The sequence below is a fragment of the Clarias gariepinus genome, chromosome 7 (assembly GCF_024256425.1).
Source record: "Clarias gariepinus isolate MV-2021 ecotype Netherlands chromosome 7, CGAR_prim_01v2, whole genome shotgun sequence".
In the NCBI taxonomy this organism is placed as follows: Eukaryota; Metazoa; Chordata; class Actinopteri; order Siluriformes; family Clariidae; genus Clarias; species Clarias gariepinus.
The window spans coordinates 6,482,732-6,554,343 of record NC_071106.1 but is presented as its reverse complement, the minus strand read 5'-3'; the positions used below and the strand labels follow the sequence as shown (position 1 = coordinate 6,554,343).

General features: G+C 38.5%; 6 protein-coding genes and 1 pseudogene across 6 annotated transcripts; 6 read left to right on the top strand and 1 right to left on the bottom strand.

Moving 5' to 3' along the window:
- Positions 1-198: 198 nt before the first annotated feature.
- LOC128527825 (extracellular calcium-sensing receptor-like) lies at positions 199-4,166 on the top strand. The gene is made up of 6 exons (XM_053500432.1): positions 199-308; positions 456-738; positions 913-1,698; positions 2,086-2,310; positions 2,455-2,578; positions 3,253-4,166. Exons 1-6 carry the CDS (start codon positions 202-204, stop codon positions 4,164-4,166), a joined length of 2,439 nt encoding a protein of 812 aa, XP_053356407.1. The 5' UTR covers positions 199-201.
- Positions 4,167-14,091: 9,925 nt separating this feature from the next.
- LOC128527822 (extracellular calcium-sensing receptor) lies at positions 14,092-18,369 on the bottom strand. The gene is made up of 6 exons (XM_053500428.1): positions 18,146-18,369; positions 17,519-17,828; positions 15,806-16,624; positions 15,466-15,693; positions 15,156-15,279; positions 14,092-14,996 (listed from the first exon to the last, which is right to left on the bottom strand). The coding sequence occupies exons 1-6, from the start codon at positions 18,367-18,369 to the stop codon at positions 14,092-14,094; spliced, it is 2,610 nt and encodes an 869-aa protein (XP_053356403.1).
- Positions 18,370-25,868: 7,499 nt separating this feature from the next.
- Positions 25,869-31,278, top strand: LOC128527823 (extracellular calcium-sensing receptor-like). Its single transcript, XM_053500429.1, has 7 exons — positions 25,869-25,899; positions 26,968-27,139; positions 27,396-27,687; positions 27,874-28,701; positions 29,697-29,924; positions 30,137-30,260; positions 30,365-31,278. Exons 2-7 carry the CDS (start codon positions 27,030-27,032, stop codon positions 31,276-31,278), a joined length of 2,496 nt encoding a protein of 831 aa, XP_053356404.1. The 5' UTR covers positions 25,869-25,899; positions 26,968-27,029.
- Positions 31,279-33,199: 1,921 nt separating this feature from the next.
- On the top strand, positions 33,200-40,164 carry LOC128528167 (extracellular calcium-sensing receptor-like; annotated as a pseudogene).
- Positions 40,165-45,930: 5,766 nt separating this feature from the next.
- Positions 45,931-49,742, top strand: LOC128527947 (extracellular calcium-sensing receptor-like). The gene is made up of 6 exons (XM_053500621.1): positions 45,931-46,055; positions 46,317-46,608; positions 46,829-47,656; positions 48,164-48,391; positions 48,596-48,719; positions 48,829-49,742. Exons 1-6 carry the CDS (start codon positions 45,946-45,948, stop codon positions 49,740-49,742), a joined length of 2,496 nt encoding a protein of 831 aa, XP_053356596.1. The 5' UTR covers positions 45,931-45,945.
- A 1,222-nt stretch (positions 49,743-50,964) lies between these two features.
- LOC128528166 (extracellular calcium-sensing receptor-like) lies at positions 50,965-55,330 on the top strand. The gene is made up of 6 exons (XM_053500922.1): positions 50,965-51,182; positions 51,291-51,582; positions 51,689-52,480; positions 52,877-53,104; positions 53,250-53,373; positions 54,423-55,330. The coding sequence occupies exons 1-6, from the start codon at positions 50,965-50,967 to the stop codon at positions 55,328-55,330; spliced, it is 2,562 nt and encodes an 853-aa protein (XP_053356897.1).
- A 4,582-nt stretch (positions 55,331-59,912) lies between these two features.
- LOC128528074 (extracellular calcium-sensing receptor-like) lies at positions 59,913-64,243 on the top strand. The gene is made up of 6 exons (XM_053500817.1): positions 59,913-60,127; positions 60,271-60,562; positions 60,688-61,479; positions 62,066-62,287; positions 62,417-62,540; positions 63,345-64,243. The coding sequence occupies exons 1-6, from the start codon at positions 59,913-59,915 to the stop codon at positions 64,241-64,243; spliced, it is 2,544 nt and encodes an 847-aa protein (XP_053356792.1).
- The last annotated feature ends 7,369 nt before the right edge of the window (positions 64,244-71,612 follow it).

Here is a 71,612-nt window from a genome sequence, read left to right as displayed (position 1 = left end):
GCAAGAGGGCTATTTAAAGAAGCATGTTCAACCATCTTATTCTTCAGAGTGTTGTGTGCCACTAATGTTGCCATGCAGCTTGTTTTTAGGTTGGTGCCTTTCGTGTCAATTCTTTGTATAACTGTGCAAAATAATACAGTATGTAAAGCTAACCCAATTGGTTGCAAATTGTGGACTGATCCTCAGTTACCTGGTATTTTTATGGATGGAGACTTTGTGATTGGAGGTATTTTCTCTATTCATTACTACACCAGATCAGACCAAAATACTTACACCAGACAGCCATCACAGCTTCAGTGCTCTGGAAGGTCTGTTTTTAACTCAACAAAAAAAGGGTTTAAATATTATTTGTATATGTTTTAAAAGACACCTAAAAAGTCAGTGAAGCAACATAGACTACTGACGTTATGGCTTTTTTTTTATATCTTGTTGTGTCCTAACAGCATGGATTATAGAGAACTGCGCTTCGCCCGCGCCATGCAATTCAGCATCCACGAGATTAACAACAGAACAGACCTCTTACCAGGCATCACATTAGGATATCAGATACATGATTCGTGCTCTTCTGTGCCAATGTCAATAAAAGTTGCATTTCAGTTTGCAAATGGCATGGAGTCAGAGTTTACTGAAATAAATATCTGTTCAAAATCTGCAGGTGTACCTGCTATTGTAGGTGAATCTGCATCTACCCCGTCAATAAGTATGGCTAGAATGCTCGGTCTTTTTGGAATTCCACAGGTGAACATTAAAAGCCTTCTCTATTTTCTGCAATATATACACTACTTAAAATAGGAGTTCATTTTATGTATATCCAATTATTGTATGCATTATTTTAGCTAAAATCATTATTTTATGAATTATTTTAGCTAAAATTAAAATCAATTATACATTTATGCACTGTTTGAATTTCAGGTGAGTCACTATGCAACCTGCTCATGCTTGAGTGATAAGCATCAGTATCCTGCCTTCTTTAGGACTATTCCTAGTGACCAGCACCAAGCAGCTGCACTGGCAAGAATGGTCAAGCATTTTGGTTGGACATGGATTGGAGCAGTGCGCAGCGACTCAGATTACGGAAATTATGGAATGGCATCGTTTTTAAATGCTGCGCAAAAGGAGGGGATATGTGTGGAATACTCCGAAGCCTATTACCGGACACAGCCGCGCAGTAAATTAGAAAGAGTCGCAAACGTGATTCGTAGATCATCTGCCCGTGTTATAGTAGCATTTATTGCATCAGGAGACATGAGATTTCTCCTAGAAGAACTGGCACAACAGCCACTGGCTCCACTTCAGTGGATTGGAAGCGAAACATGGATTATAGAGCCTGAGTTGCTGCGTTATAACCTGTGTGCTGGTGCAATAGGTTTTGGGATTCCACGGTCAGTTATCCCAGGATTTCGTGAGTTTCTGCTAGACCTGACTCCAGCTGATGCCCTGAAATCGCCTCTGTTCACAGAATTTTGGGAAAGCTCTTTTGCTTGTAATCTGAAGGATCGAAAGGACATCGCTGAGGGTGCACGGCAGTGTGATGGCAGTGAGGACATTAGTGTGCTCCTTAATGCATATACAGACACATCTCAGTTGCGTGTCACTAATATGGTGTATAAAGCAACGTATGCCATAGCGCACGCCATCCACGAATTGATATGTAATGATACACAATGCGATAAAAATATTAAGTTTACACCATGGCAGGTATAAACTATATAGATATATTATTATGTAATGCAATGGTTCTCATCCTAGGATCAATGTAATATATTTGTCTGTATTTAGTTAGCATCATCACAGTTAACATATTTATTAGTGAGTTCTCATGATGTGTGTGAGCATGTGTGTGTGTGTGTGTGTGTATGTGAGACAGAGAAAGAAAGAGAGAAGTGGCTTTAATCCAAACACTAATAGTTACACCATACAACATCAAAATGTCTAATGTGTTCTAATGGTGGATAGGTGGAAAGCTGTAATAAATCTATTAAATACTTTTTGTGAAACAAATGTTTGTTAAAGGGTCACATAATTTATGAAAAAATCCTGCTTTAAAGTACAAACCCATTCATGAAATTATTTCTACCATTGCAGGTATCTAAGCACCTCATGAGAGTAAACTTCACTACAAAAAGTGGCTTTCAGGTATCATTTGATTCTAACGGAGACCCTCCAGCTGCCTATGAACTCATAAACTGGCAATTTAACAAGGATGGTGCATTGCATATGATAACAGTGGGCTATTATGATTCATCTAAACCAAAAGGACAGGAATTTAGAATGAGCAGAAATATCAGTTGGGTTGGTGCACAGACAGAGGTGCAGTGTAACTGAATTTACTACAAACCAACATGTTTATTTATGTATTTATTTTTTACTCCTATTACATATCTAAGGTTGGCCATAAAGTTTTATTAATTGTTATATGAGCCCTATATACTTTTATTACATATTTTTTAATAGGTACCAGTGTCTGTGTGCAGTGAGAGCTGTCCTCCAGGCACCAGGAAAGCTGTGCAGAAAGGAAGGCCTGTCTGCTGTTATGACTGTATCGCATGTGCTGAAGGAGAGATCAGTAACAAGACAGGTTGTTAATATATAGTCTATAAAAAAATTACATTATATGACTAAGAGTATGGTACCATATGAGCATCACACCACTCTGTGATTCTTATGTAAAATGTTGCCACAGAGATTAACGCACACACTTGTCTAAAATGTTACTGCATGCTGCGTGCATATATATATACATATATATATATATATATATATATATATATATAACAAAAAACTTCTTACTGGAGACAAGAGCCTGACACTAGTTGCAGCATTAAAATGCCTTTGTAATTATGGTAAGATGGCTTGTCAAGGTTTATGTGGAAGAACTGCATAGAGGTCTGACCAATTCTTTTATAAATTGGAATGCTTATTGAACACCAGGCCTCCTCTCCCACAATCCTGGTGAGGCTGAATGAGCACACATCATCACCACAAACACTCTTAAAAATATAGAATGAAGCCTTCCCACAAGAAAGGGGTAAGATTAACAACAGATGATTATGAAGTTTAACATGGGAGGTTAAATAAGTACATGTGATTGGTCAGGTGTCCCATAACATAATTTCAGCATTATTTCCTACACAGTAGAACACATTCATGGACATGGTTTGACATCAACAGTTTGATTTTTATTAAACATAAGATACAATAGAAGTTGCTGATATGACTTGATATAATAACCCATTGTGATTTTGCTTTTAGATTCACCGGATTGTTTGAGCTGTTCATCTGAGTTTTGGCCCAATGCTAAACAAGACAGCTGCCACCCAAAGGCAGTTGAGTTCCTTTCCTGGGATGACACTCTCAGCATTATCCTTACAGTCTTCTCCATCACTGGGGCTTTCATGGCTGTGTGCGTGGGTGCTGTCTTTTACAAACATAGGGCCTCTCCTATAGTCAGGGCTAACAACTCAGAACTGAGCTTCTTGTTACTCTTCTCTTTGACTTTGTGTTTTCTTTGTTCACTTACTTTTATTGGTCAGCCTTCTGAGTGGTCCTGTATGCTGCGTCACACCACCTTTGGGATCACATTTGTACTTTGCATCTCTTGTGTTCTGGGAAAAACATTGGTTGTGCTAATGGCTTTCAGGGCTACACTTCCAGATAGTAAGGTCATGAAATGGTTTGGGCCTCCACAGCAGCGACTTAGTGTTCTTGCCTTCACTCTTGTACAGGTGGTTATTTGTGTGCTTTGGTTAACAATATCACCTCCTTTCCCTCTCAAAAACATAAAACAGTATAAGGAAAGGATTATCTTGGAATGTGGCTTAGGTTCTACCATAGGTTTCTGGGCTATATTGGGATATATTGGACTCCTGGCTCTTTTATGTTTTGTTTTAGCTTTTCTAGCTCGGAAGTTGCCAGATAACTTCAATGAAGCTAAATTCATTACTTTTAGCATGCTCATATTCTGCGCAGTTTGGATTACCTTTATTCCTGCTTATGTCAGTTCTCCTGGAAAATTCACTGTAGCTGTGGAAATATTTGCAATTTTGGCTTCAAGCTTTGGTTTGATTATTTGTATTTTTGCTCCCAAATGTTTTATAATTGTATTTAGGCCAGAACAGAACACCAAGAAGCATGTTATGGGTAAAGTACCCTCTAAAGCACTTTGAGATATGCAAGAAAGCAAAGGCAACATTAAGATCCATCAGGTTATATATAGTTTACAAATTAAGTCATCCAATTAAAAATATCAAAATATATAATAAATATAATTATGGTGACATTGTACTTTTCATATACCACTAGCATAACCTTATGTTTTGATATGTATATGTTAATTTTATCATTACTAAAACCTCCTGATAAATTTCAACTGAAATTTTAATATCCACAAAACATGTCCATCTTTAGGAATATTTTTATACCAAAATTTGCAAATAAATCGCAAGGCACACACACTCACATGTATTCACACTATGGACAATTTGAAAACACCAGTTAACCTACCATACATGTCTTTGGACTGTGGAAGGAGTTGAAGTACACCCATCAAGCACTGGGAGAAAATATAAATTTATGAACACAGACCCGAGGTAATCGAACCACTGTTCTAACCACTATGTCACCTTGTGGGTATTTGTGTAATCCCCCCTTCCCCACAAATAAATAAATCAAACAAGGAAAAAAAAAATTATCTTCAGCTGCCGTACTAGTATATAATGAACTCATGCACTTCTATTTTTTTTTTTTCTTATAATTCATAACATGCAGCAGGAGCAGGTTGAATTGTCTTTATTATTTTTTATGTCCATCTTTGGGGACCGTTTAATCTATAATCTGCGGAGATATTTGCATTTTTTCCTTAGGTTTTGTTGTGGCAGGTGTTGAACGCTGTGGGCAGAAGGAGCAGACATAGAGGCAGAGGGGTGGTGTAATCATAAAGAGTCTTTTAATTATGGTTAAACACAAAGTATAAATAAAGATACAAACAAAGGAACAAGAAACTCAAACAATACTTAACTTTGTGCTAACAGGGGCTTTCTGGCAAGACACAGACAGGGGAACAAACACACCCTGTGGCGAGACACAGGCAGAGGGACAAACACAACAGGACACAAACAAGGCGTGGAGCTAAAACTGGACACTAGAGAGAAAGAACCGGGAGACACCAGAGGGAGACACCAGAGGGAGACACCAGAGGGAAGGGAAACACGTAGAGACTAGAGATCAAGAGAGGGACGGGACGAGGGCTAAAGACATGGCAATCAGCTAGGCATGGCTTTTAGCTAAACATGGCTAAGCAGTGCTTAACCATGGCAGTTAGCTACACATACACCTAGCTTAGCATGTCTTTAGCCCCAACATGCACTAAGCTACACTTACCTAATAGCTTAACACACACTAGGGGATGGGGGCACAGAAACATAGACAAAGGATACCCAGTGGCTAGGCGAGGCAGCACTCACAAGCTAGTTGTTACTCCAAAGCCAGGAGGGACAGCACTCTAAAGCTAGGCGCACTGGGACACCAGGGGGATAGGAAATACAGGACAGCTAGAGACACAAAGGGGCTATTGCTAGAAGCATGCTAGTTACTGTAACTCCACATAGATCTTAGCTAAACATGCTCCTAGCCAAACACACACCTACCTACTTACCTGCTCTAGCTAAACACAAGAACACAGGAGGACAGGACTGAATCAGCTCCACTAACACAGACACACAAGATACACAGAAACATTGCCAATAAGAGAGCCCAAGTCAACACAACTAAAATCAAAGTACAAACTAAACAGATAACAAAACAGAACAAACCAAAATGCCCACACAAATGACAGTGGTGTTACCAAAAATGCTCGACCCAGTTTCCCAGTCTAAACAGCTATTTATAGATTGATTGATGGCTACCTCGGTTCAGGTGTGCACTCGCATCACCTGACCGAGGTGCCTGCTGGGAAACTGAGTCGGCCAACAAAAACTACAAAATAAAAACAGTGGCCTCTAGTGGCGGACCCTTACAATTAGTATGCCTTGTTCCCAAATATTTTAGTATTGTATAGGCCAGAGCAGAATGGCAAGAACTTTCTTATAGGTAAAATACCCTGTAATCCCTGCCAACATAATAACAGTTCACAAACATAAAAAACAACAAATGTAATAAAAATCTGCAGGTTTGAATTTAATAATACCACAAACATAATACAATATCATATTTACATTTTCCAATCATTCCATTTATTTTTTATTTTTTGGTAATAAGTCAATGGCTCAGCAGGTTAAAATAACCCTTTGGATGAAGATACAGAAAAGCAAGCCAAAAGTGCTAAGATGTGTTTTAAAAGGGAGTGAAAGGAGGTGCTAATGCCAAGCAGCTAATTCAGACAATGTTGTGGCTTACAGTGCAAATGTCAATAAATGCTCTTTGCTGAGGAGAATCAATCATTTGAAGGAACTGGAGCCAGGGATGATGAAGTTGAATGCCAATATCATCAGAATGGTTTAATCACCATCTCCTTGGCAGAAGATCCCAAGGGCAAAACTCCTAGCAGGACCACACGGCCCAGAACGTCTCGGGTTGCTTTGCTGTAACACTGTTCCCTGAAAAAGCGGGAATGAGATGCTGCATGAAAACGCTATGGGAACGCTCCTCGCATGACCGGTTGTTGAAGCATGTGTGTCAAACACGCCTAAAGGTGGCGTCAGTCAGGTGACGTCATTTGATTAGGTGCACCTGGAGGTTATAAATAGGCATGAACCGGAAATATTCTCAGTTCAATTTTGTCTGAAAGGACGTCCAGTCACGCATGCAGTGCGACATTGGAGCACAGCATCTCGTTCCCGCTTTTTCAAGGAACAGAGATGTATGCTGTATGAAAACGCTATGGGAACGAGAATACCAACTCCGCCGTGCTGCAAGTGTCTGGACCCCCAGGGTTGTGTAGTGTGCGCACAGTCCCCCCAAGAAGTCTAGACATAATTCTGGGATGCTGACTCGAGGACCCCCGAGCCTGGCATCTAACTATGAAATCTGACAAATGTTTTGCGGAAAGGACAACCTGCCGCATGATACACTTGGGAACACCTGTTGTCTAACTTTGAGTGTTTGGGGGATTTATTTATTTTTTTTACGGCGAACCGAAGTGTACGCATTCGACTACGCGTGTTACTACATCTAATTACAACTAATACCCTCGCTTATTATTAGAGGAGCGCTCTGAAGTGATAGTTCCTATCTCCGGCGAGAGAGAAAGTTTCTTCCATTCACTCACAGGAAGTGCCGAAGCATGCTTGAGAAGTGGATGGTAAAAGCTCATGATCCAGCGAGAGAAAAGGAAATTTCTGTCTCGTATGCTTCCGACAAGATATGCATGCGAAAATTGCGTTGGGGCTCGCAGTTTAATTTTAAAAACGGCTAGCTGAGTGTGTGGGACTTTAATAGGGAGAAAATTGCAATACTTACCTGGTCTCCCAAGCTCAAGATAGCGTGCTCTTCCCCCAAACACTGAAAACAGAAAGCGTGAAGATCGACCTCAACAAGATATTTTTCTACACAGAGGGAAGGACTCATGTCTAACTCTGCCATCTTTCTGGTGAGTAATAAGACACTTTTTATTTTCGCTTTTTTTTTTTTTTTAAGTGCTTGCACACATGCACACAACAAAGCAGTCTCTAAAGAAAAAAAGAGCTGAGGATGTATCGTCATTAAGACTGCGCGTTTTCCCGCGAGATGCCACACTTTAGCACGCTGTGTGCCGCGACTTGCTGCAGGCAACATCCGAAATTTAAATAAATGTTTTGTGCTTCACCGAATACCTGCCAGATGGCGCATGGAAGGACTTTATCTAAAAGTCGGACCAAGTACAATTATGAATTGTGTATAAAGTTAACCTAAAACAATATGGTTTCCAATGCTGAAGCAAACATGAATTTTATTTTGTTTTACAACAGATATTTCATAATAAACGTGTGTATATGTGCTTCATGTTATTATCATAATGATGAAATGAGATGACCAAATTCGTACTTTAAAAGTTTCTTATATATTTTTGTAATATCTTAACAGGGACAAAATAATAAAAGACATGGCAATGCCTCGGTTTAAATGGTATTGAAATCAATTTAATTTCCTGATAGTAGGCTGATAGTGTTAACTATGCGAATGTCCTGATTCGTGAATATGCCAACATATCTTATTTAAAACGTAAAAATGTGTCTCGCCATCATCATAAGATATGAATAAACATATACATAAACATGTACATACATACAGGTCCTTCTCATAAAATTAGCATATTGTGATAAAGTTCATTATTTTCTGTAATGTACTGATAATCATTAGACTTTCATATATTTTAGATTCATTACACACAACTGAAGTAGTTCAAGCCTTTTATTTATTTTAATATTGATGATTTTGGCATACAGCTCATGAAAACCCAAAATTCCTATCTCAAAAAATTAGCATATCATAAAAAGGTTCTCTAAACGAGCTATTAACCTAATCATCTGAATCAACTAATTAACTCTAAACACCTGCAAAAGATTCCTGAGGCTTTTAAATACTCCCAGCCTGGTTCATTACTCAAAACCGCAATCATGGGTAAGACTGCCGACCTGACTGCTGTCCAGAAGGCCATCATTGACACCCTCAAGCAAGAGGGTAAGACACAGAAAGAAATTTCTGAACGAATAGGCTGTTCCCAGAGTGCTGTATCAAGGCACCTCAGTGGAAAGTCTGTGGGAAGGAAAAAGTGCGGCAGAAAATGCTGCACAACGAGAAGAGGTGACCTGACCCTGAGGAAGATTGTGGAGAAGGAACGATTCCAGACCTTGGGGGACCTGCGGAAGCAGTGGAGTAGAAACATCCAGAGCCACCGTGTACAGGCGTGCGCAGGAAATGGGCTACAGGTGCCGCATTCCCCAGGTCAAGCCACTTTTGAACCAGAAACAGCGGCAGAAGCGCCTGACCTGGGCTACAGAGAAGCAGCACTGGACTTTTGCTCAGTGGTCCAAAGTACTTTTTCTGGATGAAAGTAAATTTTGCATGTCATTCAGAATTCAAGGTGCCAGAGTCTGGAGGAAGACTGGGGAGAGGGAAATGCCAAAATGCCTGAAGTCCAGTGTCAGGTACCCACAGTCAGTGATGGTCTGGGGTGCCATGTTAGCTGCTGGTGTTGGTCCACTGTAATTTATCAAGGGCAGGAGGGTCAATGCAGCTAGCTATCAGGAGATTTTGGAGCACTTCATGCTTCCATCTGCTGAAAAGCTTTATGGAGATGAAGATTTCATTTTTCAGCACGACCTGGCACCTGCTCATAGTGCCAAAACCACTGGTAAATGGTTTACTGACCATGGTATCACTGTGCTCAATTGGCCTGCCAACTCTCCTGACCTGAACCCCATAGAGAATCTGTGGGATATTGTAAAGAGAAAGTTGAGAGACGCAAGACCCAACACTCTGGATGAGCTTAAGGCTACTATCGAAGCATCTTGGGCCTCCATAACACCTCAGCAGTGCCACAGGCTGATTGACTCCATGCCACCACATATTGAAGCAGTAATTTCTGCAAAAAGATTCCCGACCAAGTATTGAGTGCATAACTGAACATATTTATTTGAAGGTTGACTTTTTTTGTATTAAAAACACTTTTCTTTTATTGGTCGGATGAAATATGCTAATTTTTTGAGATAGGAATTTTGGGGTTTTATGAGCTGTATGCCAAAATCATCAATATTAAAACAATTAAAACGCTTGACCTACTTCAGTTGTGTGTAATGAATCTGAAATATATGAAAGTCTAATGTTTATCAGTACATTACAGAAAATAATGAACTTTATCACAATATAAATTTTTTTTGAGAAGGACCTGTATATATATATATATATATATATATATATATATATATATATGTGTGTGTGTGTGTGTGTGTGTGTGTGTGTGTGTTTGTATGTACAGTATATACAACGCGACAGCCAGCTCAGTTACTGTCATCCTTCTTCTCACCTTTGATGTAGGTGTGAAGTTATCAAACCGGTTATGCGGATGGGGGAATTGGCAGAATTGAGGGGTTTAAAACGATTTAACAAGACCGAGCAGACGTCTCTGCCTAAAATGTATTTTGCAACAAAACATAGAATAAATAGAAATAAAATATTTAATGGTACCAATCAAATCAGACATCATGATTACTTTGAGTGTTATTCACAAATTTACTAAATATATTATGTTTTTATCTGTATACAGTACTGTATAATAATAATAATATATAATAATATAATACAGTCAACTGACTCCACTTGCCTTCTCAAGCTTATCTGGGGAATCATTTTCGTCGAGCACCATCATCTGCTCAGATTCGATGATAGCGACGTTGTCCTCGCCATGTGACATGGTGAAGTTTAAAGCAGGCAAGTCCTCTTGTCGCTTTCAGTTTTGATTACTCGTTGGCAGTCGATGCGCGTTTTTGAAATCGCACGCGCGCTCTTCACTCCACGTTCACACTCTTAAATCACTTATCTTCATTTGCAGTGGAGCAAGCTTTTGACTTTACATGTACGTGCATGTTATTCACAAGTTCTGACGCGTGTCTTTTTGTTACACAGTGTCACTGACGACTCCAGGCGTTCGTTGATTTCGTTGTCTCTTGTTTATTTTCAACATCAAAGTACAACGGTTGTTACAGTTTCTTGCATAAATCCACTGTAGTCACGACAAGTCGCTTGCTGTGTTCTGTAACTTCAATAGATTACAGTTACAACAACTTATTTTACTGTATTCCTTTTAGCTTAATGTCTCACGGTCAAAAACTTGTGTTCTCCACACCTTTCTGTATCCTTCCGTGTCTTAACAACAACTAAACAACTAACGTGCATGATAGACATGCAGCTACATAACTGTGAGATGATGTCACAGAACAACCCATGAAATGATGTCACAATACAAATTATGAGTATGATGCTTATGCCCTAGTACTCTTAGAACATACATAGCCGCTATTTTGGCTTGTCATGTTCTGACTGAGGGAGTTTTGTGAAAAACCACCCTTTAGTTGGCCGCTTTATTCGTTGAGCTAAATGGTTGAGGCCGCCTACTAGAGCGACGGCTTTTTGGGACTTAGCGATTGTGCTCGAAGGTCTGATTGAGGGACTAGACAAACGCTGTCACATTGGGTGAAAGATGCTATTGCCCTAGCCTATGAGACATGTGGTCACACTTTGCCTCTGGGAATCAGGGCCCATTCGACCAGGGGGATTGCCACATCAATTGCACTGCCAAGAGGTGTCCCCTTGCAGCAAGTGTATGAACGCCGCAGGTTGGTCCTCTCTGCACACATTTGTCAGATTCTATACTTTGGATGTCCATGCTACTTTGGGTTCGCGGGTCTTCGAGTCAGCATCCCAAAGTTATGTCTGAGACCACTTTGGGTATTGTGCACATGCAACACAACCTTGGGGGTCCAGACACTTGCAGTGCGCCGGCATTGGTATTCTCGTTCCCATAGCGTTTTCACGCAGCATCGAGTGTAGATTTTGAAAGGAAACATCTCGGGTTACTTTGCTGTAACCCTGTTCCCTGAAAAAGTGGGAACAAGATGCTGCGCTCCAATGTCGCACTGCTGGAGTGACTGGACTTCCTTTTAGACAAAAAAAATATTTATAACCTGCAGGTGCACCTCATCCAATAATGTCATCTGACCAAGGTTATATAAGCCAAAATTAGGCGCGTTTGACACACACATGCGTCACAACCACAACACAAAGAGATTTTCTCATAGCATTTTCATGCAACATCTCGTTCCCGCTTTTTCAGGGAAAACAGGGATACAGCAAAGTAACCCGAGACGCTTTCATAATATGTGGTACTGACAAGCAGCCTGCATCCTTTGATCGAAGTAGGCGTGGCAGATCATAAGACACTAGCAGTTCACTCAGATACTGCGGCGTGAGACCATTTAATGCTTTACACATCTAAAGTAGTAATTTAAAATAAATACAAAATTTCACAGGGAGCCAATGCAGTGTGGATAAGAAAGTGGTGATGTGCTCATATCTTCTGGTTCTAGTGAGGACTTTCGCTGCTGGATTCTCGACCAAATGAAGCTTCTTTATGCACCATTTTGAACAACCAGACAGTAAGGCGTTACAATAGTCCAGCCCAGAGGTGATAAAAGCATTGTTTAGCCCTTGTAATGTCCTCCCGTTTCACTTACACCTTTTGTCCTCTGGGGTCAAAATGACCCCACCTCCTATGACTGTTATTTAAAACATAAGGTAAAAATTATCAATTAATTCTGCGTTACACCTTTAATCTACCTGCATTCCAACACATTACCACGAATTATTTTATTCGTTTTAGAATTTAGGACCAATACACTGTTATTATATATAAGTATACCCTGTTATTTAGTGGAAATAAAATAAAAAGATACATTTATTTCAATTTTATAATATGTTGACTATTTTACTTATCACAGCCTGGTACATGTAAAAGTTTAGTGAGGAGCTTGTTTTTGAATCATTAGAACTTTTTGAATGACGGCACATAATCACATTTGTTGTCCTCTGGGGTCAAAATGACCCCACCTTCTTTGATTGTTATTTATAGCATATAATAAAATTTGTCAATTAATTCTGTTTTCCACCTTTAATCCACCTGCATTCCAACACATAACCACATTTTTTTTCCTTTTGTTGTGAAATTTAGGGACAATAGACCATCATTTCGTAAAGTATACCCTGTTTTTCAGTGAAAATTTAATGAAATTATTATTATTATTATTATTTTTTTATATTTTGACTATTTGACTTTTTACAGAGTAATACATGTAAAGGTTTAGTGAGAAGGTTGTTTCTGAATTATTTGAACTTTTTTCATGGCGGCACATAATCACACCTATTGTCCTCTGGGGTCAAAATGACCCCATTTGGTTCATCTGGTTATACAGCATAAGTATACATTATCACTCACCACTGTGTTTCACTTTTTATTCCACTTTATTTAAACTCATTGGAATTGACATTGACTAACTTGACATATAAAACATGTAAACATTCTTTTCAAAAACATTAAACTTTTCAAAACAGCCTGAATGTGCCCTCAGTTGCACTAAAGGCAGGTTATTAAAGGCATGTTATTGTTATTGTAGGTATTACCTGGTAATAGAAAATTTGTTGGCATAGGATCTAAACAATTGTTGGTGATATAATAAAACATAACAATATATTCTCACTGTACACTTTAAGAGGAACATCTGCAACCTGCTCATTTATGCAGTCCACTCAATTGCACAATTGGATGGTCTCTGGTACAAAGAATATTTACATGAAATTATTTACATTTTACAGATGGGTTGAAACTGCCTGAAAGACTACAGTAACCAAAATCACTCTTTACAAACATGGAATCAGTTGCTCTCCAAACATCTTAAAATTCACATATGTTCATCAGGGAAATTTGTTTTTTAAACCCAATAGCAAGCTCATATAATGTAACTCTGTATTCATAAAACCCTGTGTAAAGCCATAGAGGACATCACTCTTTAAGTTGGTATGGGGGTGTGGCCTTGCATCTCCATAATAATTAAATGATAATTCAATTTTTAAATTATTTGAATTTGTGCTGATATGGAACCTGAATAAATACCACCCCCCTCCTCCAATCTGTATGACTATTTAGCATGGCAAGTTTCTTAAATTTTAGAAACTTTCTTATCCACACTTTGTCCAAGAGTAGCAAACACAAAAGAAACTTTATTTTACTTACATGTATTAAACATAAACAATTGTAGTAATTATTAAAATAATAGTGTTGTATTATGAATTCCATTACACTAAAATGCTAGATCTAGACCAAACCTTCAACTTTGTGTATTGTGATTGCAATTAGACTCAATTATGACATTAATTATTTTCTCCTCTTAAACAAAGGTGCAAAAAAGTGTATCTTGGTTACACTCTATAAAAGTAATAGTTAATCTAAATTTATTAGAGACAATATAGGGTATAGTATATATTCAATATATATATATATATATATATATATATATATATATATATATATATATATATATATATATATTCTTATTCAATATAGGTTCATTTAGATGTTTTACCAGTTATTCCTTTTTTGGTATTAAGTTCAGGCCTCAGGAGAATAATGTAACATTTAGGAGCAAAGATACAGAAAAGTAAGCCAAAACTCGAGGCAAGTATGGCAAATATCTCCACTGCTACTGTGTATTTACCTGGGATGCTGTTGTATGCAGGTATAAAGGAAATCCAAACGGCAAAAAAGATCAGCATACTAAATGTGATTAACTTAGCCTCATTAAATGTATCTGGAAGTTTCCGTCCCAAAAAGGCCAGAATGAAGCAAAGACAGGAGAGGAGACCAATGTAACCAAGCACCAAATAGAAGCCCATAGGCCAAACATCTTTACACTCCAGTATGATTCTGCCACCCTGATAAGATGTGTTCTTAAAAGGGTAGGGGGGTGCTAACCCCAACCAACTTATGCAGAGTATGGCTTGGCCTCCAGTACAACTGACAATAAATGCTCTTTGCTGAGGAGGGCCAAATTGTTTAAGGGAACTCGACCCAGGCATGGTGGAATGGAAAGCCAACAGCACTACAATAGATTTGACCAGGATGCAGGAGATGCAAAGGACAAAACTGATGCCAAAGGCTGCCTGTCGGGCTTGGCAGGACCACAGTGAAGGCCGCCCCAGAAACACCAGTGAACAGAGAAAGCAGAGTTTCAATGACAGCAAAAGCAGGAAGCTTAGCTCTGAGTTGTTTGCTTTGACTATAGGTGTAGATCTGTAGAGGAAAAAGATGACAGAAACAGCAGTTGCTCCAGCAACCCCCAGGAGAGACAGGGTAACAAGGATGATACCCATTATCTCCTGAAAGGAAAGGAATTCCTCCGTGCCTTCCACACATCCCACACGCTCAGAATTGGACCAGTAATACAAAGGACACTGGGTACATTCTGTGGCTCCTGCGAAAAATGCACAGAAACACACATACACACACTTACACACACAGTATTTACAGGACATTTATGTAATCATTGGTATTTTTGAGAAGTGAACCAAATTCATAACACTACTGATGTTATAACATTAGTATATATATGCAGCACGATTTTATTTTTTACCTGATGTATTAGTGAACTCCCCCTCAGTACAACGCAGACAGTCAAAACAGCAGATGGGTTCACCTTGTCGCATGGCTTGTCGAGTCCCAGGGGGACATGGGGCTGTGCACTGAGACACAGGAATCTGCAGTAAAATGTACATTGGAATTAGCTTTTAAGAATTGACAGGAAAAACTAATAATAATTGGAAAAAGTGGATAGTACACAGACATATCTACTCAATTCACTTGTGATAACTACAATGAATTAAAACACATGCGCAACTTATGATAGACTAGCTAGGTTTTATTTTGGTTTTTGGACTGAATACCTGGATCTGCCCCCCTGTCCACTCTATCACATCCATGTCCAGCTTGAGCTGCTGCCAAGTCGGGGCTGAACCATCATAGCTGCCCACTCTCTGAAACCTGATTCCACCTTGGCCATCTTTCTGCCAATTTATGATGTCATAAAGAGGCACTGGCTCACCATTTCCATCAAAATACACCTTTTCCCCAAACTGATTGGTGAAGTTCACTCTCCTCAGATGATAAAGCAACTATATATAACATACAAAATAAACAGTATGAGTAGTACCTAAAAAATGTTTATGACAACACAAAGATATTGCAATGTATTAGCAAACAGCAAAGACAGCATGATTCTATAACCTGTCCAGGTGTGAATTCTGCCCTGGAGTTACAGCTTCTCTGGGCTGAAGCATTTGCTATAGATGTGCACTGTAGCAGTTGGTGTAGAGCATGACTAATAGCATAAATGGCCTTGTACACATTATAGGAAACCCGCACAGGAGTCACACTTGTGTAGCTGCTTTTAACTTCCTTCAGATTTTCCAAGCCTGTACAGAGTGGCCTGTCCAAGCCCTCACTAATGGTATAATCCAGACGGCAATTAAATTGTTCTTCCCAGAACATGTTAGTGAAAACTGATCTTGGGTTATTTGATGGCAGTATTTTCAGAAGAAACTCAGCAAGGCCAGTAATATTTGCACCCCTAAATGAAAATCCAAGGGTCCCAGTTAACACATGCTGGAACAATGGGGATGTAAGAAGATTGGCAGTTATCCAGGCTTCACTGGCTACCCACTGCCTGCCTGTTAGGTTTCTCCTTGCCACCTCTGATAGAAACTGTTGAAGTTGACCTTCTGTGGCAAATACCACAATCACTCTGGCTGTGGAAGCTTCCAGTGTGTCAGTGATGGCACTAATTTGGTCTGTGGTGGGCTGTTTGGGGAGGGTGTGATGAAAAGCCACACAACCACCCATTTTTTTAAACTTCTCAGTGAAGGCTTGGATTCCATATTCACTATAGTCATCATCTGTACCAATTGTGCCCACCCAGTGCCAGCCAAAATGGGCCATCAGTTTTACCAGTGCATGCACCTGGAAGACATCACTGGGAACAGTCCGGAGAAAAGTTGGGTACATGCGTTTGTCAGTCAGACATGTGCAGGTTGCAAAGTAGCTGATCTGGAGGAATTTAAATAGTAAGAGGTAATAAAAAAAATGAAAGATAGATAAATACTGGACAAAGATTTTTTTTTTATTTCTGTCTGTGAAGTTATGTGTATGTGTGTTGTGAGGTATTTCTTTAAGCAGTGCTGGTCCTGAACAGTTATTAGTCATTAATTGAGTCCTTATTGGGGCCTTTAAACTGATGAATCAACACTTCTTTAGGTTCTGTAAGATAAAATTAGACCCAACAATCTACTGCTGTAGATGTAAATTATAGTAAAATTACAAGTAGGACATCAAAGTAAATTTGTTTTCATGAGGCTAATCAAAGGGCAACATTAACTAGGGGTCAAAATAGATATGGATTAAAATACTTATATACTGCACTCTATTATGGAAAAAATGGTATTCAAATAAACAAGAACAAAAATAACATGTTACTACTACCACTACTACTACTAATAATAATAATAATAATTATTATTTATTGTAATAATAGTTATTTGCTCTTCAATTATTTCAATACATTACAACTTATTTTAACTTAATATAACAAAAACAGATTTTTGGTGTACTGTATAATCAACATTTTAATTTATGCAATAATAGTAATTCCATCTTACAGTCCTTAGTCCACATAAAAAAACAACTAGGCATCTATCCCAGTAACAACTGATCATTTTAAGAATTGCATCATGTAATGCATAGTTAAATGACAGTGAACCGCTGTGGAAGAGAATGAAAAAAGCAGTACTATCCATCAGTGGCATTTTGAGGATCATTAAAAGTGAGTAAAAATGCTTCAACAACATAACAAAGATAGAGTTAAATGGCCACATTTTGATTTCATACAGCAGTGTTTGGATTCTGTCTCTCATTCTTACTCTAATCTTTTAAGTACAAGCTCACCAAAGGGATTTCAAAAGGCCCAAATGTGTCAGCTATAGCTCGGGTAGGTGTAGATGATGCCTGGCCTATTATTGCAGGAACAGGAGATGTAGAAAAGCAAGGAAGGCTTCTGGCTACAGAGCCATTTGTCTGAAGAAAAGAAGGTCCATTGACCAGAGAGAAAGCATGCTGTAGACTGGTGTGGACATGATCACAACCGTCCAGGATCCGATAACCAAGTTTCACACCTGGCAAAAGCCGAGGGTTTCTGTTTATCTCGTCAATTGCAAAGACCATAGTTTGGACCCAGCGGAAAGCCCTCAGGTCAAAACTAAAAAGACAGTAATAGTTGATTAAGGAATAAAAAAAAAAATCCTGGAAAAGTATTGACATAATACACAATTAGTAAAAAAATAAAATAAATAAAAAATAAAAGCTTTTCATGCCATACTAAACTCCATAGACCTATTTCAGTTCTTAACCTATTCATTTTTCATTAAAAAGTGTACCACTGCATGTACCTGGACAGGGCCAGAGCTAGAAATCATTTAGTGACTAATTGACCCAACCGCTTATTTTTTTTTTTTTTTTAGGTGAAGCTTTCACTTTCAGAGACTGATCTATATCAGAAAACACAATGAGACTTACCCACTACACTTCTGACCCTGTGGTTGGTTTGTAAAATTATAACCATGTGGTGGAGTACTGTAATGTAGAGGAAAAAGCCCTCCAAGTATAACATCTCCATCCATTTCCAGCACATGAGGATTATATTCTCCAATTCTCCAACAGCCATTGCTTGACTCTGATGAATGAATCTTAAGCCAGAGGAGCAGAAAAATAGCTAAAGGTGCCAGCTCATCCACTGGCATATTCCCAAGCACCACAGAGGTTCCTGAGTAAATTCATGAGCATGGATGACCCTACTAGAGTCATGGATTCTTCTTTATAAAAGAACTTGTCATCTGTTTTCATAAGTGACTGACATCTATGCTGGCCAATGGGGATGCAAACGGCAAGAGGGCAACAATACAACAAGATACTCTCTAAACAGATTTGGTTATATTGCACAGGGTGGAATAAATTAGTGGTTTAATTTATTATAAAAAAGAAAAGAAAAAAAAGAAAGAAAGAAAAAAAGAAAGAGTGCCTACTGCAATTAAATAAAACACAAAATGGGACACAGTTTGTGTATGTGTATGTGCATGTGTGTGTTTGCGTGTGTGTGTGTGTGTGTGTGCATGTGTGTGAAAGTGCGCGCGTGAGGTCCAATATTGCCATCTGCAGGCTCTGATGGAAATTATAGGCATGACTACAGTCAGATGTGTGTAAAAATAAAAAAAAAAGTTGACAAAAAAAAGTTGACTAAAATTTATCTTAGAATTCTACCTTTTGGAAACTCATTCTAATTTCAAAATCTGTCAAGATTCTGATATTCAGAATTAAGTTTTACATAAATATGTGAAATGATATATATACTCAGCAGAAAAAGAAACGTCCTCTGACTTTCAACTGTTTTTACTTTCAGTAAACTTAATGTGTAAATATTTGTATGAACACTAAAAGAGTCAACACCATAAGACATAAACTAAAAATGTTTCACAATGTGTGCCTGAATGAAGGGAGGCTCAAAATCAAAAGTACCAGTCAGTATCTGGTGTGGCCACCAGTTGCTTAAAGTATTGCAGTGCATCTCCTACTCATGGACTGCCTATTGCAGACAGTCTGAGCACTGATGGAGGGATTGTGTGTTCCTGGTGTGACTCGGGCAGTTGTTGTGGCCATCCTGCACCTGTCACTCAGGTGTGATATTCGGATGTACCGATCCTGTGCAGGTGTTGTCACACGTGGTCTTCCACTGCAAGGATGATCAGCTGTCCTTCCTGTCTCCCTGTAGCGCTGTCTTAGGCGTCTCACAGTGCGGATATGGCAATTTATTCCCCTCGCCACATCAGCAGTCCTTATACCTCCCTGCAGCATGCCTAATGCACGTTCACGCAGATGAGCAGGGACCCTGGGCATTTTTATTTAGGTGTTTTTCACAGTCAGTAGACAAGTCTCTTTAGTGTCCTGCGTTTTTAGAACTGTGACCTTAAGTGCCTACTTTCTGTAAGCTGTTAAGGTCTTAACGACCATTCCACAGGTGCATGTTAATTAATTGATTATGATTAATTGAACATGGATGGAAAGGATGGAAAACATTGTTTAAACCCTTTACAATGAAGATCTGTAAAGTTATTTGGATTTTAACATTATTGTTGAAATACACAGTCCTGAAAAAGGGACGTTTCTTTTTTTGCTGAGTATACTACAGTCGTGGCCAAACGTTTTGAGAATGACACAAATATTCGTTTTTACAAAGTTTGCTGCTAAACTGCTTTTTGAAACTTGTTTCAGTTGTTTCTGTAATGTACTGAAATATAATTACAAGCACTTCATACGTTTCAAAGGCTTTTATCGACAATTACATGACATTTATGCAAAGAGAGTATTTTCAGTGTTGGACCTCTGCAACTTGACTGGGCATGCTCTCAATCAACTTCTGGGCCACATGGCGTAGTCTTCACTTCCATGAAACCGGACTGAGCGTATTTGCTGACTCAACAATTACAGACTTTGCAGGAAAATTGGGCCATAGGACATGTTCCCCTGCCAGACAAAGAGTCAAGCTATTACAGTCAGTATTTTCAAGAGAAACGGGGGGTTGCGTCCAATTTTACATCTTCGTAGGCTGAACATCAAAATGTTGACAAATCTGACTGGAGGATTGGTTTGTGATAATCGACCTGAAGGACGCATATTTTCATATAGAAATATTGCCACAACACTGGAAGTTCCTGAGGTTCGCTTTTGGGGGCGAAGCCTACCAGTATTGGGTCCTTCCATTTGGCCTAGCCCTGTCACTCTGCACATATATAAAATGCACGGATCCAGCCCTGGGTCTATGATTCCAGGGTATCCGTATGCTGAATTACATAGTTACCACTTAGAAATAGATATATCGTCCAAGGATTGAGACTCAACGCTGAGAGAGGCATTCTCTTTCCTGCTCAGGAGACAACATATTTGGGTGTCATATGGATTTCAATCGCAATGCAGGCACAGCTGTCTCCTGCGCGTGTCGAATCCATTCTCAAAATACTAAAGAAAGTTAGGCTAGGCCAGAAAGTGATTGTCCTTTACTTTCAGAGTGTTTTAAGGATTATGGCAGCTGCGTCCACAGTGATAGCTTTGGGCCTTCTGCATATGAGATCGTTTCAGTTGTGGCTAAAGGCCAGGGGATTTTACTCAAGAGCCAATCCCCAGAGGAAAATAAGGGTTATGCGCCAGGGGCTTCGGACACTTTCTATGTGGTTCAGACCCCGGTTTCTGACTTTGGGTCCCACTCTAGGTGCGTCTTGTCGTCGCAAAATGCTAACGACAGATGCTTCCCTCACGGGCTGGGGTGCGGTCTTAGATGACCGTCCAACCCAAGGGATCTGGAAAGGTCATCTTCTCGAGTGGCACATGAATTGCCTCGAAATGATGGCTCTATTTCTGTCCCTAAAATACTTCCTCCAGCATTTGAGAGGCTACCATGTCAAAGTGCGGGTGGACAACACTATGGTAGTCTCGTACATAAATCACCTGGGCGGACTGCGCTCGCACCGCTTAAACAAGCTAGCGCACCAGGTTCTGCTTTGGGCACAGGACAAGTTCCTTTCTATCAGGGCGATTTACATTCCAGGGCATATGAATGTGGGAGCAGACTTGCTGTCCAGACAAGCTGTGACACATGGGGAATGGAAACTCCACACCGAAGTAGTCAGTCAAATCTGGGAGAGATTTTATGTAGCAGAGGTGGATCTCTTTGACTTGCGAGAAACAGCACAATGTCCACTTTACTACTCTCTGACTCCTCCAGCTCCCCTGAGTCTGGATGCGATGCCCCATACGTTGCCCAGATTATGGCATTATGCATTTCCTCTGACAGCTCTGCTCCCCGGAGTCCTGGTGAGGGTCCGTCAACAAGGTTTACATCTCTTATTGATAACGGCCTATTGGCCGACCAGAGTGTGGTCATCGGATCTAATATCCCTCCTTAATGACTGTGAGTGATTCCAGTGAGGAGGGATCTTCTGTCTCAGGCGCAGGGGACTATTTCATCCCCAGCCCGAGGTCTGGAATCTTCATGTCTGGCCCCTGAGAGGGACTAATTAAGAGATGCTGGTCTTCCAGCCAGCGCAATTGAAACTATTCTAAGTGCTAGGGCTCCCTCCACTAGAAGAACTTATGACCTCAAATAGAGTGTATTTGAAAGTTGGTGCATGGCAAAACATGTAGACCCATACCACTGCCGAACTGTTTTAGTGCTGGAGTTTCTGCAAAAAAGTTGTCCTCGGGCTTATGCCCTAGTACTCTCAGAACATAGCTGCCATTTCGGCTTGTCATGTTCTGACTGTTGGGGGTTTTTTGGGGGAAAGCACCCTTTAGTTGCCTGTTTTATTCATGGAGCTAAACGGTTGAGGCCGCCCATTAGAGCAACGGTCCCTTCTTGGGACTTTGCGATTGTGCTCAAAGGTCTGATTGACATCCCTTTCCAACCACTAGAGTCAGCGCCTGTCAGGCTTCTGACCATTAAAATCTGCAGGCTTTGTCAGTCTCCCCATCCTGCCTAGACTTTGCCCCTGGGCTAGTCAAAGCTATTCTGCATCCTCACCCGAACTATCTCTCAAACGTTTCATTCTCGACCATGCACCCAGTTGTTTTTGAAGCCCTTCTGTCCTCTGCCTTTTACAGCTCTGAAGCAGGAAAGACTTCACTTACTGTGTCCAGAACGTGCTCTTCAGATTTAGGTCCACCGCACGAGCCAGTGGCCTAAGTCAGAGCAGCTTTTTATCTCTTATGGGGGCCGCGACCGGGGGCCGGCCACCACTAGACAAACCCTATTATATTGGGTGAGATGTGCCATTGCACTTTGCCTCTAGAAATCAGCAGCAGCAAGTGTGTGATGCGGCAGGTTGGTCCTCTCCGCACACATTTGTCAGATTTTAATGTTTGGATGTCCATGCTACTCCAGGCTCACGGGTCCTCGAGTCAGCATCCCAAAGTTATGCCTGACACGTAGCACAACCCTGGGGGTCCAGACTCTTGCAGTGCATCGGCGTTGGTATTCTCGTTCCCATAGCATTTTTACGCAACATTGAGTGTAGCTTTTAAATGGAAATGTCTCGGGTTACTTTGCTGTAACCCTGTTCCCTGAAAAAGCGGGAGCGAGATGCTGCGCTCCAATGCCGCACTGCTGGTTGCTGGCAGTCACAGTTGTTCTTTCAGACAAAAATTGACCTGATGTCTCTGGTTCACTCCTATTTATAACCTCCAATCAAAGCACGTCACCTGACCGAGGGTATATAAGCCAAACTTTGGCAAGTTTGACACAAATGCTTCAACAACTGGTCGCGCAAAGAGCATTCCCAATAGCGTTTTTTACGTAGTATCTCATTCCCACAGACGTTTTTAGCACACCCAGCGTTCAATCAAGACACACCTGTATCCAATTAGGATACCATCCCTAGGCTTTAAAAGCATGCAGAGTGCACCAGTCTGTGCCGCATTGTCTCGCTCGTGTGCCTCACGTCTTCCTTGCATATCGTTCTCTGAATTTTAAGCCGTTGCCGACCTCGCTGCCCTTCGGATTTCTCTTTCGTGTTTTCCCCTGATAACCTTAACTATTCTCAGACAGATCTTCATGTATGACCCTGCCTGTATTGGGAATCTGGTTTTGTACCCATCCCTTTGGAACTGTTTGTTCTCGCGGCTGGACTTTTGGTTATTGATGCTTACCTAGCAAACAACGCCAATTCTCTCTCCTCGCTCCATGGCTAGTGACACTCTCCCGGCTCTGCTTGCTGTTCCATCATCTTGGAGGAATTCTCATGACGTGCACCATGCTCCTACCTCTCAAAGAAGCAAATTGAAGCTCTTTGCCCTCTTTTTCTGGTTTGCAGAGCAAACAACCATAAAAAAAACATCGCAGAAGTTTAGTTGTGCAATCTGCGCCTCTCGCTAAAAACCAAGAAAGATTTGTGCGCTTCCACTTTCGCCCCTTGTCACGGCATAGGGTATTCCCCGAAGCATTCTGTGCGTGCACACACACACATACGCTCAACCCCCAGCTGCTGCGCGCTGACACACACACACACAACCCCCCGCTGCTGCATGCTGATTTACACACATGCTAAACCCACATTGCCGCGCGCTTACTCTCTCTCACACACACACACACACCACGCTCCTTCAGCTCCTATGTACTTAACCCCTTGGCCTCAAATAAACTTCCTTTATGTGAACCCGTGACTGCAATTGGGTTATTTTCATCTCTGCCTCCTCCTGTAACAGTTGATTATTTTCAGCTAAAAGGATCATTGTCCGGTGGTCATGCTTTAATAGTTTTGCAATTTTGGGTGCACTGCAAGTTTAGTCTGAAACAAATGTCTTTTTTTTTTTAAAGCCATCTTCCTATCAATATTGATACCTAATCAATTAAACTTCATCTGTAAATAATTAGCTAGCATTCAGGTTGATATGGATAAGGGTTTGATATATGCATAGAAATAATTATTAGATAATATATACCTTGTCTAATAATTGTAAATGCCTTGTTTAGCATGGTCTTTCAATCTAAAATGACCTGGATAATTTTATAACCAACAGAAGCCAAGTAATTCCACTGGACATACACTAAAATAATGCAGTCACATTGATCCTTCACTGACATGATTTAAGACTCCTGAGCCCGGTTTCCCAGCTTAATATTGCTAAGTATTTCATAAGTTGTACCTTAACCTCTCTCCTAACGTTATGGCGCAATTCCCGAAACGTTTGTACTCTAAGTATATCTTAGGTAAGTCACACGTTCGTAAGGTTGGTCTGGACAATATTTCATCCCCGTGAGCGTAGTTTCAGCTCAAGAAGCTAGTTGCCGCCACTGTGCAGCAGTCTTTATAAATCAGCGGTGTATGCAAGCACATCATGGCACTTTATCAAAGGCGTATTAATGATGAAATATACTGTAGCCCTGTTTAAGAATTTTATTTTATTTGATATCAGAACTAATGGAGTGACTTTTAATTAGCCTATTTCACAATGTAACTAATGCATTAAAATTGGCAATTACTTAATAATATATTAAACAGGTGGCAAACATTTAGGCAACGATACAGCGTGTTGTTGTGCTAAACTGAAGACGACACCGTCCGCAGAGCCGTGTGGTTCATGTAAATTTTTCCTTTAGGCAAAACTTCAGCCCTTTTCATATTTTGCCTGAGCTGGCCATTTAAAAAGATAGCTGAAGTTTTACCTTCAACAGATTATGGAACTTCTTGACCTGCTCAGACCTGCACTTGCCAGGCCAATACGTCGTACTTATGCTCTACGTCCATTATTCATGACAGGATGGACCTTTCTTTTGACATGTTTTATTTTATAATGAAATTTAATTTAGTTAAATAAGAAAATAACCTTGGAAGTTTTAAACCCTGCACCCATTAGCTTTTCTTTATGCTTGTAATTCTTAATATATATCTCACCTATGCAGTTTGACTTACTGTGAGATACAGTGTCGCGAGGCGGCCGTGAGAAGCGTTCATCATGATTCACCAAGAGGTTTTTGCGCTGTGATTATGGTTCCATCTTTCCGCATGAAAAATTTAACATGTTTAATAAACATGTTTAATTTTTTGGGGCGAAATGTCGACAGGCGATTGCGACAGCTCACGGTGCCTAACATCGCATCTCACCGTAAGTCAAACTGCATAGATGAGATAGGGGTATTAGGCACCGTGAGACGCCTTGAGTGACCGCCCGACGTTCCACGAAGATCTTCAAGGTCTGCGAGCTTCCGCATTTCAAACATGTTTAATTTTTTTACGTGGTAAGATGGACATGTAATCATGGCACCAAAACTCGCGCTGTATCATGATGAACCATACCTCCGGCCACCGCACGAAACCGCGTAGGTGAGATAGGGGTATTAAACCTTTACTCTGTCATCTCATCAAATTTATTCTCTAGTGCGCTATACAACCCCAACAACTGACATGCCTTACATTGTTTCTGAAGCTGGCAAAGAGTGTTGTCTTTGATTGTATACCCGGTTCGTTTTACCACCACTACAGGTTACATGAAAATATTAGCGATTATTAGCTAATTTGGTACCTTCACTGTAGACAGCGCCTTCTGACAGCAGACATAAGAGGCAGCGACTTAAGAAGACTCCTAAGGGACAGTTCGGGAAACACACTTAGAAAAGTAATCAACTTACGAAATATATATCTTAAGAGTCTTCTTAACGCACTAAGAGTGTGTGTTATCACAAAACCAGTTCTCACTCATCTTGTATACCGCTTTATCCTGTATTCAGGGTCATAGGGGGCCTGGAGCCTATCCCAGGAGATTTGGGGCATGAGGCAGGCTACACCCTGGACGGGGTGCCAATCCATCACAGGGCACCGCTCACACACACATTCACAAACTACTGGCAATAAGCCTAATCTGCAGGTCTTAGGACTCTGGGAGTAAACTGGAGTACCTGGAGGAAACCCACCAAGCGCAGGAAGAACATGCACAGAGAACCTGGCCAGAAATTGAACCCAGACCCTGGAGGTGCAAGGTGACAGTGCCAACCACTACACCACCATGCCACCACATCTATAGTTGTTCACTTAAATTTAGATGTAAGATGTTTTGCAAAATAAAGGTTTCATTTCATTTGGAATCTCTCAGGTAGTGATGGGCCTTGTCTTATGGAAGATCAATATAGAGAACACAGAGTATGTTTACATAAAACACCACAATTAAGGGACATTTGTTCGAAAAATTCTGTGCTATTAAAATAAACCAAGCATAGAGGACAACTGCTCTCATTTAATTGGCACAAATTGTTAATCAGGATGTCTCTATAATTTTAAAAATATGTTTGATAAAATACACCATATAAACTGTGTGATACTTGTAAAGAAAAATAAATAAATAAAATTATAGTCAAAACTAAATAATCATCAAAAATAATAATGAAGTATTAAAACAATATTAACAATAAGAACTGAAAAATTAATTGTATCAAATAAACATATAACCAAAAACAACCCATGTTGAATAAACCACTATTACGCATGCAGCTTTTATGCTGGGGCGTAATAATGGTCAATAAAAACCATAAACAAACAGTATATTTATTTTCATATTTTAGGAAAATCAAATAGTAACAAGAGTATATGAATCAACCAAAGCATCAATTACGTACAACCCACCATGCCATATAACTATGATAAAAGTCTCATGTGACCTCCCCAACTATATAAAACGCAACCATATATACAGTATTACCATACCACATGTGCGAAGAAATACTAATGCATAAAGAGAGAAAATGCAATCTATTTTTTATCTATATTTGTGTATAGGCTGGAGCTCATTATTCACATCTTCAGCCGCTGATTTGGACGTAGACCCAGGATATTGTAAGCTCCGAGGCCAGTTCAGGCTAAATGGAATGCACCAGAATGGAGACCTTATTTTGGGAGGCCTATTTGAAGTCCACTTCCTTACAGTGTTTCCAGAGTTGAGCTTCACGAGTGAGCCGGAACAACCCTATTGTGAACAGTGAGGGGATTCAGCACAAGATAATGATGAGAAACATAGCAAATAGAAAAAAAAAAGTTAACAAAACATTAAATTTATTTAATTAAATTGTTTAATTGAGATGAAACTATGTTTAAAATTCTTGATATGTTGCCAAAAGTAATTGACTGTCTATTTGTATGAATTCTTGTGCACACTTGTAAAAACACAGACACACACTATTATTTTTTCACTTACACTTGTTTTTACTTATTTTTTATTTGCCATACTGCTGCAGGTTTGACATGGCAAGCTTTCAGCAGGCAATGACTATGGTTTTTGCTATTGATGAAATTAATAAAAATCCCAAGCTGCTTCCTAACACCACGCTGGGATATCATCTGTATGATAACTGTGTAAAGCTTGCTGTGGCATTTCGGGCAGCCACAGCCCTGATCAGTGGAACCAGTGAAACTGCCTTTAATCTGAACTGCACCAGTTCTCCCCCAGTGATTGGGATAGTGGGGGACCCGGGTTCCACTCACTCTATTGCCATCTCTAGTGTGCTGGGGTTGTTTCGAGTGCCGATGGTAAAGATTTAGAGAAAATACATTTTTCTTCAAAGAACTGAGAAATGTAATTGTCTTTGTATTGGTTAATGTATGTGGCAATAACTGTATTCTAATCATTATGAAAATATTTTTCTTTCCTGAAATCCATATGTCATATTATGTTTCATTACCATGCCATCTTTCTTCTCTCCCACTTTTCATCAGGTGAGCTACTTTGCCACATGCTCCTGTCTCACTGACCGAAATCAGTTCCCCTCATTTTTTAGGACAATTCCAAGTGATGCCTTTCAGGTGCGTGCCATTGTCCAAATTCTAAAACACTTCAGCTGGACCTGGGTGGGCCTTGTGTACAGCAATGATGATTATGGTATCTATGCTGCCCACTCCTTTAACCAAGATGTCAGGGAACACCTGGGTGGCTGTGTCGCGTACTCTGAGATGCTGCCAAGAGATAACAACCGCAGAGATGTGGAACGTATTGTCAGAGTGATCAAAACCTCCACAGCCAAAGTTGTGGTGGTGGTTTCTACCGATGCCTACTTATTGCCACTAATGGATGAAGTATCTCTGAGAAATGTAACTGGAAAGCAATGGATTGCTAGTGAGGCATGGGCCACTTCACCCACCTTCCTCACACCACGCCTGCTACCATTCCTCGGAGGAACTTTAGGAACTGCCATTCGTCGTGGAGAGATTGCAGGGCTTCGGGACTTCCTGCTACGTTTGCGCCCTGACATGCAACCTGGAAACAACATGGTGCGGATATTTTGGCAGGAGATGTTTGGATGCAAGTTTGAGAAAGATGGCATGCAGACTGAGGATGATAATATAATGTTGTGTGCAGGGGATGAAGATCTAAGCAGCACAAATACGGCTTACAGTGATATGTCTGAACTAAGGGCTTCTTATAATGTTTATAAAGCAGTTTATGCACTAGCTCATGCACTTCATGACCTAACACAGTGTGAGGAGGGCAAGGGGCCATTTAATGGTCACAGCTGTGCCAAAATATCTACTTTGCAGCCTTGGCAGGTGAAGATGATAAGTAGACAAATACTTATTGAAGTAAACAGGAACAAACTAATAATTATAATTTGTGCATATTTTCTCTATTTTCTTTCTTGAACTTATTTCCAACATTACTCAATTCCGAAAAGCTGCTTTGTGACAATGAACATTCAGAACCCATCAACCTATATATATATATACATACTGTAGGGAATATTTGATTTTTAGTGTGTTTCATCATATTCTGTGTGCGTGAAAACAGAGTGTTTTTCTTCCTTTTCTCTCGACACGAGCTGCACTTTCAATAAACACATTCTATAGTAGTTCATGTTAAAGGTCGTAAAACTGTTAAACGCTCGTAAATGCAGAGCTACTTCTAAATTTATGTTCTTCTTCACCTTATCTTTTAAAACATTCCAGACCGGATGTAAACAATCCTGCATCCACCTTTTCTTTGGGTCTTATGTGTGTGTGCGTATATATACTCCTGTCTCCCACAATAAACTTTGAACGTCTCACTGAGCACTGACTTGTGTGTATCATTGAGGGGTTCTCTGGTACCAGGCGGGACAAGCAGAATACAGGCTGAGCACTAAGTAGACAAAAGGAGGTCTACCAAAATTCAAGAAACCCATACATACACATATATACATATATACATACATTATATACTGTATATATATATATATATATATATATATATATATATATATATATATTATTCCCCCACAATGAGAAATGTCTAAATGAGCAATTTTGTATTCACCCTGCATTTAAACTTTATTAAAATATAAAAACAGCACAAACTGGCTTAAGTGTGAATATACATAATTTGGAATGGTTAATGTTTAGACATGAATTGTTTTATTTATTATTATTATTATTACTTGCATTGCCATTTCATGAAAGTAAAAAATCATCACCCTTAATATAATGTCCATTAAATATTTACAACAGTCAGAAACATATTTAACACCTGTCCTCTCTGCTTGATCTCTCATTTCTAATCACTGGTGCAGGTTGTCCATTACCTACAGAGTGTGAATTTCACTACTGGTTTTGGAGACCACGTATCCTTTGACAAGAATGGTGATCCTTTGGCCATCTATGATGTCATGAACTGGCAACCAAGCCCAGATGGTTCGATCAGGGTGCACAAAGTTGGAGTGGTGAATGAAGCTGCACAAACAGACTACATATTTACACTGAATGAGGATGCTCTGTTCTGGAACTTTGACACAAAGAAGGTAAATCACATACAGATTAAAGCACAGGGAACATATACTGTGTTAGAGGATAATCATTTATGTTAAACTATATCTGAAACACTGGCAATGTCTGATTATTTATATTAATTAATATAAATGTATATAAATATTACCCTTGTTAAACAGACAGCAAACATTCATCAAAAGTACTACATTGCTATAATGATGAATTTGGACTCTCCATTCTCTAGCCACCAAGATCTGTGTGTAGTGAAAGCTGCCCTCTGGGCACCAGAAGAGCCAGCAAGAAGGGCATGCCCATCTGCTGCTTTGACTGTCTTCCCTGTGCTGATGGAGAGATCAGCAACACAACAGGTGAGGATAACATTTTTGTTGTATAAATTGTAGAAGAAACCATTTAAAAGATGTCCTGTTTCTATGCTCTCTCGACCCATCATCCCTATTTTTTTGCCACTTAGATTCTAATGAATGCACTGTATGTCCTGATGAGTTCTGGTCCAGCCCAGAGAAAGATTGTTGTATACCAAAGGAGGTGGAGTTCCTGTCCTATGAAGAGCCACTGGGCATCTCTTTAACAACAGCTTCCATCTTTGGCACCTGCTTCTGCACTGGAGTTTTTGGTGTGTTTGTGCACCACCGACACACACCTGTGGTCCGTGCCAACAACTCTGAGTTGAGTTTTCTACTGCTACTGTCACTTAAACTGTGCTTCCTTTGTGTATTGTTATTCATTGGCCAGCCTCAGCTGTGGACATGCCAACTGAGGCATGTGGTATTTGGTATTAGCTTTGTACTGAGTGTCTCCAGCATTCTTGTCAAAACCATAGTGGTTGTGGCTGTGTTTAAGTCCTCTCGCCCAGAAGGCCAAAATGCTATGAAGTGGTTTGGAGTGGCCCAACAGAGAGGTACAGTGCTGATTCTCACAGCATTCCAGGCAGTTATATGTACAGTATGGCTATCCACAGCATCTCCAACACCCCACAAAAACACTCACTACATCAGCTCAAAAATAGTATTTGAATGTGCTGTGGGTTCTGTAATTGGGTTTGGATCTCTATTAGGCTACATTGGCCTGCTGGCTGCAATAAGCTTTCTACTGGCCTTCTTAGCCAGGAACCTGCCAGATACCTTTAATGAGGCCAAATTCATCACCTTCAGCATGTTGATATTCTGTGCTGTGTGGCTCACTTTTGTGCCTGCATACGTCAGCTCACCAGGAAAGTATTCTGTGGCTGTAGAGGTCTTTGCTATTTTGGCATCAAGTTTTGGGCTGCTAATAGCCATATTTGCTCCAAAATGCTACATTATACTTTTACAGCCAGAACAGAATACCAAAAAGGCAATCATGGGTCGGCCACCTCGAAACAAATAGCTGCAAAATATTTATCATTATATATATATATATTACAATGATGTGTCTTAAATAAAGATTAATAAGACAATTCCTACGTGGTGGACACTGTTTAAAATGTATTTGATTATTTATGGCTGGTCAAATTTAGCCAGGAAACCTCCAACACTAAATTGCCCAGGGTTTCAGTTTTATTGTCCAACACTTTTATATAATATATACCTACAGTTAGGGCTGGACAATATGGCAAAAATTTATATCACAATATATTTCTTAATTTTGGTTGATACGATATAATTCCAAAGCCTCAGGAAAAAACTGCCGAGGACACACACAATGGATGTCGGCAAACTGAATTTGCAAAGTGTATAATGCCTCCAATAAATACTGTTAAACAGATTTTTGAGCAGTATTTCATGATATTTGCTTTCAATATTACTCATCACTATGACATGTTCTGTACCAATAATAAGCAAGCAACAATAGGTACATATAATGAACAACCAGAAACAAACAAACAAATAAACATGCCATCCTTACTTCTTTTAGATTCATGCTTCTCTGATTCAAAAGTCATGCCTTTTGAGCAGTTTATTGTAGAGAATATTCAGTACATCTCTATAAATACGATGAATCTTTCCTGGTCAAACAGCTAAAATCCTGAAGCAAGCATTCTTTCTCATTTTCTTTCTGAAAAAGATGTTGGAGCCCGTCTTTACTCTCCTGCATGTGGTATTTGCTTTTATTAATTTTTCCAGAACAAATGGAACAGCTTGTAGCCTACAGGGACAGCCCGCATATCCACAGATATGGAAGGATGGAGATATTATTGTTGGAGGAGCTTTAAACTTTCATAGTAGTTGGGAAGGCACTGACTCATCCTATGAGGCCATGCCACTTCCAATAAAGTGTCTGAGGTAATCTTTTTAGTTCAAGAAAGAGACTTAAATAATAAATGGCAATATACAGTGTATAACCACTTAGCAACCTAGACTTTACAATGTTTCTTATACTTTCCTGACCAGCCTCATTGATATTTGCAGTAGAGGAGATAAACAACAGTTCTTCTTTACTCCCAGACATCTCTTTGGGATACAAGATCTATGATACATGTAGTTCCGGATTAATGGGGGTGAAAATTGCAATGGAACTTGTAAACGGAAATGAAAACGTAACTTTGGATGAGGCTTGTACAAAGCCAGCACAGGTGCAAGCTATAATAGGCGAGGCATACTCATCAGTGTCTATGGCTATAGCAAAGAGTATAGGGCCTTTTAGTGTCCCTCTAGTAAGAAACTATTCATAAGCAATATATTTTTATTACAATGTCTTCATAATACTTAAAATAAATAACTAGGTATTTTACTTACATTTAATTGTATTTACTATTTCAGATCAGTTACTTTTCTACCTGTGAGTGTCTTAGTGACAAAAGGAAATACCCCTCATTTCTGCGCACTATTCCCAGTGATTATTTCCAGAGCAGAGCGCTAGCAGAGATGGTCAAATACTTTGGTTGGACCTGGGTGGGAGCATTAAGAAGAGATGATGACTATGGTAACAACGGCATGGCTACATTTACTAAAATTGCAGAGCAGTTGGGTATCTGCTTGGAATATTCACTTCCATATTTTAGAACATACTCAAAAGAAAGAGTGCTGAGAATCATTGACCAGATTTGGAGACTTTACTGCCTGTATTTTTTGAGCACAACATCACTGGATATCAGTGGGTGGGAACAGAGGCCTGGATTGTGACCCAGAGTTAGCCATTTTGGACAAGAACAATATATTCCAAGGAGCTATAGGACTAGCTATACCCGAAGCGAAGGTGACAGGTCTGGAGGATTTCATTCTGGATGTAAAACCATTGAAATTTGTAGGCAGTGCTATTTTCCCTGAATTCTGGGAGGCTATGTTTGACTGTAAATATACAATGCATAATGATTCAGAGGGTGTGCCAGTGTGCACAGGAGAGGAGAAGCTGTCTGATGTGCAAAACACATTAAATGACATGTCGTTGATGCCCTTTTTTATTAATGTGTATAAAGGAGTTTATGCCATTGCACATACTCTACACAAAATTCTTGGCTGCAATAAAACATGTCCAACAAAGCATCAGCCTGATTCTCTCACAGTAAGTGAATTAACAATGCTTATCACGATTAGAATAGTCATGTCACACAATTATCTTTATATATGCAGGGTGACAGACAATAATAATATTTGTGCAGATGAGAATAAGATCTGGTTAATCTTATATTATAATATTTATTTAAAAAAATTCCCAATGTTGATTTTTCACCTTCAGAGTTTAAACAATTGAGTCCAACAATGTTGGGTTTTAACCCTTTGGGTTATATATACTTTTGACTTATACTTGACATCTACTCTTATTTGTGTGTGTGTGTGTGTGTGTGTGTGTGTGTGTGTGTGTGTGTGTGTGTGTGTGTGTGTGTGTAAATTATGGTAGTTTTTAGACCACCTCAAAAATTTATATTTCAAAACCAAAGAAGGGGAAGAAGTTTATTTTGATACGAATGGTGATCCTCCTGCAAAATATGAGATAATTAATTGGCAAATAAATAAAGAGAATCAATATGAATTTGTGACTGTTGGACTGTATGACTCTACTTTAGCTCATCATGATCATTTAGCAGTGAACATCAGCACTATAATGTGTGCACAAAATAAAAATAAGGTAAGTAAAATAAAGGGAAATATTTAATTATTTGTAAACAATCTCTTTATATGAAATTTACCCTTCCACGTTTTTATTGTATTTTTTTTTTCACTTATATTCTCAATAATCGTTTAGGAAAATTTGGATATTTTTCTATATAATAGGTACCTATATCTGTATGCAGTAAGAACTGCCTTCCAGGTACAAGGAAGGCTGTACAGAAAGGAAAGCCTATTTGTTGCTTTGACTGCATACCATGTGCTGAAGGAGAAATCAGCAATATGACAGGTAGAAAAAAAAACACCCAGAAATACACATATAAAACACACACAATTCAAATTATTATACGCATGTACGCATGCATATTCATAACCTACCCATCAAAAGTTTGGACACGTTATAATTTTATGGTCATCTAAGCTTTTCATTTCTTTATCCAATTTAAAACAATACTTTAAAAAATTAAAAATTTGCAATAATCTTCTTAGAACAAATGCTATTGAGATGTGTCTGCTACTTATTATCCGAATGAAGATAGGTTCTTTGTTTAAGTCTGGTTTCTCTCTGTGTTACTTTCTATTGCCATTTCAGGGAGTTTTTCTTTGGCACTGTTGCTCTCAGCTTGTCATCAGGGACAATCTGATCATTTTGATTAAAACTTTTTTTCTCACACATTTCAAACTTAGTTTCATAAATTTCTTTTAATTCTATAAAGCTGCTTTGTGACAATCACCGTTGTTAAAAGTGCTATACAAATAAAAATGAACTGAATTGAATTGAACTGAACTTGCTCTTTAAAGCCTTAAATTGGTGATTTCTGAGACTGGTAACTCGAAATGAAATTGAACTGCAGCAGACATAAGTTTTGATTTTGCTTTCCTGAAATGGTCATGAGAGTCAGTTTCATCATTGTGCTTGATGAGTTTTGCAAATTCACTTAACAATACTGTTCTTGCAAGAACTGTGTACGTGTTATTTCTGAAATCTCCAGTATTGTTCTAGAATGTATAAAACACAAAAAAAAAAAAAAAAAAAAAAAAACACTGAATTAAAAGTACATAAGTTTGCTATGTATAACTGAGTCAATCTTTTCCCATTGATTTATATATAATTTCTTTATAAATGTAATGTGCTTTTAATTGTTGATTTCTTGTCCAATTTGTGACAGATTCTATTGAATGTGAACAATGCTCTCAAGATTACTGGTCAAATTTACAAAAAGATGAATATATAAAGAAGCAAGTTGAATATCTTTTCTTTGAAGAAAATATGGGAATTTTGCTAATAGCTGTTTCTGTTATTGGTGTATTATTAACAATGGTAATAACATAAAAATTCCCCAATTGTCAAAGCCAACAACTCTGAGCTGAGCTTCCTGCTACTCCTCTCTCTGACTCTGTGTTTCCTTTGTTCACTTACTTTCATTGGTCAGCCCTCTGAGAGGTCCTGTATACTCCGCCAAACTGCGTTTGGGATCACCTTTGTCCTCTGCATCTCCTGTGTTTTGGGAAAAACCATGGTACTGTTAATGGCCTTCAGGGCTACACTTCCAGACAGTAATGTAATGAAATGGTTTGGGCCTCCACAGCAAAAACTCAGTGTACTTGTCTTCACTCTCATACAGGCCCTTATTTCTGTGCTTTGGTTAACCCTATCCCCTCCTTTTCCTTTTAAAAATCTAAAGAGCTACAAAGAAAAAAATATTTTAGAATGCAATTTGGGTTCTACTGTAGGGTTTTGGGCTGTGTTAGGTTATATAGGATCATTGGCTTTTTTATGTTTTGTTTTAGCTTTTCTGGCTCGAAAGTTACCTGATAATTTCAATGAAGCCAAATTCATCACATTTAGCATGCTTATATTCTGTGCAGTGTGGATCACCTTTATTCCAGCTTATGTCAGCTCTCCTGGAAAATGTACTGTAGCTGTAGAGATATTTGCCATTTTGGCCTCAAGTTTGGGTTACTGTTTTGTATATTTTTTCCAAAGTGTTATATCATCATATTCAAACCAGAAAAGAACACTAAAAAACAAATGATGAATAAAGCACAAGTAAGGTGAGTTAATAGTCTAAATAATAACTTTAAAGCATATAATCAGTTAATTACTAAGCATTGCAAGTTTGTAGATCTGGCTACAATTGGAAATTCTATGCACCTAGGTTTGCTATGAAATTATAACTTTTAAATCATGTCATCAATAAAAAAATAACTTTGTTGGTGTGTATATCTGACGTGATTTCATTTGGCATTTGGCTGTACACATTGGTTTGCTAATTCTAATTATACAAGTTGAAATACTATAGCATGGAGATGAATGGCAACATGTTGGGAAATCTCAGTGAAAATACATAAACCTGTTGAAGGATCTATTATTAAAGTTGAAGTGAAACTTGTTTAAATCTCTTGTAAATTTGCAATCTGCAAACTATATTAACATCAACTTTAACTACACCAGTTAAGATTAAAAAATAGATGCAAAATGTATTAATTTTTTTGAAGTAGTTAATTTATTAATAATTTATTTGTGCTATTTTAGATACATATTTTGATATCAAATTGCATGTGATAAAAAAATAAATTTGCTAAATTGTAAATAAATTAATTAATAAAAAATAAAAACAAGGTATTAAAAGGATTATACAAATACCAGTCTCATGCTGAGGTGAGGGATTCAATGCATGCAAGTACAAAAAAAATCTTACTGCCGTTTGCCAACAAGAGTGAAAGTTGATCTGTATGGTCCATAATACGGAGCAGAGAGGAGCTCCATGCCAAAACCTACACAGAAACAAAACCAGTCACAAAAGCACATTCAGCAATCCTAACCAACAGTTTAGAATGTTCCTTGAAATTTCCTTTAAATTATCTATCTTGTTCTGTTCACGGCCAAAACGAACTACAAAACTAAACAGCTTCTAACAGAATGCTCAATCCCAAATCCCCCTGTAACCCCTAATCAAGGGCACTACTTGGTGTGTGAAAAAAGGGATTGTACACCCTAATGCACTGGTAACCTGGAAATTAATGTAGTTGATCTTATAAAGCACAACAGCATAAATGAAAAATTTGACAGTTACCATTGTTAAAAGTGCTAAAGAAATAAAATTTAAATTGGAAGTATAAAGTAGACCTTGTAAGTTTCTCTAAACTGTCCAACCCCCTACATAGTTTATTCTCTTTACCCTTTGGCTACATCCCAATAAGAATTTAAAATAAATTTTACTACTGTTAATTACACTTACTGTTGGTCACTTACTATTGGTCAGCAGCTCCACCTGATACAGTTAGTTAGTTGCACCACTTACAGAAAAAAGCAAAATAACTAATTAAATAAACAAACAAATCATAATGGGTTGATGAAATGCCATTTGTAAAAATGTTACATAAAAGCAATGTCATAGTCAAGGTTGTGTTGTTGTTCTTAATATCAGCGCATCTGTGATATCTTCAGCACTTGGGTTGCATCTGTTTTCCGATGACTGCATCACACAGTCACAGTCATGCTGATATTGAGCAAAACAGCACTTTCTCTTGTGTGATACTGCTTAAATGATTGTGTCAGATCTATATTGATAGTTTTTGGAAATTTGAAAAACAAAGCATATCTGCCTGATTCTCCACACTTGGTTCTGTTTTTTTATTTTTTAAGCAATTAATGTAATTTAAGTCCAGACTTTCTTTTGACATAATTATTGCTGTTATATTCCAGAACTGAGAATGCAAGTGCAGATGAGATGTTTTATTTACAACTGAAACCAGAACCGAACCGCAGATTAAGCACACCCATATACTCGTCGGTATTTTAAGTGTGATTAAAAATACAAGAAATAACTTAAACCAAAATTACATTACTAAACATTGCTAAACAGCAGGTGACATTTATGTGCAGTATTTCGTTTCTGTTTAGAAAGATGGGAATTTATTCCTGCTTACCTTTTTCCACACGCCCGCCAAACGTTTGTCTTCTCAACAAACTATTCTTCTCCTTGTTCTTCTTCTTTGGAGTTTAACGGCGGCTTGCATCCGTAAGTGTTGCACTACCGCCACCTTCTGATTGATTCTCGTTTGGTGTTTCTCCACTCTATTTCCAGATTATTTATATATACACACAACAAAAATATAAACGCAACACCTTTGTTTCTGCTCCGATTTTTCATGAGATGGACTTAAAGATCTAAAATTCATTCCAGATACACAATATTACCATTTCTCTCAAACATTGTTCACAAATCAGTCTAAATGTGTGAAAGTGAGCACTTCTGCTTTGCTTAAATAATCCATCCCACCTCACAGGTGTGCCACATCAAGATGCTGATCTGACATCATGAGTAGTGCACAGGTGTACCTTATACTGCCCACAATAAAAGGCCTGAAATGATCTCAGCAGGTCCTTTAATGACAGCAATGAAATGCAGTGGAAAGGTTTTTTTGGGATTAAGTAAATTTTCATTGCAAAGAAGGACTATGCAATTCATCTGATCACTCTTCATAACATTCTGGAGTATATGCAAATTGCTATTATAAAAACTTAAGCAGTAACTTTTTAATTTTTTAAATATTTATGTAATTCTCAAAACTTTTGGCCACGGCTGTAAAAATCATTCATATTTTTACATGAAACAATTCACGACTTAAAAATATCTTGTTAAGACATAAAATAAAAAAAATATCTAGTTATAATAATATACTTTTCAAAAAAACTTTTTACCAACTCACTTACTCATCTTCTATACCGCTAAAACTTTTTAAAATAATTATTTTTATGTGACAAAAGTGCAGTTCCATACTATTTGATCTCCTGTGACCTCCCCTTTCCACCTTATTAACCTTAAGAGCTTTTAACCACATACAATTCTTTGATCTCAGATAAGAGAAAAAGTGACTATGCAAATACTTTTGCATAGTATTTGGAATAGTGGAACAGTTTGCCCTTTTTGATAGTCTTTAGTTGAAAATGTAATTTATTCTTCCACACATGAACATGGTACATGTTATAAATAGAACCGGAAACATCCTCAGATCTTTTTGTCTTCAAGGACCGCACTGTGTGTGCATGTGTGTCCTGTCTTTGAAATACTGTGCTACAGTTAAAAAAAAGCAGAAAGCAAAAGAAAAATGGGGCTCTCCATGCGAGGGACTTTTTGATGATGATGATCGCCATGTTTTCTGCGTTGAGTGTTTGGGGGAAGAGCACGCTATCCTCGGACTCGGGGGAGAATGCAAGCACTGTGATCTGCTCTCAGTCAGAGTGCTTCATGCTCGGCTCGCGGTTTTTAAAGGGAAATTGCGAGCCGCGGCTCACTCCTGGGGATCGTGTGTTGATCTGGTGAGACAGGTTAGCTATTTTCTCTCGCTAGATCGGGAGACTTTTGTGTCCGCTTCTCACGCATGCTTCAGCGCTTCTTTTGATCGGACGGAAGAGATCTCTTCTCTTGCTACTACTGAGATGGAAATTGCCACCTTCGAACACTCCTCTCATGAAGAACGAGCATATGAGGAGTTACTTGAGGTTGTAACTAGGGTGGCCGAATGCCTACACCTCGACTGGCCAAAACAGAAGCAAGAGACCTCCAAACGCTCAAAGTTAGACTACAGATTTCTGTCGGGTGGCCGGGGGGAGGGGCCTTATTGATGGTCCATCCCCTTCTTTATATATGATGGTGACCTCCATGATGAGTAAACTCAAAGTTTTTGTGCTATTGACATCGATTTATTCGAATGTCGTTGATGTGAAAGCACGGTTTTATATGATGATGCCCCAGATTGAAAAGACGCTTGCGGGCTATCTCTCTTCTGGGAGCTCATTCTCCCTGAAAAAGCCCACACTCCCCACAAAACCATGTAGCCTAACATCTTCGTTGGTGGGAAAAGCTTTTCCGCCACACCATGGTGGTTTTGCAGGCATACCAGGCTGACCCTGCTGAGAGATGTGAGCACCGGTGGGTCTATCAACGACACGACCTTTGCAGAGCTACGCCGAGCCACAGATTTATTTCTCTGTGCCACCAAGCAGATGGTCCAGGCTATGGCTGTTATATGGCTGCTACAGTTGCCAGTCTATGAGCAGGACTTTGTGAGGTTTCTTCCCCGCCGTGCTCAGGAGTTGGGACTATCGGTCACCCAGTCCCGACCAGGTCCGGTTCTCTCCAGGCGTGAAGTGCAAAAGGAGAGTGTGGCAAGCTTCGCAGTCTGCCTCAAAGATGCCTTGTCTAAAAAGAAGTCCTGAGGCTAATGTGTGCTGGACCATGGGGGTGTTTCCCAACCAGGAAAGAATATAGACTCCCTTCTTGCTGACTCAACATTTACATACTTTGCAGGAAAAGTGGGGCATAGGAGATGTTCCCTGCCAGACAGAGAGTCAGGCTATTACAGTCAGTATTTCTTGGTTTCCAAGAGAAACAGGGGGTTGTGTCCAATTTTAAATCTTCGTGGGCTGAACATCAAAATGTCAACAGCCAAAATGATTGCTTTTCAAATCTGACTGGAGGATTGGTTTGTGCTAATTGACCTGAAGCACGCATATTTTCATATCAAAATATTGCCACATTTCCTTCCATTTGGCCTAGCCCTGTCTCTCTGCACATATATAAAATGCACGGATCCAGCCCTAGCTCTATGATTCCAGGGCATCAGTATCCTGAATTACATAGTTACCATTTAGACATTGAGATGTCGTCCTAGCTCACCTCGATTCTTTAGGATTGAGACTCAACGCCGGGAGAGGCATTATCTTTCCTGCCCAGAGGACCACATATTTGGGTGTCATATGAATTTCGATCGCAATGCAGGCACAGCTGTCTCCTGCGCGTGTCGAATCCATTCTCAAAATACTAGAGAAAGTTAGGCTAGGCCAGAAAGTGATTGTCCTTTACTTTCAGAGTGTTTTAAGTCTCATGGCAGCTGCATCCACAGTGATAGCTTTGGGCCTTCTGCATATGAGATCGTTTCAGTTGTGGCTAAGAGCCAGGGGATTTTACTCAAGGGCCAATCCCCAGAGGCAAATAAGGATTATGCGCCAGGGGCTTCGGACACTTTCTATGTGGTTCAGACCCTGTATTCTGACTTTGGGTCCCACTATAGGTGCATCTTGTCATCGCAAAATGCTTATGACAGACGCTTCCCTTACGGGCTGGGGTGCGGTCTTAGATGGCCATCCAGCCCAAGGGATCTGGAAAGGTCATCTTCTCAAGTGGCACATAAATTGCCTCGAAATGATGGCTCAATTTCTGGCCCAGAAATACTTCCTCCAGCGGTTGAGAGGCTACTATGTCCAAGTGCGGGTGGACAACACTATGGTAGTCTCATACATAAATCGCCTGGGTGGACTGTTTAAACAAGCAAGCGCACCAGGTTCTGCTTTGGGCACAGGACAAGTTCCTTTCTATCAGGGCGATTTACATTCCAGGGCATATGAATGTGGGAGCGGACTTGCTGGCCAGACAAGCTGTGACACATGGGAAATGAAAACTACACTCCGAAGTAGTCAGGGAGATCTTGAGAAAATCTGCGAGAGATTTTATGAAGTAGAGATGGATCGCTTTGCCTCGCAAGAAACAGCGCAATGTCCACTTTACTACACTCTGACTCCTAGAGCTTCCCTGGGTCTGGATGCGATGGCCCATACTTTGCCCAGATTATGGCATTATGCATTTCCTCCGATAGCCCTGCTCCCAGGAGTCCTGGCGAGGGTCCGTCAACAGGGTTTGTGCCTCTTATTGATAACGCCCCATTGGCCGACCAGAGTGTGGTTCTCGGATCTAATATCCCTCCTCGATGGCTCACCATCAGTGATTCCAGTGAGGAGGGATCTTCTGTCTCAGGCGCAGGGGACAATAGTTCATCCCCAGCCTGAGCTCTGGAACCTTCACGTCTGGCCCCTGAGAGGGACTAATTAAGAGATGCTGGTCTTCCAGCCAGCATAATTGAAACTATTCTAAGTGCTAGGGCTCCCTCCTCAGTGCTGGAGTTTCTGCAAGAAAAGTTGTCCTTGGGCTTATGCCCTAGTCCCCTCAGAAAGTACGTAGCCGCTATTTTGGCTTGTCATGTTCTGACTGATGGGGCTTCTGTGGGAAAGCACCCTTTAGTTGCCTGTTTTATTCATGGAGCTAAACGGTTGAGGCCGCCCACTAGAGCAACGGCCCCTACTTGGGACTTTCGAACCACTGGAGTCAGCGCCTGTCAGGCTTCTGACCCTTAAAATATTTTTGCTTGTGGCCATTACTTCTTTGAAAAGAATTGGAGATCTGCAGGCTTTGTCAGTCTCCCCATCCTGCCTAGACTTAGCCCCTGGGCTAGTCAAAGCTATTCTGCATCCTCACCCAAACTATCTTCCAAAAGTTCTATTCTCGACCATGCACCCAGTTGTTTTCGAAGCCATTCTGTCCTCTGCCTTTTACAGCTCTGGAGCAGGAAAGAATTAACTTACTGTGTCCAGAACGTGCTCTTCGGCTTTAGATTCACAGAACTAGCCAGTAGCCTAAGTCAGAGCAGCTTTTTATATGCTATGAGGGCCGCGACCGGTGGCCGGCCGCCACTAGACAAGTGAAATCATATTGGGTGAGAGGTGCCATTGCACTTCGCCTCTAGGAATCAGCGCTCATTTGACCAGGGGGATTTGCCTCATCAATTGCGCTGGCAAGAGGTGTCTCCTTGCAGCAAGTGTGTGATGCGGCAGGTTGGTCCTTTCCACACACATTTGTCAGATTTTAATTTTAACAAATGGATGTTCATGCTACTCCGGGCTCACAGGTCCTCAAGTCAGCATCCCAAAGTTATGCCTGACACGTAGCACAACCCTGGGTGTCCAGACTTTTGCAGTGCATTGGCGTTGGGTTACTTTGCTGTAACCCTGTATCCTGAAAAAGGGGTAGCAAGATGCTGCGCTCCAATGCCGCACTGCTGGCGTGACTGGACGTCCTTTCAGACAAGAATTCACACAAAGTTCACTCCTATTTATAACCTTCAATCAAAGCCCTGCCTGTGTTGGGAATCTGGTTTTGTACCCGTCCCTGTGGAATTGTTTGTTCTCGCGGCTGGACCTTCCGTTATTGATGCTTACCTGGCAAACGACGCCAATTCTCTCTCCTTGCTGCATGGCTAGTGACGCTTTCCCGGCTCTGCTTGTATGTGCTTCCATCATCTTGAAGGGATTCTCATGACATGCACCATGCTCCTGCCTCTCAAAGAAGCAAATTAAAGCTCTTTGCCCTCCTCTCCTGGTTCGCAGAGCAAACCAGCGTCAAGAAACCGTTGCAGAAGTTTAGTTGCGCAATCTGCACCTCTCACTAAAACCAAGAAAAATTTGCTCGCTAAAACCGAGAAAAAAGCTTCCACTTTCGGGTTCACGGAGAATTCCCTGACGTCTTCGCCCTGCCTCTTGTCACGCCACAGGGTATTCCCCAAAGCATTCTGTGCATGCACACACACACATACGCGCAACCCCCGGCTGCTGCGCGCTGACACACACACACAAACCCCCACTGCTGCGCGCTGACACTCACACACACACACACACACACACACACACCACTCTCCTTCAACCCCTATGTACTTAACCCCTTGGCCTCAAATAAAATTCCTTTAAGTGGGTTCATTAAGTGTCTGCAATTGGGTTATTTTCGTCTCTCCTGCTGTAACAGTTGATTATTTTCAGCAAAAAAGTTAATTGTCCAGTGGTCATGCTATAATAGTTTTGCAATTTTGGGTGCACTGCATCCTACTTTTTAGTCTGAAACAAATGTCTTTTTTTATTTTTTAAACTTCAGCCCTTTTCATATTTTGCCTGAGGTGGCTATTTTGAACAAAAGTTTCACCTTCCAAGGCAACAGATTATGAAACTTCTTGACCTGCTCAGACCTGCACTTGCCAGGCCAACGCGTCGTACTTACGCTCTACATTCCGATGTCCAGCTTGCTGCCTTTTATTTAAAATGTTTCATTGATCATTAGCCATCATTCATGACTAAATGGACCTTTCTTTTGACAGGTTTTATTTATTAATTTTTTTTTTTTTTTGGCAGTCCTTGTGGAAGCTTGCAGACCATGCAGAACTTTATGGAACATTAGTGGAATGTCGGCGGGCGATAAAGACAGCTCACAGTGCCTAACATCGCATCTCACCGTGAGTCAAAGCACATACTGTAGATAAGATAGGGGTATTAGGCACAGTGAGCCGCCTTGAGTGACCGCCCGACGGTCCACGAAGATCTGCAAGGCTTCTGCATTTTAAACATGTTCAATTTTTTCACATGGTAAGATGGACATGTAATCATGGCACCAAAACTCGTGCTGAATCATGATGAACCATACCTACGGCCACCGCGCGAAACCGCGTAGGTGAGATAGGGGTATTAAACCTCTACTCCGTCATCTCATCGTATTCATTCTATAGTGCGCTATACAACCCCAACAACTGACATGCTTTACATTGTTTCTGAAGCTGGCAAAGAGTGTTGTCTTTGATTGTATACCCGGTTCGTTTTACCGCCACTACAGGTTACATGAAAATGTTAGCGACAGTTTGGTGATTTAATTTATATATTTGTCTATTATGGCATGCTATTGATAACCCAGTTACCCCATGTCGAAATAAACGTTATTTGAAGGATTTTTATGCAATGTTTAATTTGCATAGAACGTGCTATCTTTCTTAACGCTGTCATGCAAAATGAATTAAAAATCGATTCCTGAGCAACCGCGTCAGCTAATTTAGTACCTTTACTGTAGACAGCGCCTTTTGACGTCGGACATAAGAGGCGGCGACTTAAGGAGACTCCTAAGGGACAGTTCGGGAAACACACTTAGAAAAGTAATCAACTTACGTAATATATATCTTAAGAGTCTTCTTAACGCATCTTGTATACCGCTTTATCCTGTATTCAGGGTCATAGGGGGCCTGGAGCCTATCCCAGGAGACTTGGGGCATGAGGCAGGCTACACCCTGGACAGGGTGCCAATCCATCACAGGGCACCGCTCACACATACATTCACAAACTACTGGCAATTAGCCTAATCTGCAGGTCTTAGGACTCTGGGAGTAAACTGGAGTACCTGGAGGAAACCCACCAAGTGCAGGAAGAACATGCACAGAGAACCTGGCCAGAAATTGAACCCAGACCCTGGAGGTGCAAGGCGACAGTGCTAACCACTACACCACCATGCCACCACATCTATAGTTGTTTACTTAAAGTTGGATGTAAGGTGTTTTACAAAATAAATGTTTAATTTAATTTGGAATCTCTCAGGTAATGATGGGCCTTGCCTTATGGAAGATCAATATAGAACACAGAGTATGTTTACATAAAACACCACAATTAAGGGACATTAGTTTGGCAAATTCTGTGCTATTTAAATTAAATCAAGCATAGAGGACAACTGCTCTCATTGAATTGGCAAAAATAGTTATTTAGGATGTCTTTATCATTTTAAAAATATGTTTGATAAAGTACACCATGGAAACTGTGATACTTGTAAAAAAAATATATAATCTTTATATATATATATATATATCAAAACTAAATAATCATCAAACATAATAATGAAGTATTAAAACAATATTAACAATAAGAACTGAAAAATTATTTGGATCAAATAAACATATAACCAAAAACAACCCATGTTGAATAAATATACATGCAGCTTTTATGGGACGTAATAATAGTCAATCAAAACCATAAACAAACAGTATATTTATTTTCATATTTAAGGAAAATCAAATAGTAACAAGAGTATATGAATCAACCAATGCATCAATTACGTACAACCCACCAAGCCATATAATTATGATAAAAGTCTCATGTGACCTCCCCAACTATATAAAACGCAACCATATGTACAATATTACCATAACACATGTGCGAAGAAAAAGGAATGCACAAAGAGAGAAAATGCAACCTATTTTTTATCTATATTTGTGTATAGGCTGGGGCTCATTATTCACATCTTCAGCCGCTGATTTGGACGTAGACCCAGGATATTGTAAGCTCCGAGGCCAGTTCAGGCTAAATGGAATGCACCAGAATGGAGACCTTATTTTGGGAGGTCTATTTGAAGTCCACTTTCTTACAGTGTTTCCAGAGTTGAGCTTCACGAGTGAGCCGGAACAACCCTATTGTGAACAGTGAGGGGATTCAGCACAAGATAATAATGAGAAAAATTGCAAATAGAAAAAAAAAACATAGTTAACAAAACATTTAATTTATTTAATTGAATTGTTTAATTGAGATATAAGTATGTTTAAAATTATTGATATGTTGCCAATAGCAATTGACTGTCTATTTGTATGAATTCTTGTGCACACTTGTAAAAACACAGACACACACTATTATTTTTTTCACTTACGCTTATTTCTACTTATTTTTTATTTGCCATACTGCTGCAGGTTTGACATGGCAAGCTTTCAGCAGGCAATGACTATGGTTTTTGCTATTGATGAAATTAATAAAAATCCCAAGCTGCTTCCTAACACCACGCTGGGATATCATCTGTATGATAACTGTGTAAAGCTTGCTGTGGCATTTCGAGCAGCCACAGCCCTGATCAGTGGAACCAGTGAAACTGCCTTTAATTTGAACTGCACTAGTTCTCCCCCAGTGATTGGGATAGTGGGGGACCCGGGTTCCACTCACTCTATTGCCATCTCTAGTGTGCTGGGATTGTTTCGAGTGCCAATGGTAAAGAAAATAAATTTTTCTTTAAAGAACTGAGAAAAAAATTCAATTTAGCTTTACTTTATATCTGTAAAATCTATAATGTAATTGTCTTTGTATTGGTTAATGTATGTGACAATAATTGTATTCTAATCATTATGAAAATATTTTTATTTTCTGAATTCCATATGTCATATTATGTTTCATTACCATGCCATCTTTCTTCTCTCCCACTTTTCATCAGGTGAGCTACTTTGCCACATGCTCCTGTCTCACTGACCGAAATCAGTTCCCCTCATTTTTTAGGACAATTCCAAGTGATGCCTTTCAGGTGCGTGCCATTGTCCAAATTCTAAAACACTTCAGCTGGACCTGGGTGGGCCTTGTGTACAGCAATGATGATTATGGTATCTATGCTGCCCACTCCTTTAACCAAGATGTCAGGGAACAGCTGGGTGGCTGTGTGGCATACTCTGAGATGCTGCCAAGAGATAACAACCGCAGAGATGTGGAACGTATTGTCAGAGTGATCAAAACCTCCACAGCCAAAGTTGTGGTGGTGGTTTCTACGGAGGCCTACTTATTGCCACTAATGGATGAAGTATCTCTGAGAAATGTAACTGAAAAGCAATGGATTGCTAGTGAGGCATGGGCCACTTCACCCATCTTCCTCACACCACGCCTGCTACCATTCCTCGGAGGAACTCTAGGAATCGCCATTCGTCGTGGAGAGATTGCAGGGCTTCGGGACTTCCTGCTACGCTTGCGCCCTGACATGCAACCTGGGAACAACATGGTGCGGATATTTTGGCAGGAGATGTTTGGGTGCAGGTTTGAGAAAGATGGCATGCAGACTGAGGATGATAATATAATGTTGTGTGCAGGGGATGAAGATCTAAGCAGCACAAATACGGCATACAGCGATATGTCTGAACTAAGGGCTTCTTATAATGTTTATAAAGCAGTTTATGCACTAGCTTATGCACTTCATGACCTAACACAGTGTGAGGAGGGCAAGGGGCCATTTAATGGTCACAGCTGTGCCAGAATATCTACTTTGCAGCCTTGGCAGGTGAAGCTGATAAGTAGACAAATACTTATTGAAGTAAACAGGAACAAACTAATAATTATAATTTGTGCATATTTTCTCCATTTCTTTTCTTAAACTTATTTCCAACATTACTCTATTCTGAAAAGCTGCTTTGTGACAATGAACATATATATAAATATATGTACAGCCCCCCCCCCATATGCATGCATTTATAATGACCAATGAGAAATGTCTAAATGAGCAATCTTGTATTCACCCTGCATTTAAAATTCATTAAAATATAAAAACAGCACAAACAGGCTTAAGTGTAAATATATATAATTTGGAATGGTTAATGTTTAGACATCGATTGTTTTATTTATTTTTTCATTATTATTATTATTATTATTATTATTACTTGCATTGCGATTCCATGCAAGTGAAAATCATTACGCTTAATATAATGTCCATTAAATATTTACAACAGTCAGAAACATATTTAACACCTGTCCTCTCTGCTTGATCTCTCATTTCTAATCACTGGTACAGGTTGTCCATTACCTACAGAGTGTAAATTTCACTACTGGTTTTGGAGACCACGTATCTTTTGACAAGAATGGTGATCCATTAGCCATCTATGATGTCATGAACTGGCAACCAAACCCAGATGGTTCGATCAGGGTGCACAAAGTTGGAGTGGTGAATGAAGCTGCACAAACAGAACACATATTTACACTGAATGAGGATGCTCTGTTCTGGAACTTTGATACAAAGAAGGTAAATCACATACAGATTAAAACACAGGGAACATATACTGTGTTAGAGAATAATCATATATGTAAAACACTGGCAGTGTCTTATTATTTAAATTAATTAATTATTTGTGTTGTTTATAAATATTACCCTTGTTAAACAGACAGCAAACATTCATCAAAAGTACTATATTGCTGAAATGATAAATCTGGACTTTCCATTCTCTAGCCACCGAGATCTGTGTGTAGTGAAAGCTGCCCTCTGGGCACCAGAAGAGCCAGCAAGAAGGGCATGCCCATCTGCTGCTTTGACTGTCTTCCCTGTGCTGATGGAGAAATCAGCAACAAAACAGGTAAGGATAACATTTATGTTTTATAAATTGTAGAAGAAACCATTTAAAAGATGTCCTGTTTCTATGCTTTCTCGCCCCATCATCCTTATAATTTTTCTTTGCCACTCAGATTCTAATGAATGCACTGTATGTCCTGATGAGTTCTGGTCTAGCCCAGAGAAAGATTGTTGTATACCAAAGAAGGTGGAGTTCCTGTCCTATGAAGAGCCACTGGGCATCTCTTTAACAACAGCTTCCATCTTTGGCACCTGCTTCTGCACTGGAGTTTTTGGTGTGTTTGTGCACCACCGACACACACCTGTGGTCCGTGCCAACAACTCTGAGTTGAGTTTTCTACTGCTACTGTCACTTAAACTGTGCTTCCTTTGTGTATTGTTATTCATTGGCCAGCCTCAGCTGTGGACATGCCAACTGAGGCATGTGGTATTTGGTATTAGCTTTGTACTGAGTGTCTCCAGCATTCTTGTCAAAACCATAGTGGTTGTGGCTGTGTTTAAGTCCTCTCGCCCAGAAGGCCAAAATGCTATGAAGTGGTTTGGAGTGGCCCAACAGAGAGGTACAGTGCTGATTCTCACAGCATTCCAGGCAGTTATATGTACAGTATGGCTATCCACAGCATCTCCAACACCCCACAAAAACACTCACTACATCAGCTCAAAAATAGTATTTGAATGTGCTGTGGGTTCTGTAATTGGGTTTGGATCTCTATTAGGCTACATTGGCCTGCTGGCTGCAATAAGCTTTCTACTGGCCTTCTTAGCCAGGAACCTGCCAGATACCTTTAATGAGGCCAAATTCATCACCTTTAGCATGCTGATATTCTGTGCTGTGTGGCTCACCTTTGTGCCTGCATACGTCAGCTCACCAGGAAAGTATTCTGTGGCTGTAGAGGTCTTTGCTATCTTGGCATCAAGTTTTGGGCTGCTAATAGCCATATTTGCCCCAAAATGCTACATTATACTTTTACACCCAGAACAGAATACCAAAAAGGCAATCATGGGTCGACCACCTCGAAACAAATAGCTGCAAGATATTTATCATTTAAAGATAAAAAAATGTATATATAAATTTTCTTTACAATGATGTGTCTTAAATAAAGATTATTAAGACAATTCCTACTGTTTAAAGCACTGTTTAAAATGTATTTAATTATTTATGGCTGGTCAAATTTAGCCAGGAAACCTCCAACACTAAATTGGCCAGTGTTTCAGTTTTATTGTCCAACACCTTTATATAATATATACCTACAGTATATTAAAATTACAAGAATGTCTGTGTCTTTGTAAGCAAAATGTGAAGAAGTAAGCAGTGGCTCAATGCTTTTGCATTGTACAGTATGTAACTGCAAAATTATTAATTAAATAAAAATATACATATCAGATTTTGTTTATAGCTATTTTTGGAAAAATATAATTAATTGTGTATTTTTAAACAAGTGTAAATATAATGGTTTATATAATGGTTTATTAAACTTAAACTTATACCTTGTCCATATTTATTCCCTGAGAATTTGGAATGGACTGTATGCCAAAAACACCAAACTTTAAGAGAATAAGATTTTGCATTCTTAACATATCGGCTGTTGTGTAGAACCTTCTGAAGAGGAACCAAAGTGAAAACCATTAATATATACACTACAGAGTAAATTGGTATTAGGGTGGGATTCAAGCTGCAGCATTGTCAAGCTGCCATCAATGAGTCCTTTGAGTAACTTTTTTGCATTTACTTGTTCAATATAATTGAATAATTCAATATAGATGTTGGACATTAATATTCTCTAAAAGGCAGTTGTGCCTTTCACTGTTGTGATAAAAGCTAATGTTTATCTTCAGAATACCTGTTTGAGCCATTTTATTAACAGTTATTTTTTTGTCCAACACACCAACATTAGAGATTATGCTACCAAAACTTAAACTGTAAAAATAAATACTGTTAAACAGATTTTTGAGCAGTATTTTATGATATTTGCTTTCAATATTACTTATCACTATGACATGTTCTGTACCAATAATAAGCAAGCAACAATAGGTACATATAATGAACAACCAGAAACAAACAAACAAATAAACATGCCATCCTTACTTCTTTTAGATTCATGCTTCTCTGATTCAAAAGTCACGCCTCCTTTTTTGAGCAGTTTACTGTAGAGAATATTCAGTACATCTCTATAAATACGATGAATCTTTCCTGGTCAAACAGCCAAAATCTTGAAGCAAGCATTCTTTCTCATTTTTTTCTGAAAAAGATGTTGGAGCCCGTCTTTACTCTCCTGCATGTGGTATTTGCTTTTATTAATTTTTCCAGAACAAATGGAACAGCTTGTAGCCTACAGGGACAGCCCGCATATCCACAGATATGGAAGGATGGAGATATTATTGTTGGAGGAGCTTTAAACTTTCATAGTAGTTGGGAAGGCACTGACTTATCCTATGAGGCCATGCCACTTCCAATAAAGTGTCTGAGGTAATCTTTTTAGTTCAAGAAAGAGACTTAAATAATAAATGGCAATATACAGTGTATAACCACTTAGCAACCTAGACTTTACAATGTTTCTTATACTTTCCTGACCAGCCTCGATTTAAGAGTGCTCCAGCTTGCCCAGTCATTGATATTTGCAGTAGAGGAGATAAACAACAGTTCTTCTTTACTCCCAGACATCTCTTTGGGATACAAGATCTATGATACATGTAGTTCCGGATTAATGGGGGTGAAAATTGCAATGGAACTTGTAAACGGAAATGAAAACGTAACTTTGGATGAGGCTTGTACAAAGCCAGCACAGGTGCAAGCTATAATAGGCGAGGCATACTCATCAGTGTCTATGGCTATAGCAAAGAGTATAGGGCCTTTTAGTGTCCCTCTAGTAAGAAACTATTCATAAGCAATATATTTTTATTACAATGTCTTCATAATACTTAAAATAAATAACAACGTATTTTACTTACATTTAATTGTATTTACTATTTCAGATCAGTTACTTTTCTACCTGTGAGTGTCTTAGTGACAAAAGGAAATACCCCTCATTTCTGCGCACTATTCCCAGTGATTATTTCCAGAGCAGAGCACTAGCAGAGATGGTCAAATACTTTGGTTGGACCTGGGTGGGAGCATTAAGAAGAGATGATGACTATGGTAACAACGGCATGGCTACATTTACTAAAATTGCAGAGCAGTTGGGTATCTGCTTGGAATATTCACTTCCATATTTTAGAACATACTCAAAAGAAAGAGTGCTGAGAATCATTGACCAGATTAAAGTCTCAACTTCACGTGTGATTGTGGGATTTTTCGACACCTGGGATTTGGAGACTTTACTGCCTGTATTTTTTGAGCACAACATCACTGGATATCAGTGGGTGGGAACAGAGGCCTGGATCGTTGACCCAGAGCTAGCCATTTTGGACAAGAACAATATATTCCAAGGAGCTATAGGACTAGCTATACCCAAAGCGAAGGTGACAGGTCTGGAGGATTTCATTCTGGATGTAAAACCATTGAAATTTGTAGGCAGTGCTATTTTCCCTGAATTCTGGGAGGCTATGTTTGACTGTAAATATACAATGCATAATGATTCAGAGGGTGTGCCAGTGTGCACAGGAGAGGAGAAGCTGTCTGATGTGCAAAACACATTCACTGACATGTCGTTGATGCCCTTTTTTAATAATGTGTATAAAGGAGTTTATGCCATTGCACATACTCTACACAAAATTCTTGGCTGCAATAAAACATGTCCAACAAAGCATCAGCCTGATCCTCTCACAGTAAGTGAATTAACAATGCTTATCACGATTAGAATAGTCATGTCACACAATTATCTTTATATATGCAGGGTGACAGACAAGCAAATGTTGCATAATTCTGCAGCAATTTCTATCTGAATGATAATATTTGTGCAGATGAGAATAAGATCTGGTTAATCTTATATTATAATATTTATAAAAAATTCCCAATGTTGATTTATCACCTTCAGAATTTAAACAATTAAGTCCAACAATGTTGGGTTTTAAATCCATAACTTAAATGTTAGTTAAAAACTCAGAAATTTGCTCTGAAGACCTTTGGGTTATATATACTTTTGACTTATACTTGACATCTACTCTTATTTGTGTGTGTGTGTGTGTGTGTGTGTGTGTGTATGTGTGTATGAATTTTGCTAGTTTTTAGACCACCTCAAAAAGGTATATTTCAAAACCAAAGAAGGGGAAGAAGTTTATTTTGATACGAATGGTGATCCTCCTGCAAAATATGAGATAATTAATTGGCAAATAAATAAAGAGAATCAATATGAATTTGTGACTGTTGGACTGTATGACTCTACTCTAGCTCATCATGATCATTTAGCAGTAAACATCAGCACTATAGTGTGGGCACAAAATAAAAATAAGGTAAGTAAAATTAAGTGAAATATTTAATTATTTGTAAACAATCTCTTTATATGACATTTACCCTTCCACATTTTTATTATAATTTTTTTTCACTTATATTCTCAATAATTGTTTAGGAAAAGTAATATATTTTTCTATATCATAGGTACCTATATCTGTATGCAGTAAGAACTGCCTTCCAGGTACAAGGAAGGCTGTACAGAAAGGAAAGCCTATTTGTTGCTTTGACTGCATACCATGTGCTGAAGGAGAAATCAGCAATATGACAGGTAGACAAAAAAAAACCAGAAATACACATATAAAACACACACAATTCAAATTATTATACGCATGTACGCATGCATATTCATAACCTACCTATCAAAAGTTTGGGCACGTTATAATTCTATGGTCATCTAAGCTTTTCATTTCTTTATCCAATTTAAAACAATACTTTAAAAAATCAAAAATTTGCAATAATCTTCTTAGAACAAATGCTATTGAGATGTGTCTGCTACTTATTATCCAAATGAAGATAGGTTCTTTGTTTAAGTCTGGTTTCTCTCTGTGTTTCTTTCTATTTCCATTTCAGGGAGTTTTTCTTTGCCACTATTGCCCTCAGCTTGTCATCAGGGACAATCTGATCATTTTGATTCAATTTTTTTTCTCTCACACATTTCAAACTCAGTTTCATAATTTTCTTTTAATTCTATAAAGCTGCTTTGTGACAATCACCGTTGTTAAAAGTGCTATACAAATAAAAATGAACTGAATTGAATTGAACTGAACTTGCTCTTTAAAGCCTTAAATTGGTGATTTCTGAGACTGGTAACTCGAAATGAAATTGAACTGCAGCAGACATAAGTTTTGATTTTGCTTTCCTGGAATGGTCTTCATGAGAGTCAGTTTCATCATTGTGCTTGATGAGTTTTGCAAATTCACTTAACAATACTGTTCTTGCAAGAACTGTTCCAGAACAGCTCACCTTCGTGTCTTAAAAAAAAACTGTCTGTTGTTGTTTTTGCTTAAATACCCCCCCCCCCCCCCCAAAAAAAAAAATAAATAAAAAAAAAGGTGTCCAAACTTTTGACTGGTAATCTATATTTTTGGGATAGGAATCAGCAGGGAGGACATGATACCATTTTGTCACAACACTTAGGTGCTAGTTCAGTTTGTATAGTTTAGTTTGAGTCAAAAAAATAAATTGACACATTTTACCATCTAAAAAAATAAGTTTGCTGTTTATAACTGAATCAATCTTTCCCCATTGATTTATATATAATTTCTTTATAAATTTAATGTGCTTTTAATTGTTTATTTCTTGTTCAATCTGTGACAGATTCTATTGAATGTGAACAATGCTCTCAAGATTACTGGTCAAATTCACAGAAAGATGAATGTGTAAAGAAGGAAGTTGAATATCTTTCCTTTGAAGAAAATATGGGAATTTTGCTAACAGCTGTTTCTGTTATTGGTGTTTTATTAACAATGGTAATATCAGTAATATTTTTTAAACATAAAAATTCCCCAATTGTCAAAGCCAACAACTCTGAGCTGAGCTTCCTGCTACTCCTCTCTCTGACTCTGTGTTTCCTTTGTTCACTTACTTTCATTGGTCAGCCCTCTGAGTGGTCCTGTATACTCCGCCACACTGCGTTTGGGATCACCTTTGTCCTCTGCATATCCTGTGTTTTGGGAAAAACCATGGTAGTGTTAATGGCCTTCAGGGCTACACTTCCAGGCAGTAATGTAATGAAATGGTTTGGGCCTCCACAGCAAAGACTCAGTGTTCTTGTCTTCACTCTCATACAGGCCCTTATTTGTGTGCTTTGGTTAACCCTATCCCCTCCTTTTCCTTTTAAAAATCTAAAGAGCTACAAAGAAAAAATTATTTTAGAATGCAATTTGGGTTCTACTGTAGGGTTTTGGGCTGTGTTAGGTTATATAGGATCGTTGGCTTTTTTATGTTTTGTTTTAGCTTTTCTGGCTCGAAAGTTACCTGATAATTTCAATGAAGCCAAATTCATCACATTCAGCATGCTCATATTCTGTGCAGTGTGGATCACCTTTATTCCAGCTTATGTCAGCTCTCCTGGAAAATTTACTGTAGCTGTAGAGATATTTGCCATTTTGGCCTCAAGCTTTGGGTTACTGTTTTGTATATTTTTTCCAAAGTGTTATATCATCATACTCAAACCAGAAAAGAACACTAAAAAACAAATGATGAATAAAGCACAAGTAAGGTGAGTTAATAGTCTAAATAATAACTTTAAAGCATATAATCAGTTAATTACTAAGCATTGCAAGTTTGTAGATCTGGCTACAATTGGAAATTTCTATGCACGTAGGTTAGCTATGAAATTGTAACTTTTAAATCATGTCATCAATAAAAAAAAATAACTTTGTTGGTGTATAGATCTGATGTGATTTCATTTGGCATTTTGCTATACACATTGGTTTGCTAATTCTAATTATACGAGTTGAAATACTATAGCATGCAGATGAATGGCAACATGGTGTGAAATCTCAGTGAAAATACATAAACCTGTTGAAGGATCTATTATTAAAGTTGAAGTTGAAACTTGTTTTAATATTATGTAAATCTGAAATCTGCAAACTATATTAACATCAACTTTAACTACACCATAGCACAGTAGATTAAAAATAGATGCAAAAAGTATTAATTTATTGACGTAGTTCATTTCTTAATGATTTATTTGTGCGATTTTAGATACATAGTGTGGCGTGGGCAGGGTTTTGATTGGCAACCATCATGCTTTGCGGGAGGGGTTGTTATGTGTTCACCCTGTTGGGGAAAGTTGTTTGGGGTAGTGGCTTCAGCCAGGTTGTGTGTGTTAGATGTCTGCTTTAATAACTGTGGATGTGTGTTTATTAATTGTGTGCGACTTGTTGAATGTGCTGTTCCTGCTATATATGCTGTGTGGAGAATAAAATACTTCCAGCCATTTGCATTGGGCAGCAAGGTAGCTCACTCGTCTTTCCAAGTTCCTTCTTAGCGGTGAAAAACGCTACAATATTTTACTATCAAATTGCATGTGATAAAAAAAAACTTAATTTGCTAAATTGTAAATAAATGAATAAATTAAAAATAAAAATAAGGTATTAAAAGAATTATACAAATACCAGTCTTATGTTGAGGTGAGGGATTTAATGCATGCAAGTAAAAAAAATAAATAAGAATAAATAAACACATTAAAACTATATGTATCACCCTGAGTCACATCTGTTCTAACAATCCTTAAATACTCTTACTGCCGTTTGCCAACAAGGGTGAAAGTTGATCTGTATGGTCCACAATACGGAGCAGAGAGGAGCTCCATGCCAAAACCTACACAGACACAAAACCAGTCACAAAAGCACATTCAGCAATCCTAACCAACAGTTTAGAATGTTCTTTAAAATTTCTTTGAATTATCCATCTTGTTTTGTTCACGGCCAAAAAGAAATACAAAACTAAACAGCTTCTAACAGAATGCTCAATCCCAAATCCCCTGTCACCCCTAATCAAGGGCACTACTTAGTGTGTGAAAAAAGGGATTGTACACCCTAACGCACTAGTACCCTGAAAATTAATGTAGGTGATCTTATAAAGCACAACAGCATAAATGAAAAATTTGACAGTTACCATTGTTAAAAGTGCTAAAGAAATAAAATTTTAATTGGAAGTATAAAGTAGACCTTGTAAGTTTCTCTTAACTGTCCAACCCCCTCTATAGTTTATTCTCTTTACCTTTTGGCTACATCCCAATAAGAATTTAAAATAAATTTTACTACTGTTAATTACACTTACTGTTGGTCACTTACTATTGGTCAGCAGCTCCACTTGATACAGTTGGTTAGTTGTACCACCTACAGAAAAAAGCAAAATAACTAATTAAATAAACAAACAAATCATAATGGGTTGATAAAATGCCATTTGTAAAAATGTTACATAAAAGCAATGTCAAGTCAAGGTTGTGTTGTTGTGCTCAATATCAGCGCATCTATGATATCTTCAGCACTTGGGTTGCATCTGTTTTCCTATGACTGCATCACACAGTCACAGTCATGCTGATATTAAGCAAAACAGCACTTTCTCTTGTGTGTTACTGCTTCAGTGTGGAAAGGCCTGAAAACCATCACTAACTACAAGACGCCATCCCCCAACTCTGTAGGGTATCAACAACTGGTTGATGACCTTAATGAGTTCTATTGTAGATTCGAAACACCCAGTCTCACACCACACCCCTGTCCTGGCCCTCTTTCTACACCACCATTATCACCTCTGACAACCACCCTCTCCTCCCCCCCTGCACTCCCGGTCTGTGAAAAGGATGTTCGCCAGATCTTTCTAAAACAAAAGAGAAGGAAAGCTCCAGGCCCAGACGGCGTGACACCAGCCTGTTATATTCCAGAAACTGAATGTGCAGATGAGATGTTTTATTTAAAACTGATTTCAAAAACATGACAATCAATACTCATCAAGTCCAGTAAACAGGCAAGGGTCGGGGCGATGTACAATTGGGCATGAACTGGGAGCGGCTAAACTCATAAACGCGGAAACAAAAATAAGATCAAAATTCGAAAGAGCAGGCAAGATTCTGAAGGTGCGCACACATCGCGGAGACGTCTATGCGACATCGTCTTTTTCATCTGGCAGATGTCTGGCAGAGGGCATTTGCTCATCTGGAAGATGTCGCCGAGACCTCCGTGCCCGATGTTAGAACGACGTTTAGCCTACGTATTTAAGACGTAAATAAATTAAAATGGCCCTGATCCGCTCTTTAGATGATGTTAATCAGATATTCATACATCTGCCAAAGGTCTGATTCATGTTGGATAGACGTCGTTCTATTTTAATTAAATACCCTCGATTAATTATAATTAACCATGGTCAACAGAATTCTGTGAAGGAAGGAAGCAAAAGACAAACGGGATAAAACGGAGATTTTTATTTTATATTTAATACACCAGCAGCAACTTACAAATGATGTCTCAATATGAAAAGATGTAAAAAACATAAAACAGCACAAATACACCAACAGAAACGTTTTGTACTTTAACTGTGCATTATGACCGTTAGGTACAGTTGGTCAGGAAACTCTTAAAGTTAGATGCAGACAGGACACTTTCACTTACAAACTGTTGTAAAAAAAAATAGAGAGATAGATTCAATTAAAATTCATGATACATAATTTAGCAAATGAATGATATTTATACTTTGTTTCTCTCACTTCACAACTCATGAGAACAGACCGAAACCAGAACCGAACCGCAGATTAAGCACACGCATATAATCGTCGGTATTTTAAGTGTGATTAAAAATACAAGAAATAGCTTAAACCTAAATAACGTGACTAAACATCGCTAAACAGCAGGTGACATTTATGTTCAGTATTTTGTTTCTATTTAGAAAGATGGGAATTAATTCTTGCTTACCTTTTCCACATGCCCGCCAAACGTTTGTCTTCTCAACAAACTGTTGTTCTTTTTCTTCTTTGGAGTTTAACGGCGGCTTGCATCCGTAAGTGTTGCATTACCGCCACCTTCTGGTTGATTTTCCTTTGGTGTTTCTCCACTCTATTTCCAGATTATATATATATATATATATATTTCCCGTCCACATACCAGCAAATTTCGGATGATAAAGATACGTCGTACAGACGTCATATAGATGTAAAGACGATGTATCATTTAACTGCTCAAACAGGTGATCTACAGATGATCAAAATACGACTATAAAAACGAACGCGATGTTTACCAGATGATATGCTTTTTAGGAGACGTCTCTGCAACATACCTGTGCTATCTGGGTAGGCATTTGGCAGACGCCCTGTTAGAATTATTTTATATGGAAAGGAGTAATTTCTACTCTCTTGCTCTCTTCCTCATAGATCTGATATTAACATGTTAAATCTTTCCTGCTGCTATTTTCCTGTCTCCTCCTACATCTGCTCTTTTAAGGTGTGAACGCTCCCACGCTCACCTTCCCATTTTCTCTTTGTGTCTCTCTCTCACCCCCCCCCCCCCCCACCCTCTGTCTCCTTCCCCCTCTACCCCTAACTCGAGCCAATATCTTGTGATCTGTCCTTGGACGGACACCTCTCTATCTTCCTCTCCTTTGATTCTTCAGGATCTCACCAGGACATTTACAATGGTTCATGTTCTTTGTAGTTACATATGTTTATAGCACAGGCATTTGGTCAAACATTTATAAACCCCATCTTTTGCTGTTAATAAACAGAGACCTTTCTGGCAGACATCGTGTGTGTGTGTGTGTGTGTGTTTAACTGAGTCTCTCCTGGCACCAGAGAAGCTTACCGAAGCACAGCGGACAGGCCGAGCAACTCGCCTCTCCTACTACGTAACTTTAGAAAAACTTTACACACCCTTATCCAGAGCAACTTACATTTTAATCTCATTACACATCCAAGCAGTTAAGGGTTAAGGGCCTTGCTCAAGGGCCCAACAGTGGCAACTTGGTGGTTGTGGGGTTTGAACCTGGGATCTTCCGAACTGAAGTCCACTTAAGTGCCTTAACCACTGAGCTACCCCTGGACAATATGTAAATTATATATAATGACAATAATTAATTCATAATTATCCTTATTAGGATGGACATGATGCTTTTGGATATGCGCTTACCTTATTTTGACTCGGAATTAAAAGTCACACCTACTTTTTTGAGCAGCCCACAAGGTAATTGTACCATAGAGAATTTTCTTTACATCTATATAAATGCTCTTTACTGATCAAACAGCCAGACCATTAGTCTAGGGATATCTCCTCTTAATCATACGTAATTAATAATCTTTGTCAGAATAAGTAGATGGAGTCTGTCTTTACTCTTTTGCATGTAGTAATGTATATTATTAATGTTTCAAAAGTAAATGGGGTTGCTTGCAGCTTAAAGGGAGAGCCTGCTTACCCACAGATATGGAAGGATGGAGATATTATAATTGGAGGGGCTTTGCCCTTACACAGTGGTTGGGAATCTCCTGACATATCTTATGTGGCCAAGCCACCTCCAGTGAAGTGCATGAGGTAAGCATCATCTAAAAACAGACATTTTAGCCACTTAGTTCACATTTAAATAAAATCACATTGAATAATGATGTACTGTATGTAACTGCAAAACATTCTAGTCTTCAAGGTTTTTATTTGTTTGTTCATTTTTACTTTACCAGCCTTGATTTGAGGGTGTTCCAGCTTGCCCAGGCAATGATCTTTGCAATAGAGGAGATAAACAACAGTTCGTCTTTACTGCCAGGTGTCTCTCTGGGATACAAGATCTATGATACATGTAGTTTGCCAACACAGGGGGTTCGAATGGCCATGTCACTTGTTAATGGAAATGAAAACTCAGTTTCAAATGATTCCTGCACAAAGCCAGCCCAGGTTCAAGCCATAATAGGTGAAACATATTCATCAGTGTCTATGGCTATAGCAAATAGTATCAGGCCTTTTAATGTTCCTATAGTAAGTATTTTTAAGTGGTAATCAATGGGCATTACCGAAAAGTAAAGAAGTGCCGTGCAGCTGTCATTTTGATAAAATTAAATTAAGATGGTACACCAAAATGTCATTTGTGTTTTTTTTTTTAGATCAGTCACTATGCAACCTGTGAGTGTCTCAGTGACAAGAGAAAATACCCTACATTTCTGCGCACTATTCCCAGTGATTCTTACCAGAGCAGAGCACTAGCAGAGATGATCAAGCACTTTGGCTGGACCTGGTTGGGAGCAATAAGAAGAGATGATGACTATGGTAATAATGGAATGACTGCATTTACTAAAATTGCAGAGCAGTTGGGTATCTGCTTGGAATATTCTCTTCCATATTTTAAAAACTACTCAACAGAAAAAGTGCAAAAAATCATTGACCAGATTAAAATTTCCACTTCACAAGTGATACTCGGGTTTCTCGACAATGCAGATTTAGACAGTCTGCTGTCTGTTTTTTTTGAACACAACATCACTGGATATCAGTGGGTGGGAACCGAGGCCTGGATCTTTGACCCGAAACTAGCCATTTCTGACAAAAACAACATACTGCAAGGAGCTATAGGACTAGCTATCCCTAAAGCAAAGGTGACCGGTATGCAGGATTTCATTCTGGATATAAAACCATTAAAATCTGTGGGCAGTGCAATTTTCCCTAAATTCTGGGAGACTATGTTTGGTTGTAAATATACAGTTCAGAATGATTCAGAGGGTGTGCCAGTGTGCACAGGAGAGGAGAAGCTGTCTGATGTGGAAAGCGTTTTCACTGATATGTCCATGATGCCCATTTTTAGTAATGTGTATAAAGGAGTTTATGCCATTGCCCATGCTCTGAACAACCTTCTACACTGCAACAAAACATGTCCCACAAAGAAACAGCCTGATCCTCTCACGGTGAGTAGGCAAGGATTAAACTTAAAATTGGCTTGACAAAATAAAATGTGTGTATATATATATATATATATATATATATATATATATATATATATATATATATATATGAATGATCATTCCTAATTTTTATTTCGTTCTACATCATAAAGGAATGCTGACGGCATCCAAAAAATGCATTAATTTCCTTTAAACAGTTGATATTGAGATGTGTCTGCTACTTATGCTCTGTAAAGACTTCATAACGCCTATAATCTGAGGTGCTGTTAATTTAGTCATTTTTCAGGCTGATAACTTTAAATGAACTTCTCTTCTGCGGCAGAGGTAGTTTTTGGTCTCGCCCTCCTGGGATGGCCTTCATGAGAGCCAGTTCCATTATGGTGCTTGACGGATTTTGTAAATTCACTTGACAATACTGTTCTTGCAAGAACTATTACAGAAAGGCTGACCTCTGTGTCTTAAAATAACAACTAACAGTTGTTTTTGTTGTTACGTAATTACCTAATCGCATATTTGTTATTTCATAGTTTTGAAAAATATATATATTACACACGTGTGTGTGTGTGTGTGTGTGTGCATTTTTTATTAGTTTTTAGACCACCTTAAAAAGGTGTATTTCAAAACCAAAGGAGGGGAGGTTGTTTATTTTGATGAAAATGGTGACCCTCCTGCAAAATATGAGATAATAAATTGGCAAACAAATAAGCAGAATCAACATGAATTGGTCACTGTTGGAGTGTATGACTCTGCTCAATCAGAACAGTTGGCGATAAACATGAGTGCTATATTGTGGGTCCAAAATACAAATCAGGTAAGTATAAGATTATCACTTTTTTTAAATTATTTTATTGTTGAAACTTTATATGGCATGTTTCCCTTTTAATACTTTTTTTAAGGATTATTATTATTATTATTATTATTATTATTATTATTACTACAGGTACCTATATCTGTATGCAGTGAGAACTGCCTTCCAGGTACAAGGAAGGCTGCACAGAAGGGAAAGCCTATTTGTTGCTTTGACTGCATACCATGTGCTGAAGGAGAAATCAGCAATATTACAGGTGAAAATCCCTAGAAGCTTCAAGATTACATATTCATACAAATAGTTGCACTTTATAGTATATACCCTTAGCACCATACCTGCTCATACCCTTTATCATAGTTTCTACAATCTTGTTCAATGTGTGACATTCATTTCTGCACTAATTTCTGGGTGAAATATTGGAGAGTTAAACCAGTTCATAAAGTATTGCATGTATAATATCTTTTCCTTTCAGTATTAAACATATATATATATATAATTTCTATTGTTATTTTTGCAGTGTAGACACAATTTTTTTTTAACTACATTCCTTGCTCATAGTTGGTTTATCAGCATTATTTGTCCAGATTTTATTAATTCGTTGGACTGACCCAACTTTTTAAACTACATATTAATGGAATTCCAGAAGTTGTGCCATCTGATTTTTTGTTTTTTTATTTGCTTGATGCCAATAATTTGCCTCTTTGCCTAAATCTATTAATAGGCCCTTTTAAAAACACAGTACCATCAATATGGCAACTAACATGCTTGTTTAATAAATAACAAGCTACTCACTGAATCAGATAGTTACATACATAGCATACAATGTTAACATAATTGTTGCCAACTGAAGCATAGTAATCACTACAGTAATTATTCCGTCAAAGACACTTAGATATGTGCTTATTTAAATCCAAATGGCAACATTTTTGCTCAGGCAGTGTGTATGTTTTTTTTTAACTGGTCTCAGGAAAGATCAATCGAGATGTTTGCATTTTAATTGATAATTCCCTTTTGAATTAAACATGTTTTAATTGTTTATTCTTCATATAATCCATGACAGATTCTATTGAATGTAAACAATGTTCTCAAGATTACTGGTCAAATTTGCGGAAAGATGGATGTGTAAAGAAGGAAATTGAATATCTAACCTACGAAGAAACGATGGGAATTTTGCTAACAGTGGTTTCTATTATTGGTGCATTATTAACAATGGTAATATCAGTAATATTCTTTAAACATAAAAATACCCCAATAGTCAAAGCCAACAACTCTGAGCTTAGCTTCCTGCTGCTCTTCTCTCTGACTCTGTGTTTCCTTTGTTCACTTACTTTCATTGGTCAGCCCTCTGAGTGGTCCTGTCTGTTTCGCCACACAGCCTTTGGGATAACCTTCGTCCTCTGCATCTCCTGTGTTTTGGGAAAAACCATAGTAGTGTTAATAGCCTTCAGAGCTACACTTCCAGGCAGTAATTTAATGAAATGGTTTGGGCCTCCACAGCAAAGACTCAGTGTACTTGTCTTCACTCTCATACAGGTCCTTATCTGTGTGCTTTGGTTAACTCTATCCCCTCCTTTACCTTTCAAAAATCTAAAAATCTACAAAGAAAAAATTATTTTAGAATGCAATCTGGGTTCCGCCATAGGTTTTTGGTCTGTGTTAGGTTATATAGGTTTCTTGGCATTTTTATGTTTTGTTTTGGCTTTTCTGGCTCGAAAGTTGCCTGATAATTTCAATGAAGCCAAATTCATCACATTCAGCATGCTCATATTCTGTGCAGTGTGGATCACTTTTATTCCAGCTTATGTCAGCTCACCTGGAAAATTCACTGTAGCTGTAGAGATATTTGCCATTTTGGCCTCAAGCTTTGGGTTACTGTTTTGTATATTTTTTCCAAAGTGTTATATCATCATACTCAAACCAGAAAAGAACACTAAAAAGCAAATTATGGGTAAAGCATAAGTGGAGTGAACTAATAGTTCATGTATTTATTAATATCAATATTATATGATTAATTACTGTAAGTACAGAACTTTGCAGGTTGGTACATCTGCAAATAAATAATAATTGCAATTTTGATCATTTGCTGTACATTGGCTCACTATTGGTAACTCTCAAGATATAAAAAATTTATATTTATATGAGTGGAAAAACTAAAATGCCAATGATGGGCAAGGGTCTGCATATAAGCATGGGGATTTTTTTATTTGAGCACAACACATGCTCTTATTTAAATGTAAAATTAAATTCAAGAGACACAAGTAATAATGCTTAATAACATTTGTTAATGCCTTGACTCAAAGTGGTATTATTATTCTAAAATTTTCAAATATGTGCTCTATTTAATACCTACAAGAAAAGGAACTTCCATTTAATGCATACCTAAGACTGGCTGTATTTCACTGTTGCACTAAATCCACAAATCCACATCAACTCTAACACAACAGTCTATATACAGTGGTGTGAAAAACTATTTGCCCCCTTCCTGATTTCTTATTCTTTTGCATGTTTGTCACACAAAATGTTTCTGATCATCAAACACATTTAACTATTAGTCAAAGATAAGATAATTGAACAAAAAATGCAGTTTTTAAATGATGGTTTTTATTATTTAGGGAGAAAAAAAATCCAAACCTACATGGCCCTGTGTGAAAAAGTGATTGCCCCCCTTGTTAAAAAATAACTTAACTGTGGTTTATCATACCTGAGTTCAATTTCTGTAGTCACCCCCAGGCCTGATTACTGCCACACCTGTTTCAATCAAGAAATCACTTAAATAGGAGCTACCTGACACAGAGAAGTAGACCAAAAGCACCTCAAAAGCTAGACATCATGCCAAGATCCAAAGAAATTCAGGAACAAATGAGAACAAAAGTAATTGAGATCTATCAGTCTGGTAAAGGTTATAAAGCCATTTCTAAAGCTTTGGGACTCCAGCGAACCACAGTGAGAGCCATTATCCACAAATGGCAAAAACATGGAACAGTGGTGAACCTTCCCAGGAGTGGCCGGCCGACCAAAATTACCCCAAGAGGGCAGAGACAACTCATCCGAGAGGCCACAAAAGACCCCAGGACAACATCTAAAGAACTGCAGGCCTCACTTGCCTTAATTAAGGTCAGTGTTCATGACTCCACCATAAGAAAGAGACTGGGCAAAAACGGCCTGCATGGCAGATTTCCAAGGCGCAAACCACTTAAGCAAAAAGAACATTAAGGCTCGTCTCAATTTTGCTAAAAAACATCTCAATGATTGCCAAGACTTTTGGGAAAATACCTTGTGGACCGACGAGACAAAAGTTGAACTTTTTGGAAGGTGCGTGTCCCGTTACATCTGGCGTAAAAGTAACACAGCATTTCAGAAAAAGAACATCATATCAGGAGTAAAATATGGTGGTGGTAGTGTGATGGTCTGGGTTGTTTTGCTGCTTCAGGACCTGGAAGGCTTGCTGTGATAGATGGAACCATGAATTCTACTGTCTACCAAAAAATCCTGAAGGAGAATGTCTGGCCATCTGTTCGTCAACTCAAGCTGAAGCGATCTTGGGTGCTGCAGCAGGACAATGACCCATAACACATCAGCAAATCCACCTCTGAATGGCTGAAGAAAAACAAAATGAAGACTTTGGAGTGGCCTAGTCAAAGTCCTGACCTGAATCCTATTGAGATGTTGTGGCATGACCTTAAAAAGGCGATTCATGCTAGAAAACCCTCAAATAAAGCTGAATTACAACAATTCTGCAAAGATGAGTGGGCCAAAATTCCTCCAGAGCGCTGTAAAGGACTCGTTGCAAGTTATCGCAAACGCTTAATTGCATTTATTGCTGCTAAGGGTGGCCCAACCAGTTATTAGGTTCAGGGGGCAATTACTTTTTCACACAGGGCCATGTAGGTTTGGATTTTTTTTTCTCCCTAAATAATAAAAACCATCTCTTAAAAACTGCATTTTGTGTTTACTTGTGTTATCTTTGACTAATAGTTAAATGTGTTTGATGATCAGAAACATTTTGTGTGACAAACATGCAAAAGAATTAGAAATCAGGAAGGGGGCAAATAGTTTTTCACACCACTGTAGGTGTCTTTGTAATTGTACTTATGTGTTAAATAAAATGCTTTAATTGTTGGGTGATTAATAATAATTTATTTAAAATCATGTAAGTGTGACAATCATGGTAATTGTAAAAAAAAAAAGAAATTATGAAATCATAATATATTGTAAGTCATATATTGTTTTATCTTTATTACTCCTTACAGCAAAAAACAGATCATGACTAAACAGATTGTCAGGAAGCATCTTAACCCTCATGCTATGTTAGGGTCAAATCTGACCGATTTACATGTTTCCTCTCTAAAAAAGTGCAGTAAATTGTATTCATTTCTCATGAGGTTCAATGACTTTGTTCATACATGGCATTTAAACACAAAAAAATATAAGATTTCTTTTGCTAATAATTTGTGTGTTTTATGGAACATTTATACACTGATGGTGTTCCGGGTCAAAAATGACCAGTCATTGAAAATAAATGGGCAAGATTAAAATTGTGGTAAAAAAAAAAATAATAAATTTAAGAACTTTTTCACACTTTGTACATGCATGTTATTCACAAGTTCTGATGCGTATCTTTCTCGTTACACATGGTTACTCACGACTCCAGATGTCCATTGATTTCTTTGTCTCTTGTTTTATTTTCAACATCAAAGTACAATGGTTGTTACAGTTTCTTGCATAAATCCACTGTATGATGTCACAGTTGCGCTCATGAACTCTCCTGGATGCAGCGTCAGCTGGGTTTTTTAAAGTGTTGACATACCTCCACTACTGTTGCTTGGTTGACTCTGGTATAATGGCAATTCTGTTAGCCACAAAGGTTTTAAAAAAAAGTTTTTCATTGTCAATGTATCTCAAGACAGTTGTACTGTCGGTCCGAAACATAGAGTCCAGCAGTTTTATTTCCAGTTGACCTTTCAACATTTTGTCGTTGTTTACAGCAACCACTGCCGCTCGGGGGGTAGTGGTTTGTTTCAGGGGCGCTATGCGAGAATTCCCCATCATAAATGCACAATGTGCAAGTCCATCAGCATTTACCAACTTAAGGTATGAGACAACTCCATATCCCATCTCACTTGCTTTGGTATATACAGCTTTTTGAGGCCTTACTCACAGCTCAGTCTTTAGCAGCATAATGGCCAAAAGATAATGTATGCTACCCATGAAGCTGTGGAATTATATTTGATGACAGTAATGAGGAGGAAAGAAGTCAGGTTAACTGTGAGGGGGATTTAGATAAGGAAGAGTAAAAGGTTGAAGATGACAGAGAGTATAACCCAAGGAGGAAGACTCTGACACTGAAGAAGGAAAAGTTGTTAAGCTAAAGTTGTGGGTTGCTTTTTGTCCAAAAATGGAACCAAACCCTACCCTAACCTTATATGGCATATTCCAAATGGAGGATATTAAGTCCTGTTCTCATCTTTTCCTCAAAGACTCCATTGTCATAAACATGACAAACCTGGAGGGGGGAAGCGTTTATGGAATCATCTAGAAAGAGGTAGACCCAGTGAATATTAAAGCCTATTTAGGTGTGAGGTTTTTGTGTGGTGTCTACAGATCCCATAACAAATCTTACTTACTATAAAGTAGAAAAGCGAGTTGCTCGGTTTGTCCGCTGTGCTTTGGTAAGCTTTTCTGGCGCCAGGAGAGACTCAGTCAAACACACACACACACACACACACACACACACACACACACACACACACACACACACACACACACACACACACACACACACACACACACACACAAACACACACAAACGTTGTCTGTCAGAAAGGTCTCTGTTTATTAACAGCAAAAGATGGGGTTTTTATATGCCTGTGCAGTTGACATATGTTACTACAAAGAAATTGAACCATTGTAAATGTCCTGCTGAGATCCTGAAGAATCAAAGGAGAGGAAGATAGAAAGGTGTCCATTCAGATACGAATCACAAGATGTTGGCTAGAGTTAGGGGAAGACATATTTCCAAAATCATGTGTGACATCATAAGCATAAAGAGCCACTGTATCATATTAAAAATATGCCTGGCAGGGCACAAATAATTGGGATGGTCTGAGGCATCTGGTGAGCCTATGAAACAGAAGAAACAACCATGTTCTATATCTCTCTTTTTCTTCCTACACTCCTGTTCCCAATGTCCTGATTTATTACAGTATTTGCAGATTGTCTCTTTATAGTGACGTTTCCAGTGTCCTGGTCTGTTGCAGTTTCTGTTTTAAAAATTGTGGAATTTAACAGGTTTCTTTAAACCATTAGCACTTATTTTAAGCAACGTGTGATTAGATTTTCCTCTTAGGGAGGCAATAAAATTGCTTTTAACACTCAAATCACATACCATCCTTCCCACTGAGTTGTTTGGATTAACATCAACTGTTTGTGCTTCTGATTACCTCAGCAATATTGTGACACTGCCCGGAGACGGCCTGCACTTGCACTTCTGAATGGCTGAGCAATAGTGTGACCCTGCCCAGAATTCTCTTCAGGTGAGTGGCATTAGTTCATATTTTGAACTGCTACCTGATGAGTAGCGGTAGTTACTGTTTTTTAACTTCTGTCTGAGGTGAATAGAATTAGTTACTATTTTTAACTGCTGCCTGAGGTGAGTAGCATTGGTTCGTATTTTTAACTGCTGACTGAGGTGAGTAGAATTGGTGTGTAATTTTTAACTGCTACCTAAGGTGAGTAGCATTGGTTCATATTTTGAGCTACTGCCTGAGGTGAATAGAATTAGTTACTATTTTTAGCTGCTACTACACTGTTTCATGCGGCTCGATCGGGACTGAAATAAATTCTGGTAGGGATTCGTTGCACAGTTTTCCCAAAATTCCCAAAAAACTATTTTTTTCTAAATTCATCTGTATTTCTTTTTCTTCTTCTTCTTATTATTATTATTATTATTAAGATTATTAAGTGTGCCTATGCAATTGCATAGGCATACTTATTATTCTTTGACAAAAAAGTTTGGACCGTTTCACACCCCACAGCTTTAAGACAACCCCGACGTATGTTACACCGCTCTGAATTTGGGTAGGGATTTGTCACACATGTTTATCATTATTTCAATTTTTTTTATTTTACAAATTTATATGGGTGTTGTTTTAAAAAAAAATTTAATTTACCAGACTGGAGATGGCTATGCTAATTCTATAACTTATTTATGACATATTTTTTTTATTGATACAAGATTGGTATAATTGTGAAGTAGCCTAGTTCCTAAACCTCAAGGGAAAACTGTGTTTTATTTAAAATGTCTTCAGAGCTTACTATTTACAGTGCTATTTGAAATGGAAATGGCAGCTGGCATCAAAGGCAAAACAGTATACATTTTAGCTTTAGATTTTTTTTTTGCTGTCATATTGGTAAAAAAAAAAAAACTAAGCAACTTCTTTTTTAAATGTACTTATTTTATTATAATATATTTATTTCTTTTTGATGTTGGTTTTTCTAAAGATATTGTGCTCAGGTGATGAATATGTTTTCATTTAAATGATTCTCCTTTTTTTTCTCCTACAGTGTCCTAGAGCTCCCAAACGGATTTCGCCTCCAAGCACAAGGTTTTGACGGACAAAACAGACAAGGAGAACAGAACCAGGATTGGCATAAGATCAGAGGGCTTTTAGAGAAAAACCGTGTCAGATTTTAGTGGTCATGTCTTTAAGTGTAATGGGTATATTATTAATGTTGAATGCAATCATTAGCAAAGCCACCAACTTTATGTGCCCTTTACTGTATGTTAAACTGTAGAACAGGTGCAAAAAGTTCACACCTATTCTGATTTATAATGCACATAATTCATAATAGCTCATGTTTGCACTTTTTTATTCTTTTATTTATGCAGGTAATTCATATCTTACAAATTTATATGAGTGCTGTTTTAAAAAAAAAGTTTGTAAGAAGTATTGTGTTCAGGTGATGAATATGTTTTTATTCATCACTGGGGGGAATTGCTTGTGGTGGAAAACCATAAGTTCAGACTTACTGTATGTCTTATCTGTTTTGCTGAGTAAATACATTTCAACTGTACTAATAATGTTTCAGTCATCTGTTGTGTTTCTGTCTTGGTTGTTTCTATTTGCATTTGACTGAATTTTGCTGAGGCAGGTTGCAATTTTTATATGCTGTTATGGTTTTCCAGTCTCTTCTCTTGGCAGTTAGATTCTGTTTTATAAATTCAGAATAAACAATCTCTTCTAATAGTTAAAGTCATTTTGTCATCCAGTTTATAATAATTTGTATGTTAGTTGTGGTGTGTTTTATTATATAGTTGTTTTATTCTAATTGTGATGTTACTTTCTGTTTAAATGTTAAATAACTAAATAAATACGTTGTACACTGTAAACTGAAGGATATTGAGTTACTGAATTTTTGTTTTAAAAAAAAGCTTTTCAGCCCTATATGGTCTCTGATTTAAAGAAATAAATCAAAATGGACATGATTTACTGTCATAGAATCTTGCTGTACATAAAGCAAGACTAAACTATAATTGCTTCAATGTTGATTCAATGTAAAAAAGTTATTTAATTTAAGTTGAACAAACATTGATTTTATGCCCATCTATTTTTCATCATTGAAATAACATTATTTCAAGGTGCAAACCTGATGAAAAATCAATGCTAAATTTCAACATTGGTTCAATGACAAGTTGGTTGATGCTTTAATGTTGATGCAATGATGATTCAATGTTGTTCTGCTATCTGGGACCACAGCAGATGATAAACTACGCTATGTTATAACCGAAGCAAACACCACGATTATGCCTCGTTTCGTTCAGTGTTGCTAGGCAACAGACTACGCTTCTAATCGGCAGGAACGTGGTTCACTTGGCCACGGTGTATAATAAACCTGCGGAATGTTTCACTGTTTATGCTCACATAAAAATCATGTAATAAAAGGGAGGGAAATGTGGAGGTGATGTGTGGCCACTCAATGAGAACTAAACCAAAGATTTCGGTAACCACACTGAGTGTAACATCTGCATAGTGACACTGAACAGCTGAACAAATTCACTTTTTTGTTTACCTCTGAAAAAAGCTGTATTTTGTTTGTTTATATTTAGAATTTTTATAAAAGTACAAGAAGTATGCGCATACACACAAACACACACAAACACACACACCTCCCCTGAGCCCCCGGTAAACATCCAATCACTGTCTGTATGCAAATGAGTCAAGACGTAGCCTAACTAAGTGTGTGAGTGAAAGACTTTGAAGCAGTTGCAGCGTTTTTTCAGTTACAACAAGCACAGCGATGAGTCCATGTTGTTCTACTGTTTATGACA

Excerpts from the sequence above, each read along its gene's own strand:
- LOC128527825 (XM_053500432.1), top strand. The coding sequence starts at position 202 with ATGGATGGAGACTTTGTGATTGGAGGTATTTTCTCTATTCATTACTAC. Across the intron at positions 309-455 it reads CAGCTTCAGTGCTCTGGAAG|AGAACTGCGCTTCGCCCGCG; the intron begins GTCTGTTTTTAA and ends CATGGATTATAG. Across the intron at positions 2,579-3,252 it reads AGAGATCAGTAACAAGACAG|ATTCACCGGATTGTTTGAGC; the intron begins GTTGTTAATATA and ends TTTTGCTTTTAG.
- LOC128527822 (XM_053500428.1), bottom strand. The coding sequence starts at position 18,369 with ATGCCAGTGGATGAGCTGGCACCTTTAGCTATTTTTCTGCTCCTCTGG. Across the intron at positions 15,280-15,465 it reads GGACAGGGGGGCAGATCCAG|ATTCCTGTGTCTCAGTGCAC; the intron begins GTATTCAGTCCA and ends ATTTTACTGCAG. Across the intron at positions 14,997-15,155 it reads GGAGTTCACTAATACATCAG|GAGCCACAGAATGTACCCAG; the intron begins GTAAAAAATAAA and ends CATTTTTCGCAG.
- LOC128527823 (XM_053500429.1), top strand. The coding sequence starts at position 27,030 with ATGCACCAGAATGGAGACCTTATTTTGGGAGGCCTATTTGAAGTCCAC. Across the intron at positions 27,688-27,873 it reads GGTTGTTTCGAGTGCCGATG|GTGAGCTACTTTGCCACATG; the intron begins GTAAAGATTTAG and ends ACTTTTCATCAG. Across the intron at positions 28,702-29,696 it reads CTACTTTGCAGCCTTGGCAG|GTTGTCCATTACCTACAGAG; the intron begins GTGAAGATGATA and ends TCACTGGTGCAG.
- LOC128527947 (XM_053500621.1), top strand. The coding sequence starts at position 45,946 with ATGCACCAGAATGGAGACCTTATTTTGGGAGGTCTATTTGAAGTCCAC. Across the intron at positions 47,657-48,163 it reads CTACTTTGCAGCCTTGGCAG|GTTGTCCATTACCTACAGAG; the intron begins GTGAAGCTGATA and ends TCACTGGTACAG. Across the intron at positions 48,392-48,595 it reads GGAACTTTGATACAAAGAAG|CCACCGAGATCTGTGTGTAG; the intron begins GTAAATCACATA and ends TCCATTCTCTAG.
- LOC128528166 (XM_053500922.1), top strand. The coding sequence starts at position 50,965 with ATGTTGGAGCCCGTCTTTACTCTCCTGCATGTGGTATTTGCTTTTATT. Across the intron at positions 51,183-51,290 it reads CTTCCAATAAAGTGTCTGAG|CCTCGATTTAAGAGTGCTCC; the intron begins GTAATCTTTTTA and ends TTTCCTGACCAG. Across the intron at positions 53,105-53,249 it reads GGGCACAAAATAAAAATAAG|GTACCTATATCTGTATGCAG; the intron begins GTAAGTAAAATT and ends TCTATATCATAG.
- LOC128528074 (XM_053500817.1), top strand. The coding sequence starts at position 59,913 with ATGGAGTCTGTCTTTACTCTTTTGCATGTAGTAATGTATATTATTAAT. Across the intron at positions 61,480-62,065 it reads AACAGCCTGATCCTCTCACG|TTTTTAGACCACCTTAAAAA; the intron begins GTGAGTAGGCAA and ends ATTTTTTATTAG. Across the intron at positions 62,288-62,416 it reads GGGTCCAAAATACAAATCAG|GTACCTATATCTGTATGCAG; the intron begins GTAAGTATAAGA and ends TTATTACTACAG.